Source organism: Bos indicus x Bos taurus, chromosome 5 (assembly GCF_003369695.1).
Source record: "Bos indicus x Bos taurus breed Angus x Brahman F1 hybrid chromosome 5, Bos_hybrid_MaternalHap_v2.0, whole genome shotgun sequence".
Classification (NCBI taxonomy): Eukaryota; Metazoa; Chordata; class Mammalia; order Artiodactyla; family Bovidae; genus Bos; species Bos indicus x Bos taurus.
This window is the reverse complement of record NC_040080.1, coordinates 44909702-44980493: the sequence shown is the minus strand read 5'-3', so window position 1 is coordinate 44980493 and position 70792 is coordinate 44909702. Positions and strand designations below refer to the sequence as shown.

General features: G+C 48.9%; 2 protein-coding genes across 3 annotated transcripts in view; both read right to left on the bottom strand.

The window, feature by feature from the left end:
* Positions 1 to 17730, bottom strand: part of IFT27 (intraflagellar transport 27) — a 23000-nt gene extending 5270 nt beyond the window's left edge. Inside the window, exons 1-7 of one of the 2 annotated variants that reach the window (XM_027541755.1) lie at positions 17302 to 17730; positions 10076 to 10155; positions 9664 to 9723; positions 6624 to 6683; positions 2791 to 2908; positions 1770 to 1879; positions 662 to 748 (exon numbers count right to left, since the gene is read on the bottom strand). In XM_027541755.1, the coding sequence (XP_027397556.1) occupies positions 662 to 748; positions 1770 to 1879; positions 2791 to 2908; positions 6624 to 6683; positions 9664 to 9723; positions 10076 to 10155; positions 17302 to 17335 (549 nt within the window). In that variant the 5' untranslated portion in view covers positions 17336 to 17730. The remainder of the gene's footprint in view (positions 1 to 661; positions 749 to 1769; positions 1880 to 2790; positions 2909 to 6623; positions 6684 to 9663; positions 9724 to 10075; positions 10156 to 17301) is intronic. The other variant, XM_027541756.1, reaches the window with a different exon arrangement.
* A 17910-nt stretch (positions 17731 to 35640) lies between these two features.
* On the bottom strand, positions 35641 to 55157 carry PVALB (parvalbumin). The gene is made up of 5 exons (XM_027541754.1): positions 55081 to 55157; positions 52413 to 52480; positions 50616 to 50748; positions 49233 to 49342; positions 35641 to 35868 (listed from the first exon to the last, which is right to left on the bottom strand). Exons 2-5 carry the CDS (start codon positions 52471 to 52473, stop codon positions 35840 to 35842), a joined length of 333 nt encoding a protein of 110 aa, XP_027397555.1. The 5' UTR covers positions 52474 to 52480; positions 55081 to 55157; the 3' UTR covers positions 35641 to 35839.
* Between the last annotated feature and the right edge of the window lie 15635 nt (positions 55158 to 70792).

Below are 70792 nucleotides of genomic sequence, written 5' to 3'. Positions count from 1 at the left end.
CCTCCATACAGTAAAAGCTCACTAACTGGAACTTCATTAATGCAGCATTTATGATTACTGGACCAGAGGCAAGACTGACATTTACCTCCGTACAGTCTAGGAATACAAAGATTTGGTGAGTAATAATAGTATAAATGAGATTACTGGGGGGAATAGTTATACTTAAAAAAAGCTAATATTGACAGAGCGTTTACTGTGCCCCAGATTTTGTGCTAAGTGTTTTTATATTCACCATCTGACTTAATTCTCATATTTATTACTCAATGAGGAATATATTTTATCATCCCTATTTAATAGGTGAGGAACCTGAGGCACAAAAGGTTAAATAACACTCAAGGGGCCCACAGATAGGGCTTCTATTCACCATCAGAGGACAGAGCACCCGATTTTACTTGCTACACTTTCCCTAAGGAAAGCATTCTGCTTTGGGGTGTTTAAGAAGTTCACATCCAGGGACTTCCACGGTGGCCCAGTGGCTAAGACTCCACCTTGCAATGCAGGGGATGCAGGTTCGACCCCTGGTTGGGGATCTGAGATCCCATATGCCACAGGGCAACTAAATTTGCACCCTGCAACTACCGAGCCTGCGTGCTGCGACTGGAGAGTCTGTGTACCACCACGGAAGATCCCGCGTGACAGTGCAACAAAGACCCCCACGTACCGCAGTGCCGCAACTGGAGAGTCTGTGTACCACCATGGAAGATCCGCATGACAGTGCAACATGCACCACAACCAAGACCCGATGTAGCTAAATAAACAAAACAGTTCACCGCCACATAGGAATTGAACAGCAGCACCCATCGAGTTTTGTAGATGCAACAAGAGTACCTGTAACTTAAGTGGAGTTTGAGCAGAAAACGACCTCAGGGCTATTTATTAAGTAGCCCACTGACTCTCTGAGAGAACCAAAGAATCAAGGCCAGAGGCCACAGGGCCGGGAGTGAGGTCCAAATGACCACTAGGGATGTTTCAGGCTGTGCCAGGCGTGGCGAGTCTACCCAGGAGCCCCAGGAAGGGGTTGGCCCCTGGCCCCTACTGGCTCTGAAGTGGATGTTTCTGGGTGGCTCCTGCAGGGGGCAGTGTTCACTTGATTCCCTGCCATCATCGCACAAACGTTCATCCAACTGGTATAGCCTGGGTCACATGCCTGCACCCTGGCTGCAGGGAGGCTGGGAACTCAGAACTCCCCATACAGGAGGGGCTTCACGTGACACTGTGAACACGCCAAAATCATGATATCTCGCATTGAAAGTGCTGGGAACAAACTACTCTGTCCCAATTCCTGAGGGCTCCTGTGGCTTGGAGTCACTCTGGGGCTGCAGCAAGGTGGCGACTGGGAGCAGTGAGGGAAACCAGAAGTCGGGGGTCCCAGTCCTGGTGCATCGTCACCCCATCAGGAAGTAGGAAGTGTGGGACAGCTCCTGGATCAGGGGACTGATTCTGAGGGCCTATAAAATAATGTGCCAACAACGCCATAACCACGTGCCTCCTGCAGACGTCCGGCGGCACTGTGGCTGGACACAACACGTTTGTATTCCTTACTAACTGGTATCCAGCTTTTCCCAGGGCTGGCTGGCTGATCCGCTTCATTGTAACACACGAGTGACTCTTGCTATATTGAGACGAGATCTCAGGCGAAGGATGTAACATCAGCTCCAAATCTGCGTATGGTGTGGTAACAACTTGATGCATGCAAGGTCACGTGAAAAACTGCTTCCAGCCAAGGCCCTGCTGCAGACTGGGGCTATGGCGCAAGCAGTGGTACTTACCACGGATGTTTCAAAACATTCCAGGCCTTGGCCCAGTGCCCACGCCTGGGCCTGGGCCACATCCACCACTCGCCTGCCAGCCAGGTCTGTCTTGTTCCCCACCAGCACACCTACTCGAAAGAGACAATCAGAGCATCACATTATAACCATGGCTGTCTGGGAGGACAGCTAGAGAGAAAAAACAGCAAGCAGCCTACTTCTGAGGGGTGTGAAATGTCATCTGAGAGAGGCCGTCTGACCCCAGGTGGTGAGCACCAGCAGACTCTGCGCTGGGCCCCCGGGGCCGAGGCAGAGTGGGCAGCATGCCCTTCCACCTGCAGTTTTTGTTCAGCCCCTTTTCTAGATCTTGAAGGTACCTGCCTGCCTTGTCTCCTTAAGGCTCCGAGTGCTGTGAAGGCAAGGACCAAACCGATGTGAGCATTTGCGATCATTTCTAGTGCATGGAGCAAACTTTCAAAACGGTCATTAATACTAATCTGAGGGCTGGGCTTGGAGTCAGGGATGCAGAGGTAATTTAGTTCTGTTGCCAGCTGTATCCGCTGCAGCTAATTTTTGAGCCTGCCTCTGGAGATTGCTTTCCTTGGTCTCTAATGAGGAGAATTTGTTGATCTCACATAGGGATGAGAAATAAACTGATTGAGAGCATTCAGAAGTGACAGCGGGCCTTGCATGTTTGCTGGTGCCCCACATACAGGAGAAAATGAGGGCTGTTTCCCTGGGGTGAGCCTTCCAGAAACAACTCGCATTCATATCCCAACGCCTTCCCCTTAGTATGTTTGAGTTGCTCCACAACCCTGCCAGATGGGCATCACCAGGTCCATTTTACAGACTCAGAGGTGTGGCAACCTACTGAGGCTGCAAGGGCTCCGAAGGGGCAGAGCCAGGGTACAGTCCAGATTGCTACACCCAAAGCCCAGAGCATCTTGTTTTTGCACCCACAGGTACCTCTGCAGTGACCTTGTGCCCTTGAATTTGAAGGACAGAGGAGCTGCTGGAAACCCTGGATGCCTGCAGCTCTTACCTGGGAGGGTGGTCCCTGGAATCTGAGACCGAGCCTTCTCCAGCCACTTGCTGCAGTTGGTGAAGGACTGCTCGTTGGTCACGTCGTAGACAAGACACAAGACATTGGGACTCTCCCACTAGGCAAGGCAGACAGGATTCGAACACGTCACTGACAGAGAAAGTGACTTCTAGGCGGGGAGGCAATGTGGCCTTCTAAGGGAAGGGACACGTGAGTGCAGGGAAATGAAAAATCCAAAAGGGGATATGAGTCAGAAAACTGAGCCACACCCATGGATGAAAACGATTTATCCACAGGTATGAATGGGAAGGCCTAGGCGCAGTGACCATGATGGCAAGAGCTTGAATCCATGCCAGGCTCTCTGCTGGGCATTTTCTGTGTGTCACTATGAAACCTCCCAACTCTGCAGGGCTGGTCTGAAGATCCCTACCATGTAGCTGAAGGTAGTAAGTTCAGAGTGGGTAACTGACTTGCCCAGGTCACATGGGATTCAAACACCAGGGTGGAGCTGATGCCTTTCTCTACCCAGAAACACTTTGTCTGCCTCGGTTCCATGAACTCATTCTGCTACTTGTTCTCATCGAGGGCCCACTCTTATCCAAGTTGATGTGCTTTTCTGCTCTGCAGGCCTGAAAGCGCATCCTTTTTTTTCATTAGCCAGTTGCTGGAAGCTGGTTTGCTAACATCTTCTTAATAAGGGTCGGCTTTTTAAAATGCAAAGGGTATGTTCTGCTTCTCCAGCAGTATGTCAGCCCTAATCCAAACCAGATCGGCCACTGGACAGGGTTCATGGTCCCAATTAAGAACCAAGGCTAAGCTCTCAGGAGCCGGCACCTTCTGGGGCTGCTCAGAGTCCTGGGCCAACCTGCTGCCTGGCACAGGCTATGGGACCGTGCTGATACTTGTCCTGGTCTCTGGGGACCCCCATTATGCACAATTAGAGACCGGTTTATTTCTAAGGTGTTATCACCTCCCAAGGTGTGAGGGAGAAGCCTTTTCCTTTTAGCTGTCCTTGGAAGGTCAGCCTGGAATTGGCTCTGCAGGCCTCTAGGATGGGAGGAACTTAGACTAAATTGATGATGCCCTTACACCTTCACTTCACAGACTAACTCAAGAAGTCTAGCTGAAGCCACACTGACCACCTCTGTGAGCATGCAGGAGAGACCTTCTTCTTCCAGGCCTCAGTGAGCAGACCCAGGATGGGCAGCAGGCGGCCCTGATGTCCCCAGACACTTTATCCCCTCCGCCAGGCAGCGCTGGCCATTACGTAGGCACGTGGTAAAACACCAAGAACTCATGCATGAGGCCAGCCCTGTGTGAAATTACCATCACTAGATCTATTTCTCTTAGACAAAAAAAAGAAAAAAAAAAAAGGAGGGGGGCAGCAAAAATTTCTATTAAAATGTAGCTGTTCTTGGAAAGGCAGGGGCTCTGGAGATCTCAAACCTTCTAATTAGCTCACTGGCCCAGATTAGTGGAACTGTTACCTTGGAAGGTACAGCAAACTGGATCCTAAGAGGAAGGCTATTCCGGCTGGAGGAGCCTGGGCAGCAGGGGCAGGTCCCAGAGCAAACCTAGATGGGGTGGGCTTGCAAATATGGGCACAATAAAGGACAGAAATGGTATGGACCTAACAGAAGCAGAAGATAATAAGAAGAGGTGGCAAGAATACACAGAACTGTACAAAAAAGATCTTCACAACCCAGATAAACATGATGGTGTGATCACCAACCTAGAGCCAGACATCCTGGAATGCAAAGTCAAGTGGGTCTTAGGAAGCATCACTACGAACAAAGCTAGTGGAGGTGATAGAATTCCAGTTGAGTTATTTCAAATCCTAAAAGATGATGCTCTGAAAGTGCTGCACTCAATATGCCAGCACATTTGGAAAACTCAGCAGTGGCCACAGGACTGGAAAAGGTCAGTTTTCATTCCAATCCCAAAGAAAGGCAATGCCAAAGAATATTCAAACTACTGCACAATTGCACTCATCTCACACGCTAGTAAAGTAATGCTCAAAATTCTCCAAGCCAGGCTTCAACAGTCGGTGAACTTCCAGATGTTCAAGCTGGTTTTAGAAAAGGCAGAGGAACCAGAGATCAGATTGCCAACATCTGCTGGATCATTGAAAAAGCAAGAGAGTTCCAGAAAAACATCTACTTCTGCTTTACTGACTATGCCAAAGCCTTTGACTGTGTGAACCACAAAAAACTGTGGAAAATTCTGAAAGAGATGGGAATACCAGACCACTTGACCTGCATCCTGAGAAATCTGTATGCAGGTCAAGAAGCAACAGTTAGAACTGGACATGGAACAACAGACTGGTTCCAAATAGGAAAAGGAGTACATCAAGGCTGTATATTGTCACCCTGCTTATTTAATTTATATGCAGAGTACATTATGAGAAACACTGGGCTGGATGAAGCACAAGCTAGAATCAAGATTGCTGGGAGAAATATCAATAAGCCCAGATATGCAGATGACACCACCCTTATGGCAGAAAGTGAAGAAGAACAAAAGAGCCTCTTGATGAAAGTGAAAGAGGAGAGTGAAAAAGTTGGCTTAAAACTCAACATTCAGAAAATGAAGATCATGGCATCTGGTCCCATCACTTCATGGCAAATAGACAGGGAAACAATGGAAACCGTGACAGACTTTATTTTTTTGGACTCCAAAATCACTGTAGACAGTGACTATAGCCATGAAATTAAAAGATGCTTACTCCTTGGAAGAAAAGTTATGACCAACCTACAGCATATTAAAAAGCAGAGACATTACTTTGCCAACAAAGTTCTGTCTATTCAAAGCTATGGTTTTTCCAGTGGTCATGTATGGATGTGAGAGTTGGACTATAAGGAAAGCTGAGTGCTGAAGAATTGATGCTTTTGAACTGTGGTATTGGAGAAGACTGTTGAGAGTCCCTTAGACTGCAAGGACATCCAATCAGTCCCTTCTAAAGGAAATCAGTCCTGAATATTCATTGGAAGGATTGATGCTGAAGCTGAAACTCCAATACTTTGGTCATCTGATGTGAAGAACTGACTCATTTGAAAAGACCCTGATGCTGGGAAAGACTGAAGACTGGAGGAGAAGGGGATGACAGAGGATGAGATGGTCGGATGGCATCACCGACTCGATAGACATGAGTTTGGGTAAACTCTGGGAGCTGGCGATGGACAGGGAGGCCTGGTGTGCTGCAGTCCATGGGGTTGTAAAGAGTCGGACATGACTGAATGAACTGAACTGAACTGGAAGGGGAGTCAGGCTATGGGACCTCGAGGGCACCCCCTAGTGGGGAAGGAAATCTTTGCTCCAGGCCTAGGAGGTAGCATGCATGCTAAGCTGCTTCAGTCATGTCCGAATCTGTGACCCCATAGACTATATGCCAGGCTCCTCTGTCCATGGGATTCTCCAGGCAAGAATATTGTAGTGGGTTGCCGTGCCCTCCTCCAGGGGATCTTCCCCAGCCAGGGATCGAACCTGAGTCTCTCAAGTCTCCTGCATTGGCAGGCAGGTTCTTTACTACTAGTGCAGGAGGAAGACTGAAAAAAACATCCGTAGGAGGTGGTTGTCTAAGAGAAGAGGGTCACCAAGTCGGAGGGTACTCTGGCACATTGGGAGCCCAGCTAGTCCAGAGTTGGGGGGAAGGGCAATCACAAATCACATGCAAAAGCTGCTTTACCTGCCAAGGGGCCACAAGCCCCAAGGTTGGGAGGAATGACCCTTGAAGAGTGTTGCCACGGTCACCTTTCCTGGCGACTGGAGTGCAGTGGCATTGTTAAGGGGCAAATCTTTGGAGGGAGGAGGAGGTTAGAAAAAAGACTGATACTTGCCAATTTATCCAGCATTTCAGAAAACAGCTCTTTGCCGGCCGAGTCAAAAATGAAGAGTTCCTGGAATCAGAAAGGCAGGTCTCAGAAAGTTGAGGAAACCCCTGGCTGCACACGTGGATAGGACTCCTGCTTACCTTCAGGGTGATCCATGCATGCACATGTGCACATACATTTATCTCTTGTCCTCTGCAGGCAGAAGAGGATGAGAAGAGGAACGAACTCAGGTACAATTGTTTCCCACCCCAAGCAGCCCCTTCTGGGTGGCGTCTCACCTCTTCTAACCCTGAGTGCAAAAATACCAGGAACAAGCTGACTCCCCACCTGGCAGAACAGAATGCTAAACAGGCTGACAAGTGCTCTGGTTTCCGAAAGGTCATTCTGCACTTTGTTAACCAAATTGATTTTCAAATCTTGAAAAACGATCCTGTTTAAAGGAGGTCACGGAGGAGGCCTGGGGAAGGCATTTAAAGTAGGACAGTCTGTCAGGGTTCTGGACAGCTGAGGCTTGATGCTGGCGGAGGGCTCAGGATGACCCTTCCTGCCCGTGTCCCAACCTTCGCCGGCACAGGTGAGAGCCCCTCCCCGTTGCTGCCATCCAGGAAGTCTCCCCCAGTGTCCCTGTAATTTCCCACTGGCTCTGGTGACCAGCACACGCTGTCTGAAGGTCAGCAGCATCCTCTGCTTTGCACATTGGCGATAGCTGCATTCATTTTATCCCTTCTCACTGCATCTTGGGTACTTAAAATTGCTTTTTGCTCATGGACTGCTTTGACAATCTGGCGATTCTTAAACCTTCTCTCCAGGAAAGTACATGCAAACATTATTGTTTGGTTGCTAAGTCGTGTCTGACTCTTCTGTGACCCCACAGACTGTAGCCCGCCAGGCTCCTCTGTCCATGGGATTCCCTAGGCAAGAATACTGGAGGGGGTTGCCATTTCCTTCTCCAGGGGATATTTCTGACCCAGGGATCTTCTACATTGGCAGGCTGATTCTTTAGCACTGAGCCACCAGGGAAGCCCACAGGCAAAGGGAACAGCTTGGAATTCAATTTCAAGGGTTGAGCTTTACCACAGAGAGATGTGGGTTAGGAACTTTGATACTCAGGAAGTTCTAAGGGTGAGGTCCAGAGTCCAGTCTTTCTCACTTCCTCTTCTTTTTCTCTATAGATTTTATTAACTGAATATAGACTTCTATTTATTAATAACGTAATATATGGCAGCCCAAGTCACCAAATACTGTTACAAAATATCCCCTCACTTTTGCTAACTGAAAATCAGGATATTGCTTTATTCTTTTCTTCAAATCATTACAAAACTATGGTGTGGTAGAGACAGTCCTATAATTAGGTCCTGGTTGTTAACTCAATGGACATGAGTTTGAGCAAACTCCGGGAGATAGTGAAGGACAGGGAAGCCTGGCATGCTGCAGTCCATGGGGTTGCAAAGAGTTGGACAGGACTGGGTGACTGAACAACAACAATTAACTGTTTCAGGAGGGAACCTGGCCATGGCAATGTCACAGCTGAAATATGTACCTCTGAGCTCCTAGTCTTCTTTTCTTTTGGCAACTGTTGGCCTCACCTCCTCTTCTTCATCCCTTCCCTACAGTGCTTCCCATGTCCCTCTCATTCTGTTCCCAAATGCTCAGACAGGTCTAGACCAAGTCCTGGCACTACTGGGTAGCTAGTCAGATGTGAGCAGGTCCTGCTCCATCCTGGACATGATCCTCTTTCCTTCTCCCACCTGGACACTGGTGACCAGAGCATGCCCAGAGATCCTTCTTCTCCTAGTCCTTGACCACCTCTCCTAGTCAAGGACTACTGCTAAATTTCCAGCCTTAGCAAAATTAAGCAAGATAAAACCTCCAGCACAGGTTGGCACAGGCACACCAAGACCTAAATGGTGACTCAAAGTAACCAGGGGTTCATTATGCTGTATTTGTAATAAATTAGCACTGCACTTTCTGCCCCCTCCCCTGCTGTGGGTTACACTTGGGTGCTTATGGGTGACTGTGCATGAGGAGAAAAATTCTTAGAACCTAAAGTTGTCAATCAACTTGTCAGTCAGATGATGCAGGGCATAGGGAGGGACCACCACTCTAAAGACCCCAACTGTACACCACTGAGGGGCTGCTTCTGATTTCCAAACAACCTGTTCTTTCTCAAGAGGATACTCTTGTTTTGCTTAATAAAACTATTGCTACTTAAAACTGTTCTATGTCAAAGACAAATATCATATGATATTGCTTAAATGTGGATTATAAAAAATGGGTACAAATGAACTTATCCTCAAAACAGAAATCAAGTTACAGATATAGAAAACAAATTTATGGCTACCAGGGGGCAGGCAGGGGGAGGGATAAATTGGGAGATTGGGACTGACATATATACACTACTATATATAAAACAGATAACTAATAAGGACCTACTGTATAGCACAGAGAACTCCACTCAATAGTCTGTAATGGCCCATTGGGAAAATAATCTGAAAGAGTGTATATATATAACACACACACACACGCACATATATATATGGGGGCTTCCCTGGTGGCTCAGATGGTAAAGAATCTGCCTGCAATGCAGGAGACCTGGGTTTGATCCCTGGGTTAGGAAGATCCCTTGGAGAAGGGCATGGCAACCCACTCCAGTATTCCTGCCTGAAGAATTCCAAGGACAGAGGAGCCTGGAGGGCTACAGTCCATGGGGTCGCAAAGACCTGGACACAACTGAGCAACTACTGAGATATATATATGTGTGTGTGTGTGTGTATATATATGTATATATATATATATATATCTGATTCACTTTGCTGTACACCTGAAACGAATACAACTTTATCAACTACATCCAATTAAAAAAAAAAAAAAGCTGCCCTATGTCTCTCCACTGAAGTCCTTCCCCCAGAAGGTGAGAGCTAGGAAATCACTGTTCCCCAGGGATAGCGCTGCTTCTCTCCCAGAGTGGAGGACAGTGACCCCCGGAGTCCGCAGGCAGAGCTGGGGCAGCACTGAGCTCCCTCGGGGGAGCAAGGGGACCACTCACCACACTGTCCCCCGTGTCAGGGACTGGCACTGTTTTCACCACCAGATCCACCCCTGTTGTCTGCGGAGGAAAAGGAAGAACACACACGTCAGGGGGCCCCGGGGTGTATTGTCAGGAAGAGCACCCCACCCTGGGAGGCGTGTCCCTGGCTCCGGTGTCTGTTCTGGGCTCACTTCTTGTGCATAAGTCAGAGAGGACCTAGTCTCATCCAACCCCCTGCCCACGAGCAAGCTGTATGTGGTGACCAGCTGACCACAGGCTAGTCTGCTCCATACGGCTCTGCACCCTGTGGCTTGTGGCCATTCGTCAGGTCTCTGAGGGTTTCTTAAGGACACTGGGAAAGTCACTCCCTTAGGGTTATCTGATCACTTCTCTTTAAGCCTTTGCCAGGCCTACGACACCCACATCTCACCAGGGTGTAGTTCTTCTGGAAATGGGCCCCGTCGCTGCGGAAGAGCTGTGCCAGGGCAGTCTTGCCCACGGTGGGGTCTCCTGTGAGGTCAGAGTAGAAGAAAAACACTGCTTTCACGCTGATTTGACTCAAGGATCTCCCACTCCAGAAACTTAGTCTGGAAACCGAAAAACTTCAATGAGTTCTCAGAGAAAACGTGCCTGATTCTCATGGGAAATCGCCCTGGGGTTGCTGGCAGGGCAATGGGTCTGTGAGACCCATTTTCCAAACCAGCCTCATTTCTTCCGGGCTAATCCTTTCATCTGCAAAAACTGACCCAGAAGGTAACAGAGTCGAAGGAGAGCTTCTGAGCACTGGAAACAGAACTGAGACTCTTCCACTGAAACATACCTGATGGGGAAAACCTGTTCCTTACAAACTTGAATTTACTTTGAAGTCTTGAAGGTAAAAAGCTTCCCAGGTGGCGCTACTGGTAAAGAACCCACCTGCCAATGCAGGAGATGTAACAGACATGGGTTCAATCCCTGGGTCAGGAAGATTCCCTGGAGAAGGGCATGGCAACCCTCTCCAGTATTCTTGCCTGGAGAATCCCATGGACAGAGGAGCCTAGTGGGCTACAGTCCAAAGGGTCACAAAGAGTTGGACACAACTGAAGTGACTTAACACACTTGAAGGCAAGGAGGTATGACCAGGCACAGACTTACGGGTTCAGGTGACTAAACCACTTTGAGCTAGAGCATTCATCCTTAGAATCCTGCATAATTACTGAGGGGCAGAGGGGGTGACACTTAGGTGGGACCGTATTTATGACAGAGAGTCAGGGACTACATGTATCACCTGAAACCCATTTCCAAAGGACATTTTCCACTTCCACCTCCTGGTACCCATTTGCAACCACTGTGGATCCATCTTCCCAGGGCCTCTCCTCCAAGTCTACTGGCAACAGCCACTGGTTCCTCTGGCAACAGCCACTGGTTCCTCTAAGTCTATCTTATACCTACCGGGTCCATCTCCTCAACTTTGTCAGTGGACAGCCCCATAAATTGGTACCTCCAAACTAAAAGTTAATGTCACATTTTCAAGTCTGAGACCTGGACCTTTCAAAAGGTGGCAGGGGCAATTTGTTCTGGAGTTCCTCCCGGGCCCCCAGGGGTGCTAGAGACTCTCAGGGCTCATCCTTCACTCCCCTGTGCCCTCCCAACACCCCCACCGGTGGCTCTGCGTGGCCTCCTTTGATACCACGCTGTTTTCATTTTCAAGATCTTTTCCACCTTGAGCTTCACACTGACTCTCCCTCCATCACCCAGCACCTTGGCGGAACACCTGTCTCCTTCTTTCTCACCCCTTTGATCCTCAGCAAAATCGCCATCAAGCTCACAGCCTTCTTAGTTGCATCCTTTGATGTCATATCCTCACCTTAATCCACATCATGGGTGGCTCAACGTTCCTTTTACTTGACTCCTGGATAGCCTGCTGCTCTGTTCACTTTTCAGTTTTGACTTCTGTCACCTCATGTGAGACAACTACTTGACTACTTGTGACATTTCCTTTCACGTTGACTTCTCTGGGTCTGAATGAGCTAGTAAGGTCTTGCTTTTCTATCTGCTACCACTTCTTAGAAGGGAACCAACATGGGTTGAGCCTCCATTATGCACCCATTGATACAAACTCATTCACTCCTTCCCAGGCCCCTTACTTGACAGATGAAGATACTGAAACTCAGAGAGCTAAGTAATCTGCCTAGGATTCCAGTAGCATACTCTTTCTGCCCTCTCCTAGAGCTCAGGGACCCTTCTGGCCCATTTCTAAACTGCCCCTGCGGGTCCTCATCCCTGCAGCCTTTCAGGAGATGACTGTATCCATCCTCCCGACTTCAATTTTGTTTCTGCATCCAGTTGGAAATTGACTCCTCCCGCTTGTGAAATTCCCCACAGATTTGTCCTGGTTAATTTCATATATCTTGCTTCCAACTGTCAGTCAGAGTTCCCCATACTTCTGGAAAACCTCCAGTGTCGGCTAAGGAAGGATCTGAGCATGCGCAGCAAGGGGAGCCAGCCGATAAACACGTTTGCAAAGCAACGAGATGACAAGTGCAAGTTCAAATAATGCAAGCTGAGAACCAAGGTGTCTGAAGGCGCAGGGAGGAGAGAAGCTGATGAGGGCTTTCGTCAGCAGGGAGGACTTCCCTGGAGGAAGCTGAACCCAGGGGTGACGGTGGGGACAGGGGACGACAGGTGCACTGCTTGATGGAGAGGGTGCCATCTGCAAGGTCACCTGTGACCTCGTAATTGCCAAGTTCAGTGGTTTTCCCTCAGTCCTCATGCTCCTTAACGTCTCTGAAAGATGTCAGCGTGAAGGAGCATCCCTCCTCCTCCACCAGGGTCAGAGCGGCCCTCTGGCCCTGGTGAGCCTGCACTGGCTTGGTCTTCCCGCTGCTCCTCCCCCTCCCCCATGTGGACATTCTTGTGCATCCATCCTTAGTCCCCATCCACTCTGTCCCATTTACTCTTGCTACCTTTGCTGTTACTTCATGTGCCACAATCCATCTCCCAAGCTTTGCATTTCCAACAACCTGCAGGTGTCTTCACTGCAACGCGGGGCCTTCACCCAGTCTCAAGTGTGTACACAGCCACACTGGGGCCAGAGTGGTCCTGCCCCCGTCTCATTGTTCTGTTCACCATTCACTCTCACTGTCCCTAGACTTCACCCACAGTCGCCTCTGAAGTCTTCACCTCCTTCCTCCCACGCCCAGGCAGCTCCTCTTTATTCCTTACATCCTTCACTGGGTCTCCAGCCCGAATTTCCTTTGTTGTCAGGGCTGACACTGCCCTAGTTACCTTGAACTTCAACTGGGTCTCTTGTCTCAGCCCCAAACTCACCCATCCGTGGTCTGCCTTGTGATGCTGGGGGCTGGGGCTCCGCACTCACATTTCTCTGTCTCCCAGGGGCTTCCTGTCACACTCAGGGGCTTCCTGTCAGGCTCTGCCAATGTGAGTTCAAGAACTCTTCCAATGTGGAAGGCTGGTCGGGGGTAGGAAGAGGGACTTGCTCCTTCTCCTCTTTTGCAGTTTCTCCTAGCAGTCTCCTAGTGATGGCCTTCACCCCAGCAGCAGAGGTCGGCTGCTGCCTCAGTTGTGTTGTTTGTGGTTCTGCACTTCTGGGCCGGCCTGAGTACACCCCCTCAGAGACATTAGCATCGGTGGGTAGGGTCCCCTTCTCAGAGATCTGCAGCTCAATTCCAAGGCCCTTCTGAGCTTCGGGGTTCTGATACCCAGCCATCTTCCCTCTGTTCCTGCAGCCCTGGGGTGAGGCTCCTTCCTGCAGTTTCTCTGTGCTGCCTCGCTGTTCCCATTTGTCTTCCCCGCCCTCCAGTAGGTGTTTAATGAACATCCCATGCTAAATCCTCACTATCTAGACACTGAGTGCAGTTTCAGCTTTTGCCTGGACCCTACCTCATGCAGCACTCAGTAACAGAAGTGATCTTAAGACAAAGCCCCTTGGGACGGGCTGGACTTGTCTTTCCCTAAACCCAGGACTGAGCTCCCGGCTAGTGGGCAATGGGTCCTAGTGATCTATGACAAGTGCTGACATCACACACTGGGTACCACCCCAGCCGGGCAGTGTCCCCTCCTTGGAAATCTGGATCCTGGCTCGGGGGGTGGGGGAGGTTCTTCTTTAAGTTTCTGACAACGCTGATCTCTACCTACCCCTTCAGTGTCATGACAATGTTGTCTCCTGGGTTTTTCAGTCTCTGACACCCGATGAACCAATTCCATACATTAAAACCTCTCTGCTGAAATGCCTAATGTATCTTCTGTTTTCTTGACTAGATCTGGACTGCAAAAACTTCCCAGTTGGCCCTATTTCCTTTTTGTTTTTTCTTGCTGCTTTTCTTTCACCCTGAGTTTGGCATCAACAGACAGGCCTTCATAAAGCAGAGCTTTCCCCTGGTGATGTGCTCACAGAGCCTGTCCAAAGATGCTTTCCACTGTGTACCCTTCTCCACCTTCCAACCCTGTCTCTGACTATCCCTTACACAAGATCTGGGCTCTACCCTCCTATTCTCTTACTCCCTGAAAATTCCTCGAAGAAAATCTTCTTCTAGGTCTCCCTAATACAAATCCTAATCCCGCTCAATTTTCTGCCAGGCAAAGCTCAAAGAATGTCCTTCTGATGACCAGCCTCTGAAGGTCATCCCTCGGTCCTGTCTTTACCTGCCTGGCTACTGTGGCTCACTGCTGGTGGCATGAGACTTGTCAGAGCAACCTTCCAGGGAGGCACAATTATCACCCCCATGTCTGTCAGGAGGCACTAAGTACATGGTACTCAGGGCACAGATTCCAGCTCCAAGGCTTATGAGCTGTGTGACCTTGGTTCTGTAATCTCTCTGGGCCTCAGTTGCTACATCTCCAAAATGGGGAATAACAATATCCATCTCAGAGAATCATTATGAGGATTTAAGGAGTTAACATCTACAGTGCCTGACATATATTAAGTAATATTTAAGTGATCTGGAAGCACATAAAACACAGATAAATGTTAAGTGTTGCTTTCTCTCTTCATCTGAGGCAGCACAATTAGCAGCCGTGCCTTGAGGTATGCCTCTGGGAGCTGGCACACAAAGGGTATTTGCTGCGTTATAAGTGTTTGTGTGCAACCCAGGGTTTCCTTCAGTGTGGGAGTGGGCTGGGTTCATCCTGAGATTCCCAGTGCACCTTGTGTGGTGACTTACACATAGTAGGTGTTCAATAAATATGAGGACTGAATAAGCACTTGAATTGAGTCATCAGGACCTTTGGTAGCTAGTTCTGTGAGAGAACAGACGTAGATTGACTCCATTTAAACAACTGGTCAGTGCGGGAGGAGGTGCGTGTGGTGGGGGTGGGGTGGAGATGGGCTGTGCATAGCGATTCACTGCACTGAGGTCTGTTGTCCCTGGAAACTTCCAAGATGAGATAGATATTCTTAAGGCCTCAAAAAGAGGCTACAGATTGAGGGCTAGGTTGGAGTTTAGGAACAACTTGTAAGGCCATGGATGAAATCAGGTAAAACTAGTATTTGAGAGTGTGAGTATAAAGGACAAGGAGTCTAGAATCAAGGCCTGAGATGGTAGCCTGTGGGGCTAAGAACAAGCCCTGGAAATCAGATATACCTGGGTCTAGATACCAGCTCAGCCAAATCCAGCTGTGTGACCCAGGGCAAATGCCCCAACCTCTCTGGGCCTCAGCTGCCCCATCTGTAGAGGAGAATGACGATAATCCTGACCCCACAGAGCTGTTGAGATGACCTGTGCTGAGGGTATAGCACAGCGCAGGCACAAAGATGATGCTCAGTAAGTTGCCTCGTGATAGAAGTTGATTTAAAAAAGAAATAGGAGAAAGAACAGTCAGAGAGAGAAGCCCATTAAAAAAAAAAAAATCTAACTTCAGAGAAAAACATCTCCATCTTATCCATGAGGAGACTGAGGCTCAGAGAAGTGCTTTGTCCAAGAGGACACAGCCAATCTGTGGAATTATTTTTGTTGCACAATACTGCCCCCGCTGGTGCTCTGGAAACTAGACACTGCTTTTGAAGACCATTCATTTCTTTTGCTCCAGCATGATCTGAGTGACTTCGATCAGTCATCTTTCTGTGTGACTCTTTTACTTCCAAACTGGAAAAGTCATTACAAACACCACCCCTTTCAGTCTGAAAGAGAAGAATTTAAGGAAAATAATCTCCTTTTCCTCTATATAATCTCTCACTGCTTCTTTCCTGAATTGGTCAGAAAAACCTGGAAAGGTCACAGGTTTCAATAGTAACACAAGTTAAGAATTATGGAGGTGAGCAGATCTGGGGGGTGGGAATCCGGCTAGGACCTTGGGCAACAGACTTCATCTCAGTCCTCAATGAGGTCAGAACAATTCAGCATCTAACCCAGGGTGCCATGCTGTGCTTAGTTGCTCAGCTGTGTCAGATTCTGCAACCTCATGCACTGTAGCCCGCTAGGCTCCTCTGCCCATGGGGATTCTCCAGGGAAGAATACTGGAGTGGGTTGCTATTCCCTTCTCCAGGGGATCTTCCCGACCCAGGGATTGAACTCGGGTCTCCTGCATTGCAGGCAGATTCTTTACCAGCTGAGCTACCAGGGAAGCCCTACTCCAGGGTGCTGCTGCTACTGCTGCTAAGTCACTTCAGTCGTGTCTGACTCTGTGCGACCCCATAGACAGCAGCCCACCAGGCTCCCCTGCCCCTGGGATTCTCCAGGCAAGAACACTGGAGTGGGTTGCCATTTCCTTCTCCAATGCATGAAAGTGAAAAGTGAAAGTGAAGCCGCTGAGTCGTGTCCGACTCTGAGTGACCCCATGGACTGCAGCCCACCAGGCTCCTCCATCCATGGGATTTTCCAGGCAAGAGTACTGGAGTAGGGTGCCATCGCCTTCTCCGCTCCAGGGTGCTACCTACTGTGAAAGGGTTAAATGAAATATATGTGCCTGGCAATGTAGCAAAGACTCAGGAAAGTACATCTGTGCTCTGAGGTCCCAGGTCCATAATCCAGGCAAATGTTACCTGGAGTAACATTGAGCAGTAACACCATAAATATGCATGCCACATATGCATTCATTCTACAAATGTTTACTGAATACTTCCTATGTTCCAGTTGTATGTTCTGGGTGCTTGGGATGTATCAGTCAGCAAAACAGATACCCACTTTTGGGGGATTCAACATTTATGTCCTCAAACTTATGGGGCAGCAACCATAACTTTGGGTCTTAAAGACAACATACATGGTATTTTTGCAAACACTGGTCAGCTGGACATTACTGTCTCCTATCCCTGTTTTCAGAAGAATAGGGTCAAGGAAAAAAATTCCCGTAAGTAAGGACCACCTAAGTCACTGATGCCTAACTTTGGAGTACAGCACATGGTTTAGTTGAAGCACTTATGGTGTGCTTAGCCTGCTTTTTTTAAAAACCAGTCTGCTCCTCTTGAATACAGCTCCAATTGGTAACGGTGGTCTCAGAGTATGACAGGGAGCGAAGGAAACCAGCCGCAGCTACAAGTGTGCTCTGGAAGATAATTATCCCATGCCTAATGGAATTTACTATATCAGTAATTGCATTAACTCGCCTTTGAGAGAGAGAAAGGGAAAGACGGTAGATAATTTACGTGAACAAAAGCTCTCAACAATTTATGAAGTCTCTGGATTTCGGACACTGTATTCGCCCGCAAGTTTTCAGACTCACCTGCCAGGATGCATTTGGCTGCGAGCTTCACCATGGTAACCAACCACCTCCACGGACCAGACAAGAGAAGAGCGGCTGCTGGAGGCGCTGGTGGTCCTGCCTGGGAAGGGGAGTAGGGAGAACTGGCGCTCAAGGGGCCAGTGGCCACAGTGGGGACCGGGACAATGGGGCCTGGACCCTTCGGGCAGCCCGTGGGGCGGTATTTGGCGCTAGGGTCCCGGTGGGGCGCGGAGGAGCGCCAGAAGGGGTCAAGTTGTTCAGAAGGCAGCCGGGAAGGTCCCAGGGAGGCGATGCGGCTCCCGAACCCAGTCCAGCCCCCGGCAGTGTGGTTCGGGAACAGTGACCCAGAAATCCTCCGGCCCCCAGCCCCACTGTGGCTGTGATGTCCGAGCAACCACCGCCCGCCTGCCCCGCCTCCTCATCCCCCACCCCCGCCTCCTCCTTGCTGGCCATCGATTGGCTGCCATCAAAAATCCCACCCCCGCCCAGGGCTCACGGAGACCAGTGAGAGAAGGGGGCAGGGCTAACAGCCTTTCCCCCCCAGATAATTCGTAGCAGCAACTGCTCTTCAAGTTTATCTCGCTTGACTAATAATTGCAGAAGATGTCAATCATTTCCGCCTCCCGCCCCCTCACGGCTTGAAAGTTCAGGGAAAAGCAGCTCCAACCTTGTATATCCAGAAGCGGCGATAAAACAAGCTTTCTGATTGGTCAGAGGCTGGCTAGGCCTATCTTTGGGAGGAATGGTGAATCGCCGTACCCTCCTGCCCTTCTGGAAGTGGGTTCGCCCATGAAGGGGGCCGATCGCGAGCGCGGGAGACGAGCGGCGCTGGCGCACTGGACGAGGTGCGCTTGCTCAGGCCGAGCTTTGAGCCAGCGCTGAAGCAGCGCTTTTCGCCTTTCCAAGTCCCAGATTCCAGGGAGCGTGGACATAAAGTGCATCAAGAAATCCAGTCTTTGGCTCCTTAAAGCCCAGGGATGTTATGCGCTTTAAACACGAAAGTGTTAAAAGTGATGTCTATGGACAAAGGAGAAGTGGAGGATGTGGAGGAGCGGTTGGACTCAGGAATTTGAAGTTGTACTTTCCTCTGAGCCCAGCCCCTCTTGTGAAGTGGAGAACGTATTATATACCACACCTGGAATGAAAGCCAGCATCCTGGATATTTCCCCTCCCCGCTCCCCACCCACCTCCCAAGGAGGCTGACTTTCCCGGGAGGCCCCTCTCGTTCTGCGGTCAGGGACCCCAGACTGAAATCACTGTCGTCTTCCTGACCTGGGCAAGTGGCCTCATCCCTGAGTCTGTTTCCTCACTTTTAAAAGGGGCTCGTGGAATCCACCTTCTTCGGTTGTCCTGAGACTGTAAGTGCCTGAGACACAGTAGGTGCTCAGCAGTGATGAATGGATGAATGAGAAGAGATTTACTGAACAGATTGGGTTTATCATCACCGTCATGTTGGCCAGATGCCTGCACCCCTTTTCTCACTCCTGCCGGTTCCTCTGGGATGGCTGATGCTAAAAGGGAAGAACAGCCCCTCAGGGAAGATGCAGCCTCCAGAATTTGCTATCATATGCCCTTCATTTAGGGCTTCCCAGGTGGCACTGGGATAAAAAATTTGGCTGCCAATGCAGGAGACACAGGAGCCGTGGTTTCAATCCCTGGGTAAAGAAGATCCCCTGGAATAGGAAATGGCAACCTACTCCAGTATTCTTGCCTGGAAGATTCCATGGGCAGAGGAGCCTGGTGGGCTACAGTCCATGAGGTTGCAAAGAGTTGGATATGACTGAGCATGCACACACACATGCCTTTCATTTACATGGAACCTCTCTCACCTGCCGGGTGTCTTACTGTGGCTGCCAATCTTTCGCAGGACAATGAACACACACATGTTCTACAAACTGCTGCAAATGTTTCAGGCTTGAATCAGGACTGAAACAATGCAAGTTGTCTGGAATTATCTTTCCTTGCCTGTCATTCCTGGTATTATGGTTAAGACCTGTCTCCTGCATTCCGCCTTACTTGTTTTCTTGGGAGACATCATGCAGTCTGTCTCAGACACCCCAGGTCTCGGTGAGTCACAAAGCCTCTCCTGGTCTTCCTGCCTCCGCCTCCAGACTGTCCTGTTAATCCCTTAAAGGACCTCTTGAGTGAGTCAGCCTCCTGAGGCAGCTCCGTGGGGCTCAGATGCTGAGATCCATCTGGGGGTGATACCTCTGGGAACCTCAGTTTCCTCATTTGTGAAGGGGTGGGGGGTAGTAATTGCACCTCCTTTATGGGGTTGTCCTCCTCAGCACCACATCTGCCCTGGCCCTTTCCTTCCTGCTCCTGGGTGTGATTTTGGTCAATACTGTTGTAAGAGCATTTTGTATCTTCCCAGAGGGGCTTCCCTGGTGGCTCAGGACTGTAAAGAATCTGCCTGCAATGCAGGAGATCTGCGTTCAATCCCTGGATCGGGAACGTTCCCTGGAGAAGGAAATGGCAACCCATTCCAGTGTTCTTGTGTGGAGAATTCCATGGACAGAGGAGCCTCCATGGGGTTGCAAAGAGTTGGACATGACTGAGCAACTAACACACACACACAGAGGTGGTAAACCCCATACGGTGAATTCTCCCACCTCACTCCCGCATTCCAAGGGCCTTCTATACACTACTGATGATCAAACAACAGCCACATGACTGTCACTGGGTTTTAGGGGATCAGAGAGTTTGGGAGCCATAAGGATGCTTGAGATATTCTAGTCTAACCCCTCCTTGAGCCACTATAACAGAGCTGGCATTTGCCAAGCCCACACTGAGTGCTGGCCTCAGTTTGAGTGCTGTAAAGAATTCATTAACTTACTATTCATGTTCCTGTTTGATATTGACAATAACCCCTGTGAGGCGTGTATCATTTCTGTTTGATAAACAGGGAGACTGAGGCCCAAATGAGGTGAAATCAGATGCCCAAGGTCACAAAGCTGGTGAAGGGCAGAACTGAAGGCAGGTAGACCATCAACCTCTTGGCCCTTACTGGGACCTCTCCTGCCTCTAATCCTCTCTCAGTTCTTTCCATCCTAAAGAGTAAATATTGATTGAGTTCCTTGCACTAATAGCTCCTACTGATTGAGCATTAGATATTCCAGACATGTGCTAAACACGTCACATCTTCTCTCTTATAGGATGCAATGACTCTGGGAAGTGGAAGGGATCATTCCTTCCATTTCTCAGGTAAGGAAACTGAGGCCCACAGAGAGCCCAGGCTCATGCAAGAAGAATCAGAACCAACCTCAGGTCTCCTGCTCTTGGGACCAATTTTTTTTTCCATTGCTTGGTGTACTCTTTCTGTTTTCATTAATAAGCTTTTCTTGAGTGCCTGCTCTGGGCCAGGTCCTGTGCTGATTGCTGGGTCACGAAATGAAGGTGCCAGAGACCCAGGCAACTCTGGCAAATGTTGGCTATGGGGGAATACTGGCCCAGTCATATGGAACCCTGCATTTTCTAGAGGAGCCAGGAATCTGGATTTCTTTTGTGTGTGTATTCCCCCTGACTCTCAAATTTTGGCAATGAACTTCAGTTTAAAACACTGCAGCAGCTGCAGTTGAACACGTCTGTTGTCTGGTTCTCTCTGGGGGCTGCCCGTTTGTGACATTTAGTTGAGAAAGACAGATGTGTGAATAAATCTTATGACAAGGGTAGATACAGGACCCCAAGGAGCACTCTTAACCCTGGTTAGGTGGAGTTGGGAAGGATATTCTGGAAGAAGAGCCTTGAAGAATGGGTAGGAATTTACAAGGTGGACATAGAGGTAAGGACTTCCTGGGCAGATGAAACAGCACATGCAAAGGCATGGAGTCGTGGGAAGGAGCTGAACATTTGGAGGATGGCAGGTGACATGCTATGCTTAGGGCTGAATGGGAGACTGGTAAGAGATAGGTCTGACCCAGGCCTTTGCTTGAAGCCAGATGTACAGCAGGATGGCAAAAGAAAGTGAGGCAAGGCCTGGCATAGAACCTTCTCTGAGGGATTCATTCAACAAATATTTTTATTGGGTACTACTTACTAAATGGGCTTCCCTGGTGGCCCAGTGGTGAAAAATCTGTCTGCCAGTGCAGGAGACACAGGAGATGCAGGTACAATCCCTGGGTTGGGAAAATTGCCTGGAGAAGGAAATGGCAACTGCTCCAGTATTCTTGCCTGGGAAATCTGATGGAGAGAGGCACTTGGTGGGCTACAGTCCATGAAGTCACAAAAGAGTCGGACACCACTGAGAGACTAAACAACCATACTTACTAAGCACCAGGGACCAAACCACCATAGTGACTATTCTCAGGGAGCATCCAGCCCAGTGGGGAAGCAGATAATCAACAGTGGTTATCTGTGACTGCTTATGGTCAGTGTTGAGTAGGAAAAGACTAGTTGCTTTAAGAATAAGTATTCTGTGGTCCCTGGATCAGCAGGATCAGCGTCATACAGTGACTTGTCAGAAATGCACATCCCCAGGCCCCACTCAGACCAACTGAGCTCTGGGGGTGGGAATCACAGTCTGTGTTCTCATAAGCCTTTCTGGTGATTCTGGTGCCTGCTTGTATTTGGGAACCACTGCTCCTAGGTCATGCCGGGACCCACTTTTATCCATCTTCTCCAATTGCTTTATGGCTTCTCAAACTCCCCAAGACCCTTCCTACCTCAGGGCCTTTGCACTGACTGTTCTCACCATGGCTGCATGACTTTCTCAGTACCTTTAGCTCTTTGTGCAAATAAAGGCCTCCCTATCTCCTTGGAGAGGCCTTCCCAAGTGCCTGGTTTAAAGAATTACTCCCAATCTATCAGACTCAACTCCTTGTCTTACTGTGCTTTCTTCTTAGCATTCAACACTACCTGGTATTGTTTTCCATGTTTATTTATTTATTTGCCTTGTATCAGTCTCCATCCACTAGAAGATAAGCTTCATGAGAACAGGGATGTGATCTTTTTTGTCCTCCCAGCATCTCAGGTCGTGCCCAGCATGGTGAGATACTTAGGAAGTACTTTTGAATGAATGAATGAATCTCCTCGGGTTTACCCTTCTGGTCATTCATTCGTTCAACAAGCACCAATTCCTGTGGAGGTAATGGGCTTATTGTTGGAAGGGGTTCCATGGCCATTTGGACAGGGGCAGCCTGATGCCTGGTTTTTCACGCCCCTCCTTCCCCCTACACTCAGCTAGCTCCAGACACAAAGAACCTCTGGATGCACCAGAACCTCCATTTCTGTGGGCTCTATGGAGAAGGAGGAGTTAATAGCACTGCTTCCCAAAACCAAGGACTGGGCTGATTAGGAAGCTAGGACTTCGGGTGAGAAGGAGGTGGAGAGGCAGCTACTGACAAGTTGTTCTCAGGGAACATTCAATCATCCTGGGGTTGAATGCTTTCCGACAGCTCTGACAAGCAGCGTTCATCTGAGCTGCGGCTGAGTGCCAGCATCAGCCGCAGTATTCCACGCACGGTGCCCCGGATGACCGTGCCCACTGCAGTGGTTCCAGGGGGTTTCTGCTCTGCCTGGGCCACTCCTTAGAGCCCAGTGCTTGTGGAGTGTATTAGCAGGGTTGTTGGATGCAAAACAGTCCTGCTGGGGACATAAGAGGCTTTAAGAGAAATTAGTGGGGAAAGGCCTCTTGAGAGTTATCCAGCATGGATCCTCAGGAAGAATACCTTTGGTACATTAAAGCAGATTCTCCCTAATGCCTTCCTGGCAGAGGACAATGCAAAAGAGAGGGCCAGTGGATTGGTAGGAATCTTACATATTTAGATTAGGATTTCTTCATCTCCGCACTGTTGACATTTTGCATCGGATATTTCTGGGTTGTGGGGGCCATCCTGTGCATTGTAGACTGTTTGCAGCACCTCTGGCCTCTACCCACTAGATGCCAGAATCATCTCCCTCATTATGAAAGCCCAAATGCCTCTAGATATTGCCAGATGTTCCCTGGGGGCCAAAATTATCCGTGGATGAGGACCACTGATGTATGAACTCAATGTGTAGGGCATATTGATTTTAAAATGGAAATCTGCAAGGATCGGGACTCAGACTGTGTAAGTTTGAACCCTTCTTTGCCTTTTAAGCTCTGTTTCCTCATTCCTGCATCTCTGGGTGCGACAAGGATCAGCTGTTACACATAACAAGTAAAGGATCTAGACTGGGGGCCTGACAAGTCCTAAGATTCAGTGAACACCACTCTCATTAACAGCCATTGGGATGGCGGTGAAGCCCCCAAGGATGATCTATAAAGCAGCGGTGGCGTCTGTTTTACAATTATTTGCATAATGCACTGTGTCATAGCTGCCTCTGGTACACTGCCTTCTCATGGTAATGACCTTTGCTGTTGAGTTCTTCACTGTTCACGTGGGCCTGGTTGTTTATGCCTTCGCTGATGCAGTACTTGGCCGTGGCCACCCCAGTAAAGGGCAGAGGAAATGTGACTGACTCACCTTCTGTGCGCAGGGAATGCAAAGTGGAGCCCTGAGCTGGAGCCCGAGTTGCACAGAGACTGCCATATCCTGATTCGACCAGCAGGGGGCAGTAGCAGCTGGGAAAATGCTGGCTGCTGCAGGAGGGAGCCAAACCTTGCTGTTTTAATTTTCAAGCCTGCAAGTATTCCGAGTTGAGCAAATCATCCTTCCAGAGCCACCCGAGGTTTCCTCTAACAGCTCATGGTAGCTTATCTGCAGGAGCCTAGAGATGCTTTTCTAGAACATTCTACGTTTACCATGTCTGCCCATTTCCGGATGGCTCAGTCTGAACCTAGGGCAAATTGTGCTGTGGCAAAGTTAAACTGGTTCCTGTTTTTCTAAATTCCTTTTTCCCTCTGCTCACCGCACCCCATCCTGTCGCTTACCTGAGTGACACAATGCCCGTCCCAGAAAGCACCCCAAGCAGCTAGCTGTACCTGTCACTCATGCCCAATATTACCTTGTTCTCCATCCCCACCCCCACCCCCATATAAACTCTGCAGTCCAGAGTCTTCAGATCAGATCAGATCAGTCGCTCAGTCGTGTCCGACTCTTTGCGACCCCATGAATCGCAGCATGCCAGGCCTTCCTGTCCATCACCAACTCCCGAAGTTCACTCAGACTCACGTCCATCGAGTCAGTGATGCCATCCAGCCATCTCATCCTCTGTCGTCCCCTTCTCCTCCTGCCCCCAATCCCACCCAGCATCAGAGTCTTTTCCAATGAGTCAATTCTTCCCATGAGGTGGCCAACGTACTGGAGTTTCAGCTTTAGCATCATTCCTTCCAAAGAAATCCCAGGGCTGATCTCCTTCAGAATGGACTGGTTGGATCTCCTTGCAGTCCAAGGGACTCTCAAGAGTCTTCTCCAACACCACAGTTCAAAAGCATCAATTCTTCAGCTCTCAGCCTTCTTCACAGTCCAACTCTCACATCCATACACGACCACAGGAAAAACCATAGCCTTGACTAGACGGACCTTTGTTGGCAAAGTAATGTCTCTGCCTTTGAATATGCTATCTAGGTTGGTCATAACTTTCCTTCCAAGGAGCAAGCGTCTTTTAATTTCATGGCTGCAATCACCATCTGCAGTGATTTTGGAGCCCCCCAAAATAAAGTCTGACACTGTTTTCCACTGTTTCCCCATCTATTTCCCATGAAGTGATGGGACTGGATGCCATGATCTTCGTTTTCTGAATGTTGAGTTCTAAGCCAACTTTTTCATTCTCCACTTTCACTTTCATCAAGAAGCTTTTTAGTTCCTCTTCACTTTCTGCCATAAGGGTGGTGTCACCTGCATATCTGAGGTTATTGATATTTCTCCCTGCAATCTTGATTCCAGCTTGTGTTTCTTCCAGCCCAGCGTTTCTCATGATGTACTCTGCATATAAGTTAAATAAACAGGGTGACAATATACAGCCTTGACGAACTCCTTTTCCTATTTGGAACCAGTCTGTTGTTCCATGTCCAGTTCTAACTGTTGCTTCCTGACCTGCATACAAATTTCTCAAGAGGCAGATCAGGTGGTCTGGTATTCCCATCTCTTTCAGAATTTTCCACAGTTTCTTGTGATCCACACAGTCAAAGGCTTTGGCATAGTCAATAAAGCAGAAGTAGATGTTTTTCTGGAACTCTCTTGCCTTTTCCATGATCCAGCGGATGTTGGCAATTTGATCTCTGGTTCCTCTGCCTTTTCTAAAACTAGCTTGAACATCAGGAAGTTCACGGTTCACATATTGCTGAAGCCTAGCTTGGAGAATTTTGAGCATTACTTTACTAGTGTGTGAGATGAGTACAATTGTGCGGTAGTTTGAGCATTCTTTGGCATTGCCTTTCTTTGGGATTGGAATGAAAACTGACCTTTTCCAGTCCTGTGGCCACTGCTGAGTTTTCCAAATGTGCTGGCATATTGAGTGCAGCACTTTCACAGCATCGTCTTTCAGTATTTGGAACAGCTCAACTGGAATTCCATCACCTCCACTAGCTTTGTTCGTAGTGATGCTTTCTAAGGCCCACTTGTCTTCACATTCCAGGATGTCTGGCTCTAGGTGAGTGATCACACCATCGTGATTATCTGGGTCGTGAAGATCTTTTTTGTACAGTTCTTCTGTGTATTCTTGCCATCTCTTCTTAATATCTTCTGCTTCTGTTAGGTCCATACCATTTCTGTCCTTTATAGAGCTCATCTTTGCCTGAAATGTTCCTTTGGTATCTCTGATTTTCTTTTTTTTTTTTGTATCTCTGATTTTCTTGAAGAAATACCTAGTCTTTCCCATTCTGTTGTTTTCCTCTATTTCTTTGCATTGATCGCTGAAGAAGGCTTTCTTATCTCTTCTTGCTATTCTTTGGAACTCTGCATTCAGATGTTTATATCTTTCCTTTTCTCCTTTGCTTTTCGCTTCTCTTCTTTTCACAGCTATTTGTAAGGCCTCCCCAGACAGCCATTTTGCTTTTTTGCATTTCTTTTCCATGGGGATGGTCTTGATCCCTGTCTCCTGTACAATGTCACGAACCTCATTCCATAGTTCATCAGGCACTCTATCTATCAGATCTAGGCCCTTAAATCTATTTCTCTCTCATAATTTCCCTCAGTCCGTTCTTGACCTGCTTCCTTGCGTTTTCTATCTATCAGCGAAGGATATCTTTGAAATTGAGATGAGAAAAAAGAGGCACACAGAAGTTGAGCAACGTGCTTAGATTATACACTTGAAACAGGGTGAGGTAGGATTCGAACCCATGCCAGCTGGCGTCAGGAGCCATTGCCGTGCTGTTTCCAACGGAGCATCTCTGCCAAGTAGGCAGGGCTGGCCTCTGCTGCCTCTTGGCCCTCACTCCGACTCGCTCAGTGACACCTCTTCTCCTGGCTCCCCGCCTACCCCCAGGCTGCCTTTCTCCAATGCATGGGTGGAGTGAGTCCTCCCTGCAGTGAGATGGTAGCCCCCAGGGCTATCAGCCTGCCCTCCAGGCGCTCCCTGGTGAGTATGCTCTGGCCATGACTTAACTCCCACTGTAGGCCACTTGATGTGGCTGGACTTGAAGGAACAATTCTTCACCCCAGCCTCTCAGAGTTCCTGTGAAGCTCAAAACCGATACCACCTGTTGCCTCAGGCATGCTTTGCAAGCTGTAAAGTGCTGGACAAAGTTAAAGGCTGTCAGTTTTACCAAGATCGACTTCTTTCTGAGACTGGTTCTCCATCTCTTGCTCCAAGGATTCTTGGGGCATGTCATAAGCACATGAATGTGGCATCTGTGGGCTGGCATCTGGCAGCCTTTGAACAGACTGGGAATACCTTTTAAAATGCAGAGTCAAGGGCCTTTTCCGGATGGAAGCAGTGGGGCTGGTGGGCATGTTGCCCAACAGGGAGGCCTCCAGGCCCGCTTGCCAAGCCTCTGGTCCCTGTAAACAGGCGTGATTGCCTGGAGACCCTGGCAACCCTCTTTACATTTACTTGAGGGAGCTGACAGGACATGAGCATCTTGACTTCTCCCACTGGGGGGCTGTGTGCCTGATGGCACCAGAGGGACAAGGGGACAAACTTTTAAGTCAACAGATCTGGATTCAGAGTCTCATCTAACATAAAGATGGTTCTGTTTCCCCCTGTAGGTGAGACACCCCTCTGTTTCCCCAAAGAGAGTTCTGACGTCTCGCTTGCTGGGAAAGATTTTTAAGATCTCAAGAGGGAAAAGAAAAGCAAACAGTTGTGGAATATTTGAAATGAAGAATAGATACCAAGTCGTGTGGAGATTTCTCTCAAAGGGCTGACATTTCAAAGCTCTTTCCTGTTTTCTCAAACTTTAACAGTGCATCCATTTTCCAGAGGAGAAAACAGAGGCTCAGTTAAATGCTTTGAAAGACGTGTCTGACATCACATGGTTAATGAGAAGGTAGAGTGGGGTTAGAATTCATATCGTCTGTTTCCACATCCAGCTCCACTGCTTACTGGTCAGGTGGCCTTGGGAGAGCTCAAGACCTCAGCTGAGCCTCCGTTTCATCATCTGTAAAATGGGACTAGTGACCTATGAGAGAGAGAGCTGTGAGAATTAAACAGGATAATTCCTGTAAACCATTTGATGCAGGCACAGAATAAACACCCAACAAATACCAGTGGTTTTTACTACTCTAGGATACGCTGTTATTAATGAATGAATGATTAACTTAAATGGACCTTGGCCATCTGCTGGGGCCTAGGAAGCTTTCCTTTCTAGAAACCAAAGAAATGAAGGCAGTTTCCTTTGCATGGAAATAAAGGCCCTAACTTATATGCAGAGTACATCATGAGAAACGCTGGTCTGGAAGAAGCACAAGCTGGAATCAAGATTGCCGGGAGAAATATCAATAACCTCAGATATGCAGGTGACACCACCCTTATGGCAGAAAGTGAAGAGGAACTCAAAAGCCTCTTGATGAAAGTGAAAGAGGAGAGTGAAAAAGTTGGCTTAAAGCTCAACATTCAGAAAATGAAGATCATGGCATTCGGTCCCATCACTTCATGGGAAATAGATGGGGAAACAGTGGAAACAGTGTCAGACTTTATTTTTGGGGGCTCCAAAATCACTGCAGATGGTGACTGCAGCCATGAAATTAAAAGATGCTTACTCCTTGGAAGGAAAGTTATGACCAACCTAGATAGCATATTCAAAAGCAGAGACATTACTTTGCCAACAAAGGTCCAGCTAGTCAAGGCTACGGTTTTTCCTGTGGTCATGTATGGATGTGAGAGTTGGACTGTGAAGAAGGCTGAGAGCCGAAGAATTGATGCTTTTGAATTGTGGTGTTGGAGAAGACTCTTGAGAGTCCCTTGGACTGCAAGGAGATCCAACCAGTCCATTCTGAAGGAGATCAGCCCTGGGATTTCTTTGGAAGGAATGATGCTAAAGCTGAAACTCCAGTACTTTGGCCACCTCATGCAAAGAGTTGACTCATTGGAAAAGACTCTGATGCTGGGTGGGATTGGGGGCAGGAGGAGAAGGGGACGACAGAGGATGATATGGCTGGATGGCATCACTGACTCGATGGACGTGAGTCTGAGTGAACTCCGGGAGTTGGTGATGGACAGGGAGGCCTGGCGTGCTGCGATTCATGGGGTCGAAAAGAGTTGGACACGACTGAGCAACTGAACTGAGTCATGTCTGGTGGCAGAATTGCCCGTTACTTCCTCTGGATCATTAACCTTCTTGAAGGATCCTTCCTAAAGCAGAGAAAGGGCCGCCTGCCCCCATCCCCAGTGTAGACCATCCCTGACCTTCTCTCTGAGGGCTGCCCCCAACCAGTGTAGACCATCCCTGACCATCTCTCTGAGGGCTGCCCGCCCCCCCCCCCCCCCCCCAGTGTAGACCATCCCTGACCATCTCTCTGGCGATGCTGACAAGCGGGCCTTTTGTGATGATTATGCAAGAAGCCTTTCGATAACTGACCCTCTGCTCCAGCAAGAAGCTTTGAATTTTGCAGAACTGCTGGAGCAAAGTAATTTCTCATCTGGCACTGGCTCCCATAAGTCTCACAACCATCTCAGAATTGTCTCTGAAGTGCTCTGCCTAACCGATTGCCCTCTGCTCATTTCTCGAGAGTTAACAGATGTGAGATTTAGAGGAGAGGGTGACAAGTGGCCCGGGACCTGGAGAAGCTGTTGTGGTGAGAGGGGCCACTTCTCACTGGAGCACATCCAAATTGGCATCGTGGTGAATATAGAAAAAGCTAGAAAGTTTAACGGCCTCCATGGCTTCCCTGGTGACTCAGATGGTGATGAATTTGCCTGCAATGCAGGAGACCTGGGTCTGATCCCTGGGTTGGAAAGATCCCCTGAGGAAGGGCATGGCAGCCCTCTCCGTATTCTTGCCTAGAGAACCCCAGGGACAGAGGAGTCTGGCAGGCTACAATCCACAGGGTCGCAAAGAGTCAGATGTGGCTGAGCAACTAACAGTTTTACTTTCACACTCTCAGGGGCCTCCATTATCAGAGCAGCTTCCACGCTTGTCCCTTGGCTGCTGCTTCCCTGCTGCATTCTCCTCCCAGTGGCAGATGGTTACCTACTTAAATTTTTTTTTGTGAAACTTATTTTTTGAAAATTTATTTACGTTACCATATATAAAATAGGTAGCCAATGGGAATTTGCTGTATGGTTCAGGAAACTCAAACAGGGGCTCTGTACCAACCTAGAAGCAGGGGATGGGGAGGGAGGTGGAAGGGAGTTTCAAAAGGGGAGGGGATATATGTATACCTATGGCTGATTCATGTTAAGATTTGACAGAAAACAGCAAAATTCTGTAAAGCAATTATCCTGCAATAAAAAAATAAATCAATTTAAAAAAGAATAATAAATGGGACTTCAATGGTAGTAAAAAAAAATTTTATTTATTTATAGCTGCCGGGTCTTCATTGCTGCAAATGGGCTTTGTCTAGTTACAGAGAGCAGACTGCTCATGGCTGCTGCCTCCCTTGTTGCCGAGTGTGGGCTCTAGGGAGCCTAGCTTCAGTAGTTGTGATTCCCAGGCTCTGCGCAGGCACAGTAGTTGTGGCTCTTGGGCTTAGTTGTTCCCGTGACACGTGAAATCCCTGGTCAGGAATGGAACCGCATGTCCCCTGCACTGGCAGGCAAATTCTTAACCACTGGTGGTCCACACCGGGGAAGTCCCAACTAGCCACTTTTTAATTCGTGTTCCTAAATATGGGATGCACATCATTTACCTACCCCTTAGGACAGACAGCTGTAGTGGGTCTCAGCATGGGCTCTGGGGTCAGATAAACCAGGGGTGGGCCTGACTCCTACACGGTTTTAGTTTGGAGTTCGCCCAGGAGACCCTGCCCAAGGACGTCAGCACAGTGTTTTAGGGTGAACCAATTCCTGAAAGTACTACTTGGGGAGTGGGGTGGAGACATGAGACAGGGCGGGGAGGGGACCTCTGGGAGGGCCCAGCACTAAGCGAACTGCTGCGGAGGGCAGCTTAGCCCCATGGAGACTCGGGGACACTGCATGGAGCTGGAGTCACCCCAGCTCCACGGAGGGAGCTGGCAGGTACTTATCCGCCCCAACATCCGGCCCTGGTTGGAGCTGCACAGCTGCGACCCTCCGTATGTCCGCCTTGCCCTGTGCGGGGGCAGGATGTCCACAGCCAGGAACAAAAACCCACTGGACAGAGAGTCTTGGGTCATCAGGGGGAGGGATGGAGGCCCTGCAGGAGCCGCGGTGACCGCTCCCCTCCCCCAACATGGGGCTGCCTGCCCTAGGCCCTTGGGAGTCTCAGATCTGATCCCCATAAAGCCCCAAATGCAGACACACCTTCTACCACTTCCCTGAGAAGGCAGAGTGGGAACGGAGGTAATTCAGAAAAGAGCTGGTTGAGATGCGGTTTGGGGTCCAGGCGGGCTGCTCAGGCCCTTCTCTGGCTGCACTGATGGAGGAGGATGCCCCTCACAAACGACCTCCTCATGCCTATACAAGCCTGAATGTCAGGTTCACCCGATTCAGATCTTCCCAGGCTAATGTCCTGCAGAGTGGTAGCAGGGGCACTGGGGCTGGGGCATCTTTACTCTAGGGGCAGAGTTGGAAGGAGACTGAGGGCTTTGGGAAGAGCTCTCAGAGTTACTATGATGACTCAACAAGGTGATGCTTCTGAAGTGCTTAGCTGCATAAGGAGCAAGTAATCATCCAAAAATCATTTGTGGAGATGAGTATGCTTTTAATTTTCATTTTCTATGTTCATTTTTATTGGCTGTGTGGTTTGGACAAATTACCTAACCTCTCTGAACCTCAGTGTTTTTCATCCATGTCACCCTTGGGGGGTCATGGTGTGGATTAAGAGATGGCATGTATTACATATGGGCTTCTCTGATAGCTCAGTTGGTAAAGAATCCACCTGCAATGCAGGAGACCCGGTTCAATTCCTGGGTCTGGAACATCCGCTGGAGAAGGGATAGGCTACCCACTTCAGTGTTCTTGGGCTTCCCTTGTAGCTCAGCTGGTAAAGAATCTGCCTGCAATGCAGGAGACCTGGGTTCGATCCCTGGGTTGGGAAGATCCCCTGGAGAAGGGAATGGCTACCCACTCCAGTATTCTGGCCTGGAGAATCCCATGGACTGTGTAGTCCATGGGATGGCAAAGAGTCTGACACGATTGAGCAACTTTCACTTTCATATATTATATTGGAGAAGGAAATGGTATCTCACTCCAGTATTCTTGTCTGGATAATCCCATGGACAGAGGAGCCTGGTGGGCTACAGTCCATGGGGTCACAAAGAGTCGGACACAACTGAAGTGACTTAGCAGCGGCAGCGTATATTATATACAAGCATCTGGTGCATACATAGTAAGTACTCAACAGAGGAAGAGGCAAATGTGGCCTTGTCCAGCCCCAGAACTGGAGCCCAACACAGTCATATTCTCCAGGTTTGTGACTGAAAGAAGAGTTCTGAGCCCTGACTTCCAATTTTCCCTATTCATCCTTCCCCATCTCTGGTCCTTCTTCACTCCCTCACCCCTCATCTGCATCCTTTCCCTGCACTTGGACATTCTATCCATCATTCAGCTTTCTGCCCAGGTGCAGGCTGCTCCCGCTGTTATCAAAAGGCACTCAGGAACCCACTGGCCAGCTCCTCCTCCCAGCCCGAGCTCCCTCCCTACCTGTTCCCAGCTTCTCCCAGACAGAAGGGAGACAGAGATAATGATTGAGGCTCCTCTGAGCATAACAATGAAGGAAAGGAGTTGTGTTCAGCCGATGAACAAAGTAGAAAGGGAGCTCGGAGGGTGACGATGAGATGTTGGGGCTATGGATGATGGGTGGTTGGAGGCTGGTGACACTCAGCCTAGACCGGGAGGATGCTGAGCAGGGAGGACTTCCGCTTGGCTCCTCCCTCCCTGCTGCGTTTGGAAGGTCCTTGTGGATGAGGTACCGTGGAAGGGTGGGAAGGTGGGAGATGAGTTCAAGTCCTCTTTCTGCTCTGCACTTCTGTGAGGCCTTGAGTGAGTCACTGGCCACGTGGCCATATCCACATCATGCCACCTTTTGTGTGCCAGGCCCTGGGATCCAGCAGGAAACCCCACAGACATACTCTCAACATCTTACAATCTCTGGGGCACTTGGCTGTGAATTAGGTGGTTACACTCCCCCCACCCCCTCTACACCTGTAATGTGGGCAGTTTATGGGCTCTGATCCCAGCTGGGGGCATCGTCTGGGTGGTGTTCCTGAGGATGAAGAGGGGAAAGCCAGGGAAAGAGGGGCAAGGAGGGCAGAATGGTCCAGGCTGAGGGACCAGTTTGGAGGGAGAGGCAAAGTTGGAGGACAGGGGTGGGGAGTGGGAGGCTGGGCCATCCCTGGGGGCACAGATGGCTGGGCTGGGCTTCTTATTTTATAAAATGACTTGTGAAATATTTTATTATAAATATATTACAAAAATCTAAATAAAATAGATGGAGTAGTCACTGGACAGTTTTAAGCAGAACTATGTAACCTGGTCTGGCTTGGTAAGGGCACTTGGGGGCTCTGGGTGGAGAATGGATTGGGGAGGGGGAGAGGAGGTCAGGAGAGTGGGTAGGAGGCCGTGCAGGGGTCCAGTGGCCAGAGCAGCTCCCACCAGCATCTCTCAGAGTCTTGTTGAAAGCAGCTCGTACAGTAAAGGTCCCTGCTATAAAAATGCCACACCTGAGTTACCAACAGCAACTGGAAGAATGGCGTCACTGGAAGAGATGCCTAACGTGCCGACCAGAGGCTTTTCATAAGTGTGAGAATCAGGCCACGTGGCTCCACGGAGTCGTGTCCTGCCATGCCTGTGATCAAGCCTGGACTGAGGCGGTGGCTGCCAGGGCAATGGATACGGGCCAAACCAAGACGGATGCAGAAGCAGGAGGGAGAGGAGTGATGGGGGTCAGCGTCACTTGTCATGACACCTCTGACCACACCATTCCCTCCTGCCCCCGCAGGGTACCCTTACCTTGTCCTGACCTTGTCCTGCTCAGGCTCCAAGCAAATCGTTTCCAAGACAGGCCCCTGGAGCCAAAATCCTGTGTCCCCTAAGAGGGTCAAAAAGACAGGCTTGGCGGCTGCACCACGTGACACCCCGGGGGGCATTGTGATGTGTGGGCGGTCGTCTGGGTGCAGGGTGAGAGGCGCTCAAGGCCACCCAGGCCAGCGGGCAGCGGCAGCTGTCACTGTTCTTGACTCAAGTGTCTTTCTCATGGAGCCCTGCACTGGTTTCTGTGGAGATGCTCCACTCCCTAACCCCCGCTCCTGCATTCCACATGGGTGATGTATAGGGGGGCCCCTCTTCATCAGCCTTGTCCTCAGGCTCCAAAATTGGGCCCCGTCAGACTTCACATAGAAACCTGGGTCCCCCAGGTCATGACTATTGTCATGAGCATGTGTGCACATGTGCTGCCCACTCATACTCTCACACACTCTGGCTCACCCAGGCCCACTTCCAGCCATTTGACCTCAGCGTCCGCCTTCTCAGCCCCAGGCTGAGCCCCTGGTAAGGTGGCCCTTTGGAGCTTGCCACTGCTTTGGCGCAGTTCCTGGTTCTGGCCTCTTCTAGGCCTGGGTGTGCTGCCTCTGTCCACTGGTACTATGGAAGGCAGCTCAACCATCACCCGTCCCTGACTCTCAGCCTGGACCCTGATGGGTGGCCTGCCTGTGCCCCATCTTCAGTGAGAGCCCTCCCTGACAGCCCTGCCCAGGGCAACAATGCAGGGCCCAGGGGAAGGGTCAGCAGATGCCACTGGTACCAGGTCTGGAGACCTGACATGGGCAAGAGCATGGCCGCGGTTCCCACCCCAAGGCTGTTGCGGGGAAGAGCAGAGCCACTCTGCAGGACCACCGCCATGTCTGCTCACCCAGCTTCCCTCCTTTCTTCTGACTTCCACTGGTACCTCTCTCCTGATTCTTCTCCAGCCATGAGCTGGAGGCCCATCCAGGATGGGCCAGTCAGGGCTGCCATCCTTTGGGTTGTGATGATTGGTCCAAGGAGGGATGCAGGCTCTGGAGGGGGCTGCCGGTTTAGGGTCCTGACCCCACCACTTACTCACACTGAGATCTTAGGCAAACATGTATTGGGTTGGCCAGAAATTTTGCTCAGGTTTTTCCATAAGATGTCATAGAAGAAACCCAAATGAACTTTTTGGCCAACCCAATAACTTCCCTGTGCCTCAGTTTCCTCACCTGTACAGTGCAGAGAATAATGGTCCCCACTTAATTGTTGTACAGATAGAATTATGTAAACGGCTCAGCACAGAATCAGTGCTCAGTAAATACGAGCTGCTGGGATTAATAGGACTAAATTTGGGGCCTTCTGATGGAGTGATTGTAAAAGAGAAGCTCTTTTTTAAAAACTGATATTATGAATGTACACCTTGAGCTACTGGAGGAATCTTGCCATCAGGAGGGAAAGCCTGCCTGATAATGAATTCAGCACAAAGAAAACCAGAGCTCAGAGATGGGGGAAGAAGGAATGAATCCTGATGAAATCACTTGAGTTCCTTGATTCAGCTGTTCCTGAAAGTGTGCCCCTGAACTATTCAGGAACATAACCAAGTCTTTGTTTTTTCTTCTTTTTTTGCTTGCATCGTTTTGAGTTGGGTTTCTATCATTTGCAACCAAAAATGTCATAATGAGCATCCCTCTGTCCATCCATCCATCCATCCATCCACAAGTCCTAGCTGTGGTCTAAACACATCACTTTTCTCTCCAGGACTTAGTTTCCACATCTGTAAAATGGGAATTTCATCAATTACTTGATGGATGGTTTCAGCGATGAATGGGCAAGCCATGTACCAAAGGCAGAGGAGGGTCTCAGTAAATTTCACTTCCATTTCATCTTTTCTGTCTATATCCTGCCCCACCCCCACCTGGAAAGTCAAAAGAGGATCCACGCCCTACCAGACCTTGCTCCTTCAGCAGCAGAATCTGATTGGTACAGCTTTTATTGTTTCTCTGTCATTTTCCAGAAGATTGGTGTCATGAGAGGGCCACAGGGAATGGGGGAGTAAAAAATAACATAAACAAACAGAAAGGCAGGAGGCAGCGAGAGGGGCTGAGATCGGGTCGTTCAGGGCAGAGAAGAGCCAGATCTGGGCAGTCAGAGCCTCTTAGCTTTCAGCCACCAGAGTGGAAAATTCTGCAAAAGAAAACGACAGAGGTGAGTCAGAGGGGGACCGTGGCCTGGGACACTGGCTGGGACCTGACTGTGGGGAGACACCCCCCTCCAGCTCCACTGCATGGTGTTTTTTCTTGATTCTCAAATATGCTGCAGAAGAGAGAGCTAGAGTGATGGAGGGAGTGAGCATGCGGATGAGTGAATGAAGGAGTGAATGAATGAGGTGAGATGGGAAATGATGCACCCACCATATTTTTTGTGTCATGATGTCATGTCACCCACAAATTATTAGTAATACTAACTACAATGCTAACAGCCCTGATAGTTTTCTGAATGTTTATCACATACCAGTCAGTTTTCTAAGTGCTTTATATACAACATCGTATTTAACTGACAAAAATCCCACGATGTGCATTTTATCATTATTCCCATTCTACAGAGAGGAAACAGAGGCTCAGAGTCCAGCAAGGTCTATGAGGTCACACAGCTAGGAAGAAGCACAGCCAGGCTTCACATCTCTTTCTTTTAGCGCTTGGTTTTTAGCTCCTCTTCTGAGCTATTTCTTAGCCCCTTGGTTTAATTCATGAGGGTCACCAGCAGAATCTTGAGAACACACAAAGTCCCAGGCCCTTGCTACAGAATTTTTGACTCAGAAGGTCTGCGGAGGGATGAGTTATTTTATTTGTCAAAAGGTGATTCTGGTGAACAGCCAAGTTCAGAAACAGCTGTGTGCTCCTCCTCCTCTGGGGGACCGAGCCAGGCCCTGGAGGAGACCGACCATGTGACTTCTGTACACAGCTCAGGGGGGTAAATGTGTCCTGGTGCTCAGAATGAGCTGGGCTCTGTCTCACATGCATGCATGCTAAGTTGCTCCCGTCATGTTCCACTCTTTACAACCCCTGGACTGTAGCCTGCCAGACTCCTCTGGGATACTCCAGGCAAGAATGTTGGAGTGGGTTGCCATGCTCTGTTCCAGGGGATCTTCCTGACCCAGGATCAAACCTGCATCTTTTATGTCTCCTGCACTGGCAGGTGGGTTCTTAACCACTAGCGCCACCTGGGAAGCCCCTGTCTCACACAGCTCCTCATTTAATCATCACAAACACTAGGGAACCGGGAGTTATTATCCCCATTTTACAGAGAGGCAAACTGAGGACCAGAGAGCAGAAGTGACTTTTCAGTGACTTCAGGTAGTAATTGGCTGAGGATTCAAGCTCTGGGATCCAGACCCCTCCATGTGGGCTTGCCTGCCAGTCCACGGTGGTCACCCCCTTCCCCGGCCGTGTACATTGGCCCTGCTTTGCCTTAATATTAAGGATGTCAGAGAGAGACCAGTGTTGGCACCAGGGGGCAATCAGACATCTTTCTAGTGAATCCAACTCCATTAAAATGAACAAAGGATGGGGCAACCAGGTGAGGGGAGATGCAGGGGAGTCCAAGATGGTCCCCGCACCATGGGAGTTTCTGGAAGAAGATGCTATCAGGAAGTGCTCTGTGCTGCTGGCCTTTTCTCTGAATCTCAAGCGTGCCGAGGGCATTCACACCCCAGGATCTTTGCACCTGCCATTCTCGTTGCCTGGTACATTCTCCAGGCTGCCTCACGGCCGGCTCCTTCTCACTCACCTGGTCTCAGCTCAAATACCACCTCTCAAGGGGCCTTCTCTGACCCCTCTGGTACAAGCAGTGACCCACCCCTACTGAGACCCTTTTTGCTACCACCATTTATTTATTAGCTTCACAGCACTCCCACTCGGAATACCTCTGAGTCTATTCTTGCTTATTTACTTGCTGTCTGCTTCCTGCATTGGACCCTCTCAGGCTTTGTTTCCTCCGTCCCACCTCTTGGCTCTGCATCTGACACCGAGGGGACCACATGTGTTTGTGAAAAGATGGGAGAGGCACAGAGACTCTGTGTTCCCAGCAAGAAGAGGTGCCTTCTATTTAAGGCATCAACAAAACCCTCAAAGAAAAGGTGGCTTTTGATATAGGCATATAGGCAGATGCAGGATTCCCACAGGAGAAAGCAGAGGGAGAGGTCCAGTCTCAGAGGGCAGGAAGCAACGGTGTGTATTTGGGGAAGACTCAGTAGTCGTGCTGGGCTGGCCTCTTGCATGTAAGATGAGCTCAGCTAGAGAGGCCTGGGCCCCCGAATCTGGCTCTTCCCCTTGTGGGCTGTGTGACCTTAGACAAGGCGCTGAGCCTCCCTGAGCCCCACTAGCATCCTCTGTAAAAGACAGCTCTGCTTCTGACTCAGGGCCGTCAGAAGAGAGGTGCTGATGCACAGGAGGCCTCAGCCCCTTCTGGCAGCTCCTCTACCCTCCCCGCTCCACGTGTTCTCAACTGTGGGGTCCTCATGTGCTGGTCAGTAGGGTTTCTGCTCAGCAGTCAGGTCTTCTGAGACCTTTATTTGGAAGATTTACTTTAGGAGAGTCTTCCCTGTTGTTTTTCTCTCCAAGAAACGAGAGAAGACAGAAGGAGTCGGCCACCCTCTCCAATATGTGTCTCTGAGATGCCATGTCCCCAGCCTGCCAGACACTGCGGGACCCTCAGATAAGGCCCCGTCACCTCTGGAAACGCAGGTGTGATGTGGGGACAGCACAGGGCTGAGAACTAGATTTCGAGGCTCAGTCCGGCCCTGTTTGCTGGGCGTCCGCTCCCCAATCTGGCCCTGGAGTGAAGGGAGAGGGCAGTAACAATTCCTAGTCAGAGACAAACAAAAAACTGAATGTGAAGTGGCTTCACAAAGGCCACAAGAAGTATCTGGGGCTCCCCTGAGGTTCATCCTGTCCTCCCCAGGCTTGGTATGATACATACTGTGAAAACCTCCCAGGGTAATTTCTTCAATGCACATGGTTATGTAAAATGTTATCAGTGGGGATGCTGGGCTATTGTTGGACCTACAAAGTTAGAAGGATTTAAGAAATCACCAAGTGAAGAAACAAAACCACCTAAACAACACATGGAATCATCATGGAAGTGACCTGCCAGTGACCCCGCCGGGTGGAGGGCTCCTCGTCTTTTCGGGATTTGACCTGGGAGATGGACGCCACCCTTTCCTGTCCCCAGCTAGTCCCTGAGGCCAGGAAAGTCAGGTGGCCTGGAGGTGGGGGACTGGGGATCAAATCCAGGTGAGAGAGGGGAGAGTTCTCCTGCTCGTCCTGAAAACCCTCAGGGTGGCGGGCTAAGGGATCACAGTGAATGTCAGGAATGGAACCCATCATCAAACACTAAAAATTCCTCCCACAGTCCAGGCATCAAAGCGTCCGCTTTCTCACCAGGGGCTCCTCTGAACCTACAGCACCCCACTAAGGCAGGTGGTTCTTTTGAAATGGTTTTTTTTTTTTTTTTTTGGCTGCACAATGAGACCTGTGGGATTTTAGTTCCCTGACCAGGGATTGAACCTGTGCCCCCTGCGCAGGTGTCTTAACCACTGGACCACCAGGGAAGCCCCAAGATATCTTTTACCATTAGTACTTTGATTAATATTGCCCATTTTTATAGAATTTAAAAATTCTTATTTTTATTGCCTCTGTGGGAAGCATTTTTGCATTTACCATCTCATTAAGTTCTCACTTCCTCCATGGGAGAGAGGCTTTTGTCTGCATTTTATAAGGGGGGAAACTGAGGCCGCAGTCCAGTTGCATGACCAAGATCGCACAGAGGACATGATTCAAACTTCCCTCTTTACCCTGGAGGTTTCCAACCTACTTTGACCTGGGTCTAGAGTGACATAGGCGTCAGCTCAAATATCGCCACCCCATGACTGTCATATTAGCCGTTTTTTATTTACTTCGTGGTACTTATCACTCTCTGAAATGATCTTACTCGTGTAATTGCTTATTTCTTTCAGTCTCCCCCTACCACACTGTAAACCCCCAGGGGTCAGGGGGCACTATCTCTCTTGCTCACAACTCTCAAGCAACAGAACAGACCTGGCCCCCAGCAGATGCCTGTAAACAAATGCCAAATTGGTGAACAGATGGATGAATGGATGGCATGGCTCATGAGTCCTCCTTAGGTGTTCAGCAAGTACTGACTTTCTGCATATAGTTCTCACGACAGCCCCAGGAGGTGAGTGGGATGATTCCCATTTTATAGATGGGGAAGTGGAGGCCTGGAGAGGTCAAGTGTCAAGGTCATGTAGCATAGAAGGGACAGGAGCAGGGATTTGGCTGTGGTCTCAGGAACAGCCCCTACATGAAGGTAGAGAGGCCGCTCCTGAGAAGGCTAGTATCTCACGTCAGATGGAAACATGAAATCTCTCTAGCTTCAACCTGCCATTTGATCTGAAAAACTGGCTGGAGCCCGCATAGTCTGTCCTTGGGCACTGAGTCATTCTCTTTTGGGATAAAGGAGACATGAGTCTGTCCACCATCACCTGCTCATGGGGTAACTGTCAAGAGGGGTAATTGGTCCTTTCCATTTCCTGACCTCCATCCACGCCACCCCTAACCTTCACCCTAGAAATGACACGTTCTTGGCTGCTCCTCAGCAAAGAGCCTGACTATCACCTTCACACCAGATGGCATTTGGGGCAGTCAGCGTGAAGGGGACCAGGGGACACCGACCATGGGACCCTCCAGCAGTAGAATGTCTGACATTCTGGAGCTATGGAGGTGTTTTCGACCTGTGAGGTTTTCAAAAGCCTCTAAAAACAGACCTCTGGGATCCCCCATGAAGCAGTCAGGGTGTCACAATAGTACATGCCCTGGCTTTTTGCAGAAAACACAGGATTCTAATTTTGTCCTCCCAGATCCGGCGGCAGGGCACTTGGGAGACAAATCGAGGGCAGGGGTCACCGCTTCTGTTCCTTTTGTGCCTCTCTCAGGGCAGAGCTCTTAGGAACCAGCCAATTAACTAATAGCCTTCCTACCAAAATGTCTCCTCTAAAACGTCTAGGTCTCTCCTGAGAAAAAAACAAACAAGCAAACCTACAGAGACTCTGTAAAGTCCAGGTCGAGTGATTTGGCAGTAGGAGGCTGGCATGGGGGATGGACAGCAGCGGATGGGGGTCTGGTCTTGGTTCTGCCTTTACTCATGTCCCTGGACAGACACCTCACCCTGCCAGGTCTGGGTTTTCTTATTTGTGCAGCCTTGGGTCTAGAAGACACCTTTCCAGCTCCCCTCCAGAGTGTGGAGCACAGGAGCTGGGAGTCAACCCTCAACTCCCATTTCTTGCTTCTGTGACCTGGGATTAGGTGCTTCACCTCACTGTGCCTCAGTTTCCTCATCTGTAAAGTGTGGCTCCTTGGGCTGTTCAGAGGAAGCAGCTCTAAAGCCCTTATCACTGGCTTGATCTGTAGCTAGCACGCAGCATTAGGTAGCTGTTATTATCAAGATGTTTCTATAGCTCAAGAACTTCCCTGATGGTCCAGTGGTTAAGACTCCAGGTTTCCAATGCAGGGCGTGCTGGTTCGATCCCTGGTTGGGGAACAAAGATCCCACATACCCCGAGGGGAAAAAGAAAAGTATCCTTCTATGGCTTCAGGACTCTGTGGGAGAGGGAGAGGGTGGGATGATTTGGGATAATGGCATTGAAACATGTATAATATCATATATGAAACGAGTCGCCAGTCCAGGTTCGATGCATGATACTGGATGCTTGGGGCTGGTGCACTGGAACGACCCAGAGGGATGGTATGGGGAGGGAGGAGGGAGGAGGGTTCAGGATGGGGAACACAAGTATATATATGTGGTGGATTCATTTAGGTATATGGCTAAATCAATACAATATTGTAAAGTTAAAATAAAATACTTAATAAAAAAAAATGTAAAAAAAAAAACACCAAACCCATGAAATGCCTGGCTGCTGCCTGGCGAGGGGCTGTTGGGGGGGTGGGTGACACCACAGATGGCCCCATCACCTTTATTTCTTGCCCCACCCCCCCTCCCCCGCCCCTGCCATTTCCTGTCCTGTCTGGCACCTGCTGACAACCTTCCAACAATCCTGGAAGCTGGGTCTGAATCTTGCTCCATCGCATCCTGCCTGGGCTGGGTGGCCGTAGGTCACTACCTGACCTCTCCGAGCCTCAGTTTTCTCATGTGTACAATGGGTATGATAACGTCTACTTACACAGCTCTTGGGAAGACCCGATGAGAAAATACAGACAGATGCCTGGCATATAGGAGATGGTGTATAAATAAATGTTAGTTCCTTGGATCTCCTCAGCACCACTGGGACAGGTTGGGGCTTTGAAATAACAACCGTAATCACAAAAATCCTGAGACTAAGATAGGAAGATAGAAACAGACAGAAGACACAGGAAGCCCAAAGAGCAAATCACTGATGTGATGCATGTTTCTGACACTGTCTATCCCATCCGAGTTAGGGTCCCATCCCTCATGTGCCTGTCCACAGACACTCATTCTCTGCCCCTCAGTTTCTGCATCTGTAAAATGGGGACACTGAGAGTATCTCCTCGTAGGGTGACAGTGAGGACTACACGAGGTACAGTGGTTCTTGGGCGGGGGGACATCCAGAGCCCTTCCTCCCAGAGGGATTCAGGTGCATCCCTACCTTTCGCCAAGGAAACCTCACCTGAGGCCCCTGGGGGCCACCTGGCTGGTGTCCTCATCATCTGATCAGGAAGATAGGAAAGGTGGGGGGTGAGCAGAGGAGGGAGCAGGCAAAGGGTCAGAGGATGGGCGGGTTCAGTCCTCTCCTTTCCCTTCTGAAACTGAAATTAGCCTAATTAGGTCTGTCCCAGGTCCCTGCGCTGTGGGGGTTGGACAAAATTAGAAGCTATTGACAGGTGAGCACAGCACCCGCTGATAGCCTGAGGGGAAAGTGAGAGGAACTTTGAGTCAGCGCCTGGAAGACGCTTTCCTCCCCTCTGTCCTGAGGAGCAGGATGAAGGCAGGCCTCTGGTTTATCACCTCGCCTCTAAATAGCTCCTGGGCTGGGTTTCTTATAAATCGGTATTGCAAACAGGGATCACTTTCCCACCCCAGAGGACGGGGAGGCTGGGTCATTCGAGGTCAAGGCGGAAGGCAGTGAAGAGTCGGTGAACAGTAATGGGGGTGCCCTCTGAGCCAGGCACCACCCTAGGAGCCGTCCCACTTCATCCTTACCAGCCTTCTTATCCCCATTTTACTTACAGGGAAACTGAGGCCGAGCGCCACTCAGCCAGGAAGATTATAACTTAGGCCTGGCTCATGGTAGGATGCGTCTCTTTCTCAGAGGTTGGAAATGAAAGGCCTTGAGTGCTGAATTAAGCTGTAACCTCCAGGGCCAGAAGAGGGGACATCTTTCTTTCTCCCCTCACTGCTGTTCCTTTTGGCAGGAGGGCAGTTATATAAGAAGTGCTGCCTGCCCTCCCTTGGCTAAATCTTATCTAGTGCAGCATAAGGCTGGGAGTTAGGGAGAGTCCACACGGGAATAAAAGCAAGCATCTTGCTAAACACAGAAACCATTTATAACTCAAATGTCCCAGCTCAGCCTGTTGGAGGGAGTGGCAGAGTCAGGACACCCAGGTTCCATTCGGCCAAGGGCTTGCTCTGTGACTTTGACACTTCACATCTGCCGGGCCTGTTTTCACATCTCTCACTGGGGATCACAGACTCTGTCCCCTAGACTGCATTGAGCCCGGATGAGGAGGCAATGAAATAGGACAAAACACTGCACACCTCGGGGCTCTGCCATCAAGGCTGCGGATTGGCCCTGGTGTGCACCTCCTGCCTGCCTTGGAAATCAAACCCCATAGGGGCTGGAGGGCTGGAATTACAGGGAGGCGGCAGGATTCTCCTTTTGTCCTTCTCACTATCTTCCCGTCTTAGACTTGGTTTCATTTCCTTTGAGGGTGGGTATTCCACTATTTGCAAAGGATTTTGAGGTAGCTTATAAGAGATGCAGGTTTGATCCCTGGGTTGGGAAGATCTTCCAGAGGACGGAATGCTGACCCACTCCAGTATTCTTGCCTGGAGAATCCCACGGACACAGGAGCCTGGTGGGCTACAGTCCACAGGGTCACATAGAGTCGGACACGACTGAAGCGACTTAGCACTCACAAGAAAAAGCACATGAAACAAGAGGAAAAGAATCATTTCCAGAGTACTCACTTAACTCTCGCAACGGTTTTTGAAAGTGGTTATTTTTATCCCCACTTTGGGATGAGGACATGGATGCTCAGAGAGGGGAGAAGGTTTGACTATTCACACTGCCGATAACTCTCACTCTACAGGTTGTGTTTTCTGCCTGACTTCAGGAGTTCCAGCCTGAGGGCTTACTCCTTCCCTCTCGCCTCCCACACTAAATAGGCTGCTGCTGCTGCTAAGTTGCTTCAGTCGTGTCCGACTCTTCGCGATCCCATGGACTACAGCCCACCAGGCTCTTCCATCCATGGGATTTTCCAGGCAAGAGTACTGGAGTGGGGTGCCATTGCCTTCTCCCATTAAATAGGCTACTTAAGGATAAAAGAGAACAGATTTTTGCCAGAAGGAAGCAGAAAAGGCAAATGCCTTCAGGCACATGGAACCAACTGCAAGGGTCAGGCAATCGTTGTGACTAAATTTCTCAGCCATGGAAGCAAAAAGCAAACCATGGGCTCTTGAGTTGGACCAGGCCTGAGGCATAGGAAATGGGATCTGCCACTGGGATCAGGTTTCAGGAAACTAACAAGGATTGCTGTGTGTGGGTGTGTGTACATGGGGCATGCAGTTCCTGTTTACAGTGTGGGGTGGGGGAGTGCTGGTGAGAGTGCGGAGGCTTGCAGCAGGTCCCCAGTCCTGAGTAGCTGAGTGATCGTGGGTAAGCCACCCACTTCCCTGGGCCTTGGTTTGTACTCCCTTCCCTTCCCTGTCTGTACAGTGAGAGCACATCTTGGGATGCTGTTGTGAGGCCTGAGGAAGTGCCCACGAATGGTGCCTACTCTTCTCATCAGCCTGCCCGTCCATGTGGGCAGGGATTGGGTACAGAGAACCCAGACTGTGGACACATGCAGGGTGGCAGAGGGTCCTGCTAGGATCTCTGAGTCTCAGTTTTGACTCTGCTCTTGAGTGAGCCTGGGCATGCTCCTTAACTGCTGAGTGCCTCAGTTTCCTCATCGGTAAACCGAAGAGTGATGGCATCTACTTTCTAGGATGATCATAAGACAGTGGTACTCAGAGTGTGGTCCCCGGACCATAAACACCACGTGGGAACTCAGTAGAAATGCAAACGCTTGGGCTCTACCCTGGATCTAAGGAAGCAGAAACCCTGAGGACAGGGCCCAGCCATCTGTGTTGTGGGCTGGGTGCTGCTGGAGACCCACGGTGGGGGAGGACAAGTACTTGAGAAGGAACCTGACACTTCCTAGTCTTGCCTATTACTGATGCCTGGGTTTGGGGGCACCTTCCATCTTCTGGTCAGCTTCTTCTTCCTTTCCTACTTTAACTCTCCCCTTTACCAGCTCTGCAACAGGCTTTCAAAGGTGGCTGTCGAGAATCAATTGACCACATCTATAAAAGTCTTAGAGCTTCCAGGAAGTAAGGAAGCTTCCTTTACTTTGCCATCTCTTTCCCTGAGAGACAGGAAAGCAAAGGGTTATAATTAGAACTTTGTCTTTCTACCCACTCTTATCAGTCTGGGATACTTAAGGACCTGGTAAATATCACTCATCTGCAGAAGGGCAAGCAGCTAGAGATGGAGGCAGTACCCCTGGTTCTGGAAACCCCAGGCACCTGCTACATGCAAGCCCGCAGCCAAAAACGGGTCTCCACCCTTAGCCTGAGGACAGCTCCCTATACACCACACTTCCTCGTCATTGTATCCCCAGGCTGGACACATATTCATTCATTCACTCGTTCATTGAACTTTTCTTTTACCCCTACTATGTGCTCTGTTCTAGGTGTTGGGGTCAGAGTTGAACCAAACAAAGTTCCTGCTTTTGTGGAGCTGACATCCATCCCAGAGGAAGAGAGACGCAATAAGTCAATAAATAAAGTCATCTATGGTCATCTAAAGCCTTTTGACTTGGAATGAATGAATGGATAAAGCAGGCAGCCCAGAACACTTGCTTTGGATCTAGACAGACCCGAACTCAGATCTTGACCTTGTCTCTTCCTAGGCAAACCCTTAGCCTCTCTGAGTCTCAGTGTCCTCATCTGTAAAATGGGTATAGGAGTAGTATCCTCAAAAGAAGCTGGGGAGATGAAATGAGTAAAATGCTCAGCACAGTGTGTGGCACAAGGGGGCACATTGGAGTTAGATGTCACTGCTGTTCCTACTCCAGGTCACACAGCTGAGCTAGCTGGCAACCTGGCCCTCTGTCTAAGGGTGTATGCACTGGGGCACCTGGGGAGTCCCAGGGATTGAAGAGACCCCAGGATTGGCCAGTCATCTGACTGCTAATGTTAAGAGCAGGCACCTGAGGGTCAGGGACAAGTTCCATAAATTGTCCCAAGTCCCACCGGGAGCTGAAGGCGTCCTCCAGTTGGTGGACAGGGCTTAGATTCTTTGGCCTTGAGAGGGAGTAGGCAGCAAAGCAGAAAGCCTAAAATAGAAAATTCTGGGCCCACGGAGGGCTCTTTCTTCCATCCCGCTGCTTACTGGGCTCCATCACACCCATCCTTCCTGTCGCCCTCCAGAAACAGTATGGTGCACGGGGGCAGAAGCGGGGATTCGTGTCTTCATCCTCTCATCTCCAGAGTACCAGATGTGGCCCCCCACCTCAGGGTGACCTGTTCTTATTGCCCATTTCATCTCTCGCCCCTCTCTTCTGTTCTGCCCTGACTGCCACACTTGCACCACGTTGGCTGAGCCTGGACTGTGCTGGCAGACAGACCCGGGTTTGGCCCCAGTGTCACCTTGGGCCCTGGAGCCACTCTTCCTGCATCTGCATCTGTGTCCTCTGTCATCCCGAGGTCACGTGAGGTGACGTGTGTGCAGAGTCCAGCTTCGGACAGGACACACATCGTTCACCCTGGTAATCATTCTCTCTTGCCTCCCACCCTCAGCAAATCAGCTTCTAGTCCCTTTCTAAACATGCCCTAAACCTCCCAGCCTTAGTGCCTTTGCTGACTGATACCCAGCCCTCGCCTCGACCTCCCTCCACTTGCCCCTTGGCCTGTGGCAGACCTGCCCGTGGTCTCTAGTCTGCACCAGTGCCCACTGTCTCCCTCTTGCAGAGCTCGTATGCACCTCCCGGCCTCTGCCTGGTATTTACCCTGTGTTTGTGTCTGTATCATAGAGCTGTGAGCCTTGCACAGATAGAATAGCAATAGTATGATAGCCACTGTTTCCTGAGCACTTACAGTGCTCTGCACTCCGCACTGCCATAGAATCCTCACAAAATCCCAGTGAGTTATGTGGTGTCATGTCAGGAAATCAGGGCTCAGAGGTGCCCAGCCAGGAAGTTGTGGGTCTAATTCCTCTTTGCCTCCTCCACTGCCTGGTACTGTAGATATTTGCTACTTAGTAAATATCTTTTTGGTTTGATTGAAGAGTTGAATTAGGGCTTTAAGATCTGAGTTGGGCAGGGAAGGAGGGAGGGAGAAAAGGAGGGAGGCCAGGATCTGGCCTGGTTTTTCTTCATTGTGTAGGTTGCTTGTGGGCAGCCAGCCATGAAGACCCTGCCTAGGGCTTCTGAGCTGTAGCATATTGGCTGCAAATAAAAATGGGAAGGAGGTCCAAAGGCCTGGCTTGGGGTCATGACAGGAACCAGGTTCTGGGTGGAACTGTCTGATAAGTGACCCGGTGAGGATGGGGGTGTGGGGAGATGTGCCATTCACTGCAATCACCTGAACCAGCCACCCATTTCCCTCTAGCACCCTCTGCTCTGGTTCTTTTAAAACCACCTCCCTCTTTCCCAGACCCAGGAAGGGCAGCTGCCAACGGGAGGCCAGGCGACTCATTGCTTCTGACCTTGTTAGAGTTGCTCCATTCTCATTTCTGGCATAAAACTTTAATAAACTATGTCCATGTTCAGAATCCTTGTACCTTTCCGAAGGCAATTTTGTGTCTCCAGCCACTTAATTTTTACAATGAGCCCAGGCAGGTCTTAGGATAAAACTGTGCACTCCGTTTGTCAGATGCAGGAACCTAGGTGTGGAGAGCTGATGGTCAAGGTCACAACTGGTGAAGAGCAGAGAGCAAGGAGAGCATAGGGGGCTGGATTTCATACTCAAGCAACAAATGTGTATTAAGTGTGGGCTGGGTGTGGGCTAGACACTGAGTATAAAAGGATGAATGTAACCTAGCTGCTATTAAAAAAATTAAACAGGCATGTATATAGCACTTCTCTGTACCACTGTTCTGTACACATCACTCATTAACACAGGTAATCCTCTGACAATCCAATGAGATAGGAAGCATCATTATGCTTAGTTCAGAGATGAGAAAACTGAGGCCTAAGAAGTTACTTGAATTGCCCCAAATCACACAGTGAGAAAGTGGCTGGGCTGGGATTTGAACCCAGACAGCACGGGCCCAGAGCCTAAGCATTTAATACAGTTTCCTTTTAAACTGGCCGAAGGGACCATCATTAGGACTGGCACAGATGTGGTGTAGCATGTTGGAAAGAGCTGCGTGGTTCTGAATCCTCACTCCCCACTTATGTCCTACCTCCCCGAGCAGGTCAAGCACCTTCAACCTCAGTTTGCCCATTTGCAAAATGGAGATGATTCTTAAGGATGTTGTGATGCTACAAAAGATAAAGATGCTGGGATGTGAATGCTGGATAGATCTGAATGGAGAAGGGTGTGGGATGGTGGACCACCAACCCCTTGCCTGTCCTGAAAGCAAAGCTCGAAAAGCAAGGTCAGGCTGGATGTTTCTTTTCCTAATTCCCAGCTGATCCCTGGCTGTTTTTTTTTTTTTTTTTCCCCTCTCTGGCTCTCCTACAGTGCTGGAATGGTATACCTGAGTGAAGCCAAAACAGGTTTTGAAATTTGAAGTTACAGGATACCCAAGACAAGATGCTGAGGAGAGGAGAGAAAGAATTTCCATCCTTGGAATCTGAGAATGTGAGAGCCAGTAGGGTCCTTGGGGATCAGTTGGCCTCATCTCCTTGGGTTACAGATGGGAGGCTGAGGCCCAGAGTAGGAGAGAGACTGCCCAAGGTCACAGAGCCCATTTGGGCAGAGCTGTGACCAGAACCCAAGCAGAAGTGCAGACAAAGTTCAGAAAATATCCCCAATTCTCCTGGATTCCTTACACAGCAGAGAGAGAGAGAGAGAGAGAGAGAGAGGATCTATTCCTTGGGGGTTGTTCAAATCTAGAAAAAATAGCAATTTTTTCTTTGCCTGGCTTACACGACAGAGCTCTTAGACCTCACGGATTGCCATTTTTCTTCGTATCTTGGGGACTGCGGGACTCCCCCCTCCCCTGCTCATGATGGAGGGACATAGCTCTGAGTTTTTGGCATCCAAACATCCCAGACCCACGATGTGCCCAGGTCACGGGTACTCACCATCAGCCCCAATCTTGCCATCTCCATCTTTGTCTCCAGCAGCCAGCAGCGTCTTGGTTTCTTTAACAGACAAGTCTCTGGCATCTGGGGAGAAGCCTTTCAGAATGAATCTGGAGGAGGAAAGGGAGAAAAGGGGGAGGGAATCAGGTGAGGGTCACCTTGTGGATGGTGGGCTGACGTCTGCACAGGGGAAGCAGGAGGCTCGAAGAGGAGGATGAGCAGGGAACATGCATGCCATTGTGCTGGGCCAGGTAGCCCCACCATGGCCAAGCTTCACGGATGGGTGTGCAGAGGACAGGCTGTCCTCAGCAAAGGGTTGCCCTCACTTCTGCTAGGGCACCTGAATTTGTTTATTTATTCAGTCAACAAAACAAATACCAGGGTATCTTCTCTGTGCCAGGGCCATGCTAGAAATGGGGGCATAGAGTTGGTCTTTGGAAGCCAAGTTGAAAAACAGGGAGGAAGTCAAGTATTCCAAGAGATGCCACACAGTGTGATGGAAGCAATGGTGGGAAGTGGAAAGCGGTTGCTTGAATGGTGCATCCATCCCACTGAAGGGGAGGGAAGAGTCAGGGGAGGCTTCCTGGAGAAAGTGACGCCTAGAGGATAAACAGAAGTCAGACTTCGCATGTGTGTGCGCGTGCACATACACACTGGGCATGGGAAGGTAGAGGCACAGGGTCTAGACAAGGGTACCCTTGTGAGATGGTTTAGGGGAGAGACAGGATGGATGGGGAAGTCTCTACTTGAAAGGCCCCTCTCCACACCCTCCCCCTTCTCTTCCTGACAAAATTCGAGGCAGTCTTGGCCAGAGAGTTACATAAAGCACAGCTGGATTGGCAGACGTGGGCCAGGTGGCCGAGGGGGTTATGGTGGGAGGATTTTTGCTGATGTCATTTTTTTGCCTTTTCCTAGTCATAACCTTCTCTGCCTTGCTCCCAGGACTCTTGACCCCTCAAAGCTGGTTCCGCACCCCATGACATGCCCAGAAACTGTTCTAACCATCATGGTACAGAAGGGCAAGGGTCTGTGGGATGGCGGAAAGTGGCTTTTAGAGGAATGAAAATCAATGAAATACTCAAGGGAGCGCTCTCTCTGTCTTGGCTATAGTGTTAGGCAATGAGAAAAAGTGCCTCTCAGTTTGTATTAAATTATTAAGTAGCATCATTCCATTAGCAATATTAAGTGGCTATAATTTAACCTAGTTAGTTGCACTTTCTGCAGAGGATTTTATTCTTCCAGAAGCAACAGCAGATGGTTCTTTTCTGTGACGGATGCAGAGAGCAGGGCAGACAGAAAGGAACCTGGAAGCAAGTGTCCCAACCCCCACCCTGCTCCCTCCCCCAGAGCCACAGAAGATAGTCCCTGCAGGCCTCAGTTTACCCCAGCTCCTCCTCCTCGATGAAGCCGCTCTTGTCTTTATCCAGGATATGGAATACCTTCTTCACGTCTTCCGGGCTCTTTTTCTTTAGGCCAACCATCTGGAAGAACTTTTTGTGGTCGAAGGAGTCGACAGCTGTTGGGAGATGGAGAGGAGGGTGTTAAAATGAGGACAGAGAAGGGTCCTGGGAAAAGGTGGGAGAATGGGGGTGTCATAGCTGGGCCAGTCCTGGGGGATGGAGGAGATACACCTCCGTGGCAGGGCTGAGGGAGTCCAGGCCAGGCAAGGGGGTTTGGACCAAGGTTGCACAGCCATGGGTGGCAGAGGGGGGATTGCACCCAGATCTCCCTGGCTCCCCAACTCCCTCCACCTTCCACTATACCCTTCGCTAAGGGTAGGGGTAGCATTTGAAGGCAGAGAAGTTTCCATGAAGCCTTTTGGGTGGTGGCTGAGTGGGGGTGGGCACGGGAATTGAAGGAAGAGTGAATATGATGTGTGTCTGTTGTTGGGGAGGAGGGTCGACCTTTTTCTTGGCCATGGATTGTGTGGCCAGAAAATCAACACGGAGAGGACAAGTTTCTCTCAAGGTCACCTAGTAGGAGGAGCGGGGGGAGGACACAGAAGTCCTGGCTTTGCTGCAGAAAGCCATTCCGGTGGGAGTGGGGGTGGGTGCTGGAAGTCTCCCCAAGAATTCCCAGTTAGGTTTCCTCTTAGAGGGACAAGATGGGTTAAGGAGAAGTGGGTGGGCTATCGCAGGGCTCTGGGAGGGAGGCTTCATGCCCAGGGGATGGAGTGCCAAGCAGAAAGGAAGGGAGCCCCCCTTCAATATTCTGTACCCTGAGCTCTTTTTTAAGGACAATCTGGGAGAGTAAACGACCTTAGACCAGTAACATGTGTGTCGGGGGTGGTGGGGTGGTGTAGGGGCAATCCCATGGAGAGTCAAGGTATCCTCCCTGGCTGGACAGGAGGAAAGTTGCTCTGTCCACCTCAGACACTAGATGGAGGGGGATGGGGACAGCACCTGGAGGTGACCCCCGTGCTCATCCCCCTTCTGCCCTGCGAAGTGACCTTGGGCAAGTTTCTAACCCTCTGCCTCCCTCAGTTTCCCCATCTCGGGGACAGGAGGGAGGAGGAACTTAAGCAGTTAAGCGTTCAAGTCCAGGGCAGCTCAGAGACATGAGACTGTCCGTTCCCCTCTCTCGGTGCCTGAGGAGGCTGGAAGTTGCAAGCGCGGAGGATGCCCTGCGCGCAGCGCTGAGCAGAGCAGAGCGCCAGCTTGGGGAAGGTCATCTCGCTCCCTCGCAGATCCGTTGAGCGGGGTGGGCCCTGAGCCCCGGAGAAGGGGCTTGGACATTCAGGAAACCAGCAAGCAGTAGCTAGGCGAAAAGAGCCCTCTCCGGAAAGGGGTCGCGGGGAGAGAAGCATGCGCACCTATGGCCCCTCCAAGTGCCTTGAAAAGCCCCGAGCGCTCACAAGGACCCAGAGGTCCCGCTTTCCACCCCGGTCTTCGCCCTTGGTCCGGGACCTGAGTCCTCGCAGCGCGGTTACCCAGCCTTTGGCGCCCCAGAGTTTCGGTTGTCACGCCAGGCGCCCGGCCTCCTAGCTCGCTGTCTGCGCCAGGTCCTGGCGGGGCCAAGTTTGGGTAGTGCCGTGGACCCTCTTCCACGCTCCGCTAGCGCCGGGCGGAAGCGTGAGCATAGAAGCGCCGGGAAGACTGGCCAGCCGCGGGACCCACGGGGGTGCAGGGGCCAGGGAGATGGATGAGGGGACAGGGATGCGGAGGGGAGCGCGCTGCTCACCGGTAAAGGCCCCCACTGCCTTCTTGATGTCCTCAGCGTGGAGCAAGTCTGTCATCGACATCCTGCAACTGTTTGAGCGGGCAGAGCAAGTGCGAAAAGATTAAAAAGTGCTTTTCTCATCATTTCTGCTCATATGACCTGCGCTGCAGTGCCGCGCGCCGGGCGCACGCCCGCCGGCCTGGCGCAGAGCCAGGGGGCGCGGGGCTCGGCGCGCAGCCACAGCGGCTCAGTCCAGCCGAGCAGCCGATCTGTGCTGACCGGGCTAGCCGGCGGGCGCACGGTCCCGCCGCCGCTCCCGCCCCGCCCTGCCGGGGGTCCTTGGGACTCCAGGGGCTGCAGCCAGGGCTCCAGGGGAAGGGGCAAACCCTGGAATTTAAAGGGCGCCCGCGTTCCCAGTTGGAGGGTTTTCCTGCCGTCAAGGGCAAGCAGGAAGCGCCGGCCTGGTGCGACGCAGGGTCTGGGATCCGCGCACCTCCGAGGATGTCCGGCCTCTTCGGGGAGTATACTGGACGGACAGGGGCCAGGTCTACATCCTCGTGGGCCCCTTGGCCCTACTCCCATTCTCTCTCCACTCCTACCTCTGCCTCCGCTGTCTGTCCTGGATGCAAATTTATGCTGCAAAATCTAAGCTCTGAGGTCTGGAAACCTGACCCACCGGGAGGTGGTGGCAGGAATAGGCCGGTGCTGCTAGGGCCCTCTGCGGGTGCCCCATCCCACATCTGGTCAGGAACTCGGAATACAGAAACCGATTTTATTTTTTTCATAGTCTGACTTTTCAAAGAACCCTTCTTGGATCCCCACTAACTACTTGCTTTCCAGGTCTCCTGAGCCAAAGTATCATGCGGGTCTGGACTCCTCCTGCCCCTATAAACCGTATGGGGGAGGGGAGGGTGGCAGAAGGTACTTGCCCTCTGCACTTTCAAGGCTCACGCTTGGGGAGCTGGTGCCACCCTCAGACCACACTTCCGAGACACAGGTTTTATGGCCCCATCTCTGGGAAACATGACACTACCTGATCTTTATGCAGCCAGAGACTGGTTGCTGTCTTTCCCAGGGTTCCCCGAGGGTTCAGGCTGCAACCAGCTGTCTCTAAAGTGTGCAGAGCACTGGACAAGGAGTCAAGAGTCCTGGGTTCAAGATCTGGGGTTGCAGTAAGTCCTTATGTCACCTTGGGTTGTGACCTTCGCCATCCCTGGGCCTCAGTCTCCCTCCACTTTGTTGATGGTATGTGGGTGGTCCTTTGTGGTGGATTCTCAACACTCTGACTTCAGGTGTGGGCAGGTGGGCGGGGCTGAGACAGTGTGCCTTGGTGGAGGAGCTAGGGAGAGCTATGGAGAAGGCAATGGTACCCCACTCCAGTACTCTTGCCTGGCAAATCCCATGGATGGAGGAGCCTAGTAGGCTGCAGTCCATGGGGTCGCTAAGAGTCAGACACGACTGAGCGACTTCACTTTCACTTTTCATTTTCCTGCATTGGAGAAGGAAATGGTGACCCACTCAGTGTTCTTGCCTGGAGAATCCCAGGGACGGGGGAGCCTGGTGGGCTGCCATCTGTTGGGTCGCACAGAGTCGGACACGACTGAAGCGACTTAGCAACTGAAGCGACTTAGCGGCAGCAGCGGCAGCAGCCCGGCTACCCTGTAGCTCAGGTTCCCTGGCACTCACTGTTGACACTATCTCCTTCAGCTTGGTGTTGGACGGCTGCCCTTCCTGGGAACCTTAGGATGCTGCTGGCTCCAGTGGGCCCCCTTCTCTGTGAGTCAGCTCCTTCAGGGGACAGCCCGCCAGCTGGTCTCCAAGGCACTGATGCTGCAGCTCCTGTCCTGATCTCTCACCGTGTGAAGCCATCCGTGGACCCCTCAGCTGCCCCTGTTGTTTCTGCTCTGACTGGCCTTTTAACTTAGAGATGCTGGGCTTCTGTGTTGTCATCTCAAGCCCCAGGCTCAGCTCACTTCAGGGGCCTTGTTGGCAAATCTGCTTCCCCAGCTGAGGGATCCTTATGCTATACTAGTGGGGAAACTGAGGCCAGAGAGAGTCAGCGAGTGGCATAAAAACACACAGCAAGGCAGTGGCTCAGAGGGATCCACCCCTGGCTCTACTAACGTCAAGTCCAGCGATCCACTGCATGGGGCTCTGCCAGCGCCCAGGACCGTACCAATCAGGTCCCACATGTCTCAGCCTCAGATCGGCTTCCGAGGAGTCCCCGAACACTGACCCCTGTGGCAGAGGCTGGACTTCAACAGCCCCATCCTTCCCTCCCTGCTTCTTCCAACTCTCCCTGCTGCAGAAGCTTCCCATTAACTAGACACCATAGTCCACCCAGCCAGAGCATCAGATGATGTCTTTAGGTCAGCCCATCAGCCCTCCATACCCCTTCCTCCTGTGTCCTCTGCCCAGGCAAGGGCCACCTCACCTGAGTCCATAGATGTCTGACTCCACCCATCTTGTTCTGTAAGGTGAGCTTAGCCAGTGGGAGGAATTTGCCTCAGGTCACACCACGAGTTAGGATGGAAACCCCAGGAATTGTACTCTCAACCCTGAACTTCATGGCTGTCTGCCTCAGCCTGTGTCACCAGCCTAGCCTGTGTCTCTGGCAGGGAAGGGGACATTTGGCCATCCCGCCTCTCCTCCCCTCCATCCTCGTCCAGCCCCGGTGGCTGCCACTCACCTCAGGTGTGGGGTGGAGGGCTGGAACCTGGACCGAAAGGTTGGCTGGTGGGAGGTCCCGTCAGGAAGTGAGCCTGGGGGAGGATGGCCACCTATATAGGCTTCCGCTCTGGCTATTTTGGGAGGTGGCGCTCCCCTCTGTTCCCAGCCCCCTCCCCTTCCGGTGTCAGGTACTTCCCAACCACGGTGCTGGGTGTCTGTATCACATTCACCCTCCCTGGGCCCCTCGAGCCAGGCCTATTAATAACCCCTAGTCCCTGCCTCCCTCCAGCACCCAAAACTGAGGCTCAAGCAGGGCTCTCCTCTTCCATGAAGTCTTCCATGAACACTCTAGATGCCAGTAACATCGCCAGGCTCCAAAATCCCACAAGGAAAGGAAGACAGCACTCGAGCAGAGGGATGGAATAGGAACTGTCTTCCATGCATGGGGCTGGTTAGATTCCTATTTTTACTCAGTCTTCTCCCTCCAGCCTTGCAGTACAGGCCTGTCTCCCTCTTGCTCTTGCATGAGTGAGGCAAACAGACAGGCTAGGGGTTCTGCGATTGACTACTCAAAGCTGTGGACTGGAGCAGGGAGTGGACCCAGCATTTTCATAAGATGACCTAGTGCCTCCTAGAAACACATGCTCTGTATGTTCTCTGACAAATTCCTTCCTCTCTTTGCATCTCAGTCTCTGTCTGTAAAACGAGTTCAATTAGAGGCAAACTTGGCTCTAGAGATGGGCCAGGGGATGAAGAACCCCCTGAAATTGTATTCCCAAAATCACATGCAAGTGCTGTTATGTGAAGCAAGGGCCCACAGCTTTCAGGAGATTCACTAAGACATCTCTGGGGTGGTCTGTCTTGGATTGGAGATGACCATCCAAGGGGTGTGCTTTGAAAAGCATGAATGAATGTAACACATATTTACTGGGTGTCTAGTATGAACACCATGAAAGCTTCCTTTTCTCATCCCCAGCCTTAAAAAGAATTTCCAGGATGCTGACATTGTCAACAGGACATTCCAGTTCCTGATGGTGGTGTTAGGAGGCCCAGTCTCCATGCGAGGTAGATTGGAGGGAAGCTGTACTGGTCCTTCGTTGACCATCAGTTGACTCCATGGATGGAAGGAGCAGAGGGTGAACTGGATGGGGAAGCTGGTTCTGGAGCCTGAATGTGTTGTGCTAAGGTTCTGGACTAGGGTGATGGTAATGGTATCAAGGAGGGATGTAGACATAGGATAGCATCTCTGAGGAGACTCTTGCAGGCTTGAGGGCTATGAGGAACAAGTTGGACAAGTCCTAGCTGACTCTCAATTTTCAAGCTGGGGTTCACTAGAGATTGGCAGTGCTGCTTTTGAAGGCGGTAAGCCTGGGGAGGAAGTGGTACCAAGCTGGGGAGATGATAGTTGGAGATGAGCTCAGAGATCCTCCATAGTGACCTCCTACAACCTGCTCACATTGTAGGTGAAGAAACCAAGGCCAAGATGACAGACCCAAATCATGTAGAGAGTAGTGAATGAACCAGGACTTTGTGCTGGGTTTGGGATGCTTGGAGGACATTCTGGTGGAATGTGCCCAGGAGCTCTGAACTTTGGAGAGGGCTGACTGGACATAGAGCTGTGGTGGTCATTGGGGAGGTCAAGGAGTTGAAGTCACAGGCATGGCTGAGCCCTGGGGCAGTGGGTTGGGGGATGAAGCATCTTGAGGACCAGCCATAGAGAAAGATCCCCGGCTGGGGTCTGGGAAAGTAATCACACTTGTTTGCTGAGTATTATACCAGGTATAGTGTACACTGCATCATGGTTTCATCCTCATAACTCTCCCTATAAGGTAGGTATTGCCTTCAGGATTTTGCTAATGAGGGAACAAGGCTCAGCAAGGTTAGGTGACTTGCCTAAGGTTACAGAGTGCCAGGGTCCAGCCCCGGTTGGATCCAGGAATTCCCTCAGGATGATGGCGTTGGCGATTAAGGGATAGCAAACGCTGAGAGATTTATTAGATGCTCAATAATAACTGGTTTACACGGGAAATCAATAAAGTTCGTGACACCAAACTTGCTCTGACCACGGAGGCCGCAGGCACCCTCTCGAATAGCAGAAGGTGCCCCACCTTAGGTATCTTCTCAAGTGGTTCTTAGAAGCCCAGGCAAATAAGTGGTTGCAGAGGACCCCCGCACTCCAAATTATTTTGGCATGAAGGAAGAACAGAAGAGAAAAGGAAGAAAAGGAAACAAGAAAGAACGACACAGGGAGACCAAGCTTCGGTGAGCAAGGCCCATAGCTTTATTTTCAACAGGGGCTTTTATACCATAAGTTGCACATAGAGGATAATAGGGGGTGTGAAATCATGCAAAGTCAGCAGTCTTTGATCCTTATCGAAACCAGGGTTTCTTTTCTGCAAACTTATCGTGTACAAATGGTTTAGGTGGTTTACATCATCTTCTGGCCAGAAGGCTATTAACATTTTATGACTCTGACAAAGGTTTGTCAACCATAAGACTTATTTTCTCTAAGAGTAATTATTTTAAAGTTTGGCACCATCCTCCAAAGGTGTTAGATAAAGTTGCATTCCTATAGGGCAGAGGTGCAATGGGTTTACAACAAAGGAAAGAATTTATTACCTTAAGGGTCTAAAGTTGCTAACACCAAGGCCACTACTTATTTTTTCTACATACCAACTATATTAATTAATACACTTCCAAGGATACAATACAGGGGATGTGGAAACTTGGCAGCAAGCATTGGCTCATCAATGAAATCTTCTACTAGTTTTATTCTGACAGCTTCTAACTCTCCGAGAGGCTCTAAACTATTTGAATATCTTAAGCTTCCCGTGCCTCTTGAGGCTGGGAGACTGTAAACAATCAAATGCATAGCTGTAGGAGTCCGGCTAAACTTGTCAGGCAAGTTAGAGAGCCATCTGAGGGGTTTGGAGTTAAATACTCCTATTATGCCCAGGAACTTTATTAACTGGAGCTGTAAGTTAACTCTTTTTCAGAGAGAGAGATGGTGATGGGGGACAGGCCCCCGTAAAGTCAGAGGTGTAGGTGAGAGCACAAAGCAGTAAAGCAGGCAGACTCTGGTTTTGGGGTAGATGCTCAGGCAGGCCCAGAGGGGCACCCCTTGAGTTCTGGCTCGCCTTGCCCACCAGAACTCTCCCACATAACCTTGTTATGGGTGGGGACTCCTGTGCTGGCTCCCGGCATCTCCCCCTTTTTTATTTCTTAAAACAGCCAGATGCAGTTCAGTCGCGAGCTTCTGAGTGCTCTGTCGAAGAATTCTGACAATACAAGGAAGAATGATTATAAGAAGCAGAATTAAAGCATCCAGAGCAACATAGCTAAAAACAGTAGACAGAATATTCTTTCCTGAAATGAAGTTAGAGCAAGTGTGGAAGAAGTCATTTGCTGCTCCAGCGGCAGTAAAATCTAATCTGGAGTGTTCCATGGTTGCTATTTGATCGTGAAGTTTCCCTAAATCTAAACCAATGTCAGAGCTGTTCCAGACACCTGAAATATGGTTTTTAATTTTTTCCCAATCATAATCTGTCTCATTTACTTTCAGGGGTGTTACACATATCCACCGGTAGTCAGCATGACAGGACAATGCCATTTTCACTTTTAAAGCCTGCAATTCAGTCCCAATATGTGTTACTGCTTCCTCTAGGGCATCTACCCTCATTTCTAATTTCCTATCTATAGCTTCCTGGGTTGCCAATGTTAAAGAAACGTTTTTGGACATAGTATCAACATATTGAGCAGTATGTACTTGTTGAGTCAATGATATTGCTGCCACGGTAACAGAAGTAATGGCAGTTATTAAAGCTGCTATTCCCAAGATAAGTAAGCCCACAAACCATCGTGTTCACATCAAATCCTGCAGTTGTTGTAATACAGCCAAACTGTAATTATCATACCAGTAATTAGGCACAGTTACAGGTATCATGAGATAGGGTGGACGTTTCAATACCACAAGAGAATAAACATTATATTGGGGGGTCAAACAAGATGAAAGCATACATTGTTCACAAGTTACTATATTAGGTCTGCCTGAATAATTCATGTATACATTTAGTCTCTTGGAGTCATTAGTAAAGAGAAAAACATAAGGTGAGGGTAGACAAGCTAAAATAGAATAATTAGAATTGCTATCTGGACGGAATAAGGAAATGGGAGCAGTGGCAGCAAGGGCCCTCCAAATTTCTGGCTGCTGAAAAGTTCTGTTCTTAGTTGTATAAAACAATATAGGAGGAGCACATTCATTATTATGCCATCTAGTGATACTTAATGGCCAAGGAACCAAGTCTTTCTTCCAATTATAATATCTACTGAGAAAGTCACCAAGGAACAATGGGCTCATACCTGGGTCTGGGTTACTCCAGTCTTGAATCATGTAATTTCCTCCTCCTGGTATTCTATAATCAATTCTCGAATCATAAGTACAAGATTTCCAAATCGGATACCCTGTACGATCATCTATGGTGTTCCATATGATATCTGAAGGCTTGGTGTTATAACAACTTGGATATCCAGGAGGGGGTCTATGGAATACAGTTTTGTGGGGATCAAGGGCCCCAGGCATACGAGCCTGCAACATCCAAACCGCTAGACGCTCTCTAAGTTCAATACTTGAGGCTGGAGAACGGGTCAGAATTGCTTTTTTAGAGGCTCCAATACGTCCTTCCTTAGGGTAGTAATAAAGCTTTCTATATAGTTGGGGAAGTTGAAGCAAACAGGAAGATCATCTATTAATCCCCTGAAGGTAAAATTGAAATTAATAGGATATTTATCTGTTGTATGGGAAGTATATGACCCTCCCAGTAACTGAGGCTGGTTTGTGTGGATCCGTAAGGGGTTGAGAGGGTAACAGGCAGGAAGGCCAGGGGTCTCCAAATAGAGGAAATAGCCTGCAAGTGTCAGACATTTTTATCTCTCTTAAGCGGCAGGAGGAAACAAACTAGCAATATTTTTTCCTTCTCTATACAAATTTAAAGGGAGGTTTCTCTTAAAATATTGTGTTGCCGTAATGACACCCGGCTTCGCCTGAAGTTAGCTATTCCCGAGTCTAGAGATAACCAATGCCTTTTTCTTATGGAAATGTTTGTCTTAAGCTATGCTAATGTACTATGCCTTTACCCCAAACTCTGTCTCCAAGTCGGTTCGCCTCTTGGCCCAGAACCTACTTGACAAACCAGTATGGATATTGTTCCCCTAATCTATGTAAATGAAACTATTTGTATGGTGGTCTGCTCTTCTTCAAGATTCAAGTTAATCATTTTATGGCCCAGGATAAACCATTTGGTGCCAAGATTATCCCAAAATGCATCTTATGGGTGAGGGGCCTGGTGCCATTCTGAATTTTAAGACATTCCTTTCTTTCATTAACAGACTGCTAGTGACTATATAACATCCAGCTAAAGACTAGCAGGGGGGTACTCTTTCTGCCCCCTTCTGATGCCTATGTCAGAAGCTTTCTCTATCTCCTTTATACTTTAATAAAACTTCATTACACAAAAGCTCTGAGCGATCAAGCCTCGTCTCTGGCCCCGGATTGAATTCTTCTCCTCCGGGGGCCAAGAATCCTGGTGTATTTGCGTGATTCAACAACAACCTTTCAGGGTCATGTTCCAAGTAACTACTTGAAAGGTTGGAGGATCTAGAAAGTAAGCCCATTTCTTTTCAGGAGTGGGGGAGTAGGCACTTACCTGGCAAGATAATAAGGCAAGCATAGCAATAAACACCTTCTCAGGGGAGGCAGGAGAGCCCTGCGGGGAAGCTATCCCTTGTGCCTGGTGACAGAGCACCTTAATCTGTCCCCAGGTAGGTATGGGAGCTTGTTGAGTTGCACGAGCTGGGGGTCCTGGTGGACTCCTGTAAGGCAAAGACTTAGGGGGAACAATATCCTTTATGCGGAGTTGTGACATCTGTCTGGTTGGTGGCTCCCCCTCCTGTTCATCCAGGATCTCTGGCGTCATTCGTCTCAGGACCAGCTGGCCTTCCCGTGTTGGCAGAGGGAGTGGAGGTAGAGGAGGCCCCTTCCTCTTTTGGGGTCGCGACGGCCGTGGAATCCAGTATCCAAGGGGTTGAGACATGGCAAATCAATCTATCTGGAACCCAAATTGGAGAATCTGAGTCCTGTGGAAAAACACAAGCATATCTTCAACCGCTGGTTAACAATGGGTTGGGACCTTTCCATTGTCTGGAAAGGAGGTCCTTCCATTTAACTAATGGTTTTGTATTCAATTGCTCTGGGCACCAATGGAGAAGCATTGTGGTAATTCCGGCTGAATCAGTATTTAAAACATTTATTACAAAAAGAGCATGTTGCAAGATGTGATGGGGAGAACTATATTTAAACTCCCCTTCTTTTAATTTTTGAATTTGGATTTTTAACGTTTGGTGTGCTCTTTCCACAATGGCTTGTCCTTGTGGATTATAAGGGATGCCTGTATTATGTTTAATTTGAAACTTTAGACAAAATTCCTGAAAAGACTTGGAAGTGTAAGCAGGAGCATTGTCAGTTTTCAAAGCTTTTGGCAAGCCCAAATATGAAAAACAAGTAAAGAGATGTTGTATTACATCTCTAACTGCTTCCCCTGTACGAGCAGTTGCAATAATAACATGAGAAAAGGTATCCACAGTTACATGAACAAAAGACAATTTTGCAAATGAAGAGATGTGAGTTACATCCATCTGCCAGAGTGCATTAGGTTTGAGACCGCGAGGGTTAACTCCCATAGGTAAACTATTTACAGCAGTGGGACAATGAGAACTGGAATGAACAATTTCCCTAGCAGATTCTCGAGGAATCTGAAATTGATATCTTAGTGCAGTAGCATTTTGATGGTGGAGTGAATGAGAAGCCCGGGCTTCTTCAAAAGCAGAAGCCACTGTTACCTTAGTTAGTGAATCTGCCAGGTCATTTAGGGCATTTAAAGGTCCAGGCAATCCAGAATGAGCCCGAATGTGGCCGATAAAATATGCTCGGCTTCATTTCCAAATTTGCTGCTGCAGTTTAGTTAGCAAGTGAAATATTGCAGTTTTGTTCTCAGGCAGAACTGCAGTCTCAACGTGTGGAAACAGTCTGACCACCATACTGAGAGTCAGATCAGATCAGATCAGATCAGTCGCTCAGTCGTGTCCGACTCTTTGCGACCCCATGAATCGCAGCACGCCAGGCCTCCCTGTCCATCACCAACTCCCGGAGTTCACTCAGACTCATGTCCATAGAGTCAGTGATGCCATCCAGCCATCTCATCCTCTGTTGTCGCCTTCTCCTCTTGCCCCCAATCCCTCCCAGCATCAGAGTCTTTTCCAATGAGTCAACTCTTCGCATCAGGTGGCCAAAGTACTGGAGTTTCAGCTTTAGCATCATTCCTTCCAAAGAAATCCCAGGGCTGATCTTCTTCAGAATGGACTGGTTGGATCTCCTTGCAGTGCAAGGGACTCTCAAGAGTCTTCTCCAACACACAGTTCAAAAGCATCAATTCTTCGGCTCTCAGCCTTCCTTACAGTCCAACTCTCACATCCATACATGACCACAGGAAAAACCATAGCCTTGACTAGACGAACCTTTGTTGGCAAAGTAATGTCTCTGCTTTTCAATATGCTATCTAGGTTGGTCATAACTTTCCTTCCAAGGAGTAAGTGTCTTTTAATTTCATGGCTGCAGTCACCATCTGCAGTGATTTTGGAGCCCCCAAAAATAAAGTCTGACACTGTTTCCAATGTTTCCCCATCTATTTCCCATGAAGTGATGGCACCAGATGCCATGATCTTCGTTTTCTGAATGTTGAGCTTTAAGCCAACTTTTTCACTCGCCTCTTTCACTTTCATCAAGAGGCTTTTGAGTTCCTCTTCACTTTCTGCCATAAGGGTGGTGTCATCTGCATATCTGAGGTTATTGATATTTCTCCCGGCAATCTTGATTCCAGCTTGTGTTTCTTCCAGTCCAGCGTTTCTCAAGATGTACTCTGCATGTAAGTTAAATAAACAGGGTGACAATATACAGCCTTGACGTCCTCCTTTTCCTATTTGGAACCAGTCTGTTGTTCCATGTCCAGTTCTAACTGTTGCTTCCTGACCTGCATATAGGTTTCTCAAGAGGCAGATCAGGTGGTCTGGTATTCCCATCTCTTTCAGAATTTTCCACAGTTTATTGTGATCCACACAGTCAAAGGCTTTGGCATAGTCAAGAAAGCAGAAATAGATGCTTTTCTGGAACTCTCTTGCTTTTTCCATGATCCAGCGGATGTTGGCAATTTGATCTCTGGTTCCTCTGCCTTTTCTAAAACTAGCTTGAACATCAGGAAGTTCATGGTTCACATATTGCTGAAGCCTGGCTTGGAGAATTTTGAGCATTACTTTACTAGCGTGTGAGATGAGTGCAATTGTGTGGTAGTTTGAGCATTCTTTGGCATTGCCTTTCTTTGGGATTGGAATGAAAACTGACCTTTTCCAGTCTTGTGGCCACTGCTGAGTTTTCCAAATTTGCTGGCATATTGAGTGCAGCTCTTTCACAGCATCATCTTTCAGGATTTGGAATAGCTCAACTGGAATTCCATCACTTCCACTAGCTTTGTTCGTAGTGATGTTTTCTAAGGCCCACTTGACTTCACATTCCAGGATGTCTGGCTCTAGGTGAGTGATCACACCATCGTGATTATCTGGGTCATGAAGATCTTTTTTGTACAGTTCTTCTGTGTATTCTTGCCATCTCTTCTTAATATCTTCTTCTTCTGTTAGGTCCATACCACTTCTGTCCTTTTTCGAGCCCATCTTTGCATGAAATGTTCCCTTGGTATCTCTAATTTTCTTGAAGAAATCTCTAGTCTTTCCCATTCTGTTATTTTCCTCTATTTCTTTGCATTGATCGCTGAAGAAGGCTTTCTTATCTCTTCTTGCTATTCTTTGGAACTCTGCATTCAGATGTTTATATCTTTCCTTTTCTCATTTGCTTTTCACTTCTGTTCTTTTCACAGCTATTTGTAAGGCCTCCCCAGACAGCCATTTTGCTTTTTTGCATTTCTTTTCCATGGGGATGGTCTTGATCCCTGTCTCCTGTACAATGTCACCAACCTCTGACCATAGTTCATCAGGCACTCTATCTATCAGATCTAGGCCCTTAAGTTTATTTCTCACTTCCACTGTAGAATCATAAGGGATTTGATTTAGGTCATACCTGAATGGTCTAGTGGTTTTCCCTACTTTCTTCAATTTAAGTCTGAATTTGGCAATAAGGAGTTCATGGTCTGAGCCACAGTCAGCTCCTGGTCTTGTTTTTGCTGACTGTATAGAGCTTCTCCATCTTTGGCTGCAAAAAATATAATCAATCTGATTTCGGTGTTGACTATCTGGTGATGTCCACGTATAGAGTCTTCTCTTATGTTGTTGGAAGAGGGTGTTTGTTATGACCAGTGCATTTTCTTGGCAAAACTCTATTAGTCTTTGCCCTGCTTTATTCCCTATTCCAAGGCCAAATTTGCCTGTTACTCCAGGTGTTTCTTGATTTCCTACTTTTGCATTCCAGTCCCCTATAATGAAAAGGACATCAAGGTTAAATTCCTCCTCTGCAAGCATAACAAAAGCCTCTATAACAGCTGTGAGTTCAGCTCTCTGGGCCGAAGTCTCCTGCATATGTAAAACTTTATACTGATCTCTTGTAACTATAGAAGCTCTGCCATTAGCTGACCGGTCAGTAAAAACCATTAGAGCATCTGAGATGGGGGAGTATTCACATCTAACAGGGAAAATAACTGGATGTTTAGACATAAAATTTAGCAAAACATGTGAAGGTAAATGATGCAGAATTTGGCCAAAATAATTTCCTACAGCAATCTGCCAATTTTCATCAAACATTAGAAGAGCATCAAGCTGTTCTTTATTATATGGAATTACAATTTCTGCTGGCTCTTTACCAAATAATTCAATACTCCACTTTCTCCCCTTTAATATTAAAGTAGCCACTAAACCTGGATAAGAAGCCACTACCTTTTTAGCTTGAGCTCGAAGATGGATCCACTCTAGGGGGCCATTTTGCCATAAAACTCCTGTAGGCGCTGTTGGAGTAGCCAGGCAGAGGAGTTGCCAGTTTGTTTGTAAATCAATTCTTTTTACATAGCTATCAGATAAAGCTGCTTCTACTTTGTCTAAGGCCTCCCGTGCCTCAGCAGTTAATTGTCTTTTAGAAGTTGGATCAGGATCCCCATGTAAAATGTTAAAAAGAGGTTTTAATTCGGCAGTGGTTAATTTTAAATAGGGCCTAATCCAATTAATATCGCTTAAAAGTTTTTGATAATCATTTAAAGTAAGAAGGTGATCTTTTCTTAATTGTAAAGGAGCATGAGTCACGGTTTCTGAGTTGATAACCCTTCCTAAGTAAGTTCTGGGCGGATTGACCTGAATTTTTTCTGGGGCAATTTTTAAGCCTCTGGCTGTCAATGCCTAAGTCAAATCTTGGAGGACAGTTTGTAAATGAGCTCTATCAGGATGAGCTATTAAAATATCATCCATATAGTGAATCATATACAGTTGTTCATATTTAAAGCCCTAATATCTTCTATAGCTGCATTAACAAATTTTTGACATAAAGTAGGGCTATTTTTTGGAGAAGGAAATGGCAACCCACTCCAGTGTTCTTGCCTGGAGAATCCCAGGGACGGGGGAGTCTGGTGGGCTGCCGTCTATGGGGTCGCACAGAGTCGGACACGACTAAAGCGATTTAGCAGCAGCTGCAGGGCTATTTTTCATTCCCTGGGGCAACACTTTCCATTGAAACCTTAAATGAGGCTGTTTAAAATTTTCTGATGGTAAACAAAAGGCAAATCGCTTTTTATCCTCAGCATTTAAGGGGATGGTGAAAAAACAGTCTTGCAAATCAATTACAATAATATTATGTCCTTCTGGGACAGCTACTGGGGAAGGAAGCCCGGGTTGTAAGGCCCCCATATCTTCCATAGTGGCATTGATAGCTCTTAAATCTTGTAAATGTCGCCACTTGCCAGATTTTTTCTTAATAACAAAAATAGGAGTGTTCCAGGGACTACTGGAGGGCTCAATATGTCCCAATTGCAGTTGTTCAGAAATTAACATTTTAGCTGCCAGTAATTTTTCCTGAGGCAGAGGCCATTGTTCTACCCACACTGGGTCTTGAGATTTCCATGTAATGGGGTCGGCAGCAAAAACAATGGCCTCCATTATAAATTTGGATATCCCAATCCAGTGCATAGCTGTCGAGGGGTTGGACAAATTGGCTCAATTATTCCTTCCTGTTGTTTACCTAATCCTTTGGATGGATCATAGCCCATATGGAGCATTTGAGAGGGCACTTTTTCATTGGGACTGAAAAGTAGCACTCCCATTTGAGATAACATGTCCCTTCCCCATAGAGTAAAGGGGAGTGAAGGAACTACATAAAGCTGGAAAGTTCCGCAGGTATTCTCAAACTGCCAATCTAATATTTTTGCACTTTCAGCTACTGCCTGGACTCTCCCTATTCCCACCAAGTCATTTTCAGTTGTATGCGTTGGCCAGGAACTAGGCCAATCTTTCCCAGCAATGCAGGAAACATCTGCCCCTGTATCTAACAGCCCCACAACAGACTTGCCAGAAACCAAGATAGTTTTCATAGGGCGTTTCTGAGTAATCTCTGTTACCCAAAAGACCATATCACTAGACCCAAACCCTCTTTCTTGTCTCTCACTTTGAGTAGCAGCGTGCCCTATGGCAGCGTGATAAGGTAAAAGTAAAAGCTGTGCTATTCTTTGTCCTTTATGAATTTGTATAGTTTTAGTTGGGGGTGAAATCATTATTTGAATTTCTCCTGTATAGTCTGAATCAATTACTCCAGGCACAATTATAAGTCCTTGCGTGGCTAAAGAGCTTCTGCCTAATACAATTCCCACCAAGCCTGTTGGTAATGGGCCTCTAATCCCGGTAGGGATTTTTATAGTGGGACTATCTGGTGTTAATATTGTTGAGGTGGTGGAACTGAGGTCCAATCCTGTGCTGCCTGGGGTTGCTCTGATGAGCTCTGTGATGGGACGAAGGGTATGAATGGGTTCATTGTTGTTGTCGTTGCCCCAGTCGTTATCAGGGCCTGGGGCTGGCCCCTCAACCCGTTTCCCGACTGCTGGTCAGGAACTAGCGAGGTTCCGTTTTTATGGAATCTTGATCTGCAGTCTTTAGCCCAATGATATCCCTTCTGACAACGAGGACAAAGTGATTTAGGGAGATTAGGAATCATAGCCATGGAGGCAGGGTTTGGCTGAGAAGAGTTAGCTGTTCTTTGGGGGCAGGTGCGTGTAAAGTGCCCCTTGTGACCCCAAGAAAAGTAGGCTCTGGATGAGCCAGCATTCCGGCCTTGATTATTGGAATTCCTCCCTGTAAGAAACGATTGAACTGCTTGCTGATAAGAATCTCCTTTTATGGCCGCTGCTATGGCAACACCCTGCATCATTGCTGGCCCTACATCTGCACATTGCTTGATGAAATCTGACAGTGTTCCATATTTTTTTATAGGACGTAGGATAGCCTGGCAAGTAGAGTTAGCATTTTTGAATGCTAATTGTTTTATCAATATGTCAGCTGCCTCATTACTAGAAATTACTCTGTGAATTCCTTCCATAAGCCATGCTACAAAGTCCTCATATGGCTCCTCTGGTTTTTGTGTGATGTTTGAAAAGGAAGATGTTGATTCCTTTCCTTGATACAGTGATCGCCAGGCCTTAAGGGCACAGCCTGTCGCTTGATCTAGAATCCTTGTGTCTAGAGCCATTTGATCTCCCAGTGTTCCAAATGCATTAGTTCCTGCTATCATATCTTTGGTAATATGACTCAGGTCATCTCTGCGGTTGGCATCAGCCTGCTGTTGGGCAGCATCAGATTATTCAGCTATCCAAAGCATAAATTGCCCTCCAGATAGGCAAGCCTTAGCAACTGATTTCCAATCATGAGGTGTCAGTGGCCGCTAAGGCCTCTAACAGTGTTATAGTATAGGGGCTGTAGGCCCATATGTAGCACAAGCTTGTTTAAGCTCTTTTATCATTTTCATAAAATGATATCATTTTAAGCTTTCATATCATTTCAAGCTGGTTTTAGAAAAGGCAGAGGAACCAGAGATCAAATTGCCAACATCCGCTGGATCATGGAAAAAGCAAGAGAGGTCCAGAAAAGCATCTATTTCTGCTTTATTGACTATGTCAAAGCCTTTGACTGTGTGGATCACAATAAACTGTGGAAAATTCTGAAAGAGATGGGAATACTAGACCACCTGATCTGCCTCTTGAGAAATTTGTATGCAGGTCAGGAAGCAACAGTTAGAATTGGACATGGAACAACAGACTGGTTCCAAATAGGAAAAGGAGTTCGTCAAGGCTGTATATTGTCACCCTGTTTATTTAACTTACATGCAGAGTACCTCAAGAGAAACACTGGACTGGAAGAAACACAAGCTGGAATCAAGACTGCCGGGAGAAATATCAATAACCTCAGATATGCAGATGACACCACCCTTATGGCAGAAAGTGAAGAGGAACTCAAAAGCCTCTTGATGAAAGTGAAAGAGGAGAGTGAAAAAGTTGGCTTAAAGCTCAACATTCAGAAAACGAAGATCATGGCATCTGGTGCCATCACTTCATGGGAAATAGATGGGGAAACATTGGAAACAGTGTCAGACTTTATTTTTGGGGGCTCCAAAATCACTGCAGATGGTGACTGCAGCCATGAAATTAAAAGATGCTTACTCCTTGGAAGGAAAGTTATGACCAACCTAGATAGCATATTGAAAAGCAGAGACATTACTTTGCCAACAAAGGTTCGTCTAGTCAAGGCTATGGTTTTTCCTGTGGTCATGTATGGATGTGAGAGTTGGACTGTGAAGAAGGCTGAGCGCCGAAGAATTGATGCTTTTGAACTGTGGTGTTGGAGAAGACTTTTGAGAGTCCCTTGGACTGCAAGGAGATCCAACCAGTCCATTCTGAAGAAGATCAGCCCTGGGATTTCTTTGGAAGGAATGATGCTAAAGCTGAAACTCCAGTACGTTGGCCACCTGATGCGAAGAGTTGACTCATTGGAAAAGACTCTGATGCTGGGAGGGATTGGGGGCAAGAGGAGAAGGGGACGACAAAGGATGAGATGGCTGGATGGCATCACTGACTCGATGGACATGAGTCTGGGTGAACTCCGGGAGTTGGTGATGGACAGGGAGGCCTGGCGTGCTGCAATTCATGGGGTCGCAAAGAGTCGGACACGACTGAGCGACTGATCTGATCTGATCATTTTCATTGGAATGGGTTCCCAGTAAGGGGGTTTTCCCGTACCATGTGCATCATACACTATCGGAAAACAGGCTTCAATGTGGAGATCAATCTCCTCGTCAGGGCCCGAGAGGACCCTCCTCTGGGGAATTCCTGATAGGGGCCTTTTATTCCCATAAGGGTGGGGAGGAATGGGAGAGTGGGAGCATCTCCTCTCCTGTTCTGAAGATCCCCTGACTGTCTGATACCCAGATCTTACAGATGGTCTAGTTGGGAATGTTTCTCCAAAGCTCTCAGGAGCGGATGGCCTGACTGGGGATATTTCTCTTACTTTTTAAGGGATGTGTTCTGCTAGGAGAGGCCGATCCTCATCAGAATGATATTGAGCTGCTGCCTCCTCTAAAGCTGTTTCATCTTGAGGGGAAAGCTGATCTTTCTTTTCATCTTTATGACTGCTGGTTTTCATAGCAGCTAATATAGTCCTTAGTTCTTGATAGGTATGTATGGGCTCTTTATTTTCATTTTCTTTTTTATCAGGTACTGTTTCATTTTCATTGCCTTTTTCAACAGGTACCTTTCAGGCCCACTTTCTTTTCTATCTGGTATTTTTTCATTTTTATTTTCCTTTTTAGCGAGTCCCTTTCCAGATTCAAAAGCGGGATCTAAAACATCTCTCATCGTATTCCACAGAGAAAAGGTGTTGCTGCTGCTGCTAAGTCGCTTCAGTCATGTCCGACTCTGTGCGACCCCATAGATGGCAGCCCACCAGGCTCCCCTGTCCCTGGGATTCTCCAGGCAAGAACACTGGAGTGGGTTGCCATTTCCTTCTCCAATGCATGAAAGTGAAAAGTGAAAGTGAAGTCGCTCACTGGTGTTTGACTCTTAGCAATCCCATGGACTGCAGCCCGCCAGGCTCCTCTGTCCATGAAATTCTCCAGGAAAGAATACTGGAGTGGGTTGTCATGCCCTTTTCCAGAAACTAACATAATGTATGTTAATTTTATTTCAATTTAAAAAAAAGAAAGAAACATTCTATGCCCAAAAATGGCAAAAGGGGGAATACTGACTCATTTGAGAGGTAAATCCAAGAAGGTTCACATATATCTTGACCCAGAACTCAACAACTGCCATGAGAATGCTGTTTCTATTTCTCAGAAATACCTTGTATTGCACTGGATACCAGCTCAGACTAACTGTCCCTTGAAGGTTACAAGATGGTCTTTCCCTGCAGCACTGTAAACCTTCAGGACCAAGCCCTATGGAGAAAAGGGAGTCTACTGCCCTAAAATCTTGATCAGTATTCCCAGGACTGAGTTTCATTGACTGCGATTAGCTTGGCCTGGTCGCCCACCACCCTTAAACAGGTCACTATCAGTGGCAGAGGTTGCAGAGGCCTGGACTGCAAGGCACCTTCAAGACTACCCAAGGGAACTGCACGTGGAGGAGGTGGGGCTTCTGGGTGGTCAAAGCCATGAACCA

Bases quoted from the DNA above. Each gene is read 5' to 3' on its own strand.
- PVALB (XM_027541754.1), bottom strand. From the start codon at position 52,473: ATGTCGATGACAGACTTGCTCCACGCTGAGGACATCAAGAAGGCAGTG. The intron at 49,343-50,615 runs GTAAACTGAGGC...TTCCTCCTCCAG, and splicing joins ATCGAGGAGGAGGAGCTGGG to ATTCATTCTGAAAGGCTTCT. The intron at 35,869-49,232 runs GTGAGTACCCGT...TTTCTTTTGCAG, and splicing joins TGGCAAGATTGGGGCTGATG to AATTTTCCACTCTGGTGGCT.